This window comes from Papaver somniferum, chromosome 3 (genome assembly GCF_003573695.1).
Source record: "Papaver somniferum cultivar HN1 chromosome 3, ASM357369v1, whole genome shotgun sequence".
Classification (NCBI taxonomy): Eukaryota; Viridiplantae; Streptophyta; class Magnoliopsida; order Ranunculales; family Papaveraceae; genus Papaver; species Papaver somniferum.
Genome location: NC_039360.1, coordinates 31,110,846 through 31,174,181, shown reverse-complemented (window position 1 = coordinate 31,174,181; position 63,336 = coordinate 31,110,846). Strand labels below are relative to the sequence as shown.

At 36.7% G+C, this 63,336-nt stretch overlaps 2 protein-coding genes and 1 long non-coding RNA gene across 5 annotated transcripts; all 3 read left to right on the top strand.

The window, feature by feature from the left end:
* Nucleotides 1–6,518: 6,518 nt before the first annotated feature.
* On the top strand, nucleotides 6,519–9,423 carry LOC113355734 (reticulon-like protein B8). 3 transcript variants are annotated; one of them, XM_026598670.1, is made up of 6 exons: nucleotides 6,519–6,669; nucleotides 7,070–7,333; nucleotides 7,429–7,609; nucleotides 7,709–7,850; nucleotides 8,725–8,794; nucleotides 8,957–9,423. In XM_026598670.1, the coding sequence occupies exons 2-6, from the start codon at nucleotides 7,144–7,146 to the stop codon at nucleotides 9,124–9,126; spliced, it is 753 nt and encodes a 250-aa protein (XP_026454455.1). In that variant the 5' UTR covers nucleotides 6,519–6,669; nucleotides 7,070–7,143; the 3' UTR covers nucleotides 9,127–9,423. The 3 variants fall into 3 exon arrangements, with proteins under 3 accessions (XP_026454455.1, XP_026454457.1, XP_026454456.1); XM_026598672.1 differs by having other exon boundaries at nucleotides 6,523–6,669; nucleotides 7,125–7,333; XM_026598671.1 differs by lacking the exon at nucleotides 6,519–6,669 and having other exon boundaries at nucleotides 6,705–7,333.
* Nucleotides 9,424–10,206: 783 nt separating this feature from the next.
* Nucleotides 10,207–11,606, top strand: LOC113361090. Its single transcript, XR_003364937.1, has 3 exons — nucleotides 10,207–10,337; nucleotides 10,641–10,686; nucleotides 11,246–11,606. It is a non-coding gene; the product is annotated as an uncharacterized LOC113361090 (long non-coding RNA).
* Nucleotides 11,607–34,895: 23,289 nt separating this feature from the next.
* Nucleotides 34,896–35,840, top strand: LOC113359238. The gene is made up of 3 exons (XM_026602906.1): nucleotides 34,896–35,338; nucleotides 35,427–35,528; nucleotides 35,637–35,840. Exons 1-3 carry the CDS (start codon nucleotides 34,898–34,900, stop codon nucleotides 35,838–35,840), a joined length of 747 nt encoding a protein of 248 aa, XP_026458691.1. The 5' UTR covers nucleotides 34,896–34,897.
* Nucleotides 35,841–63,336: the final 27,496 nt, after the last annotated feature.

Sequence of the window (63,336 nt, the reverse complement as noted above, 5' to 3'; positions counted from 1 at the left end):
ATGTAATCCGATTTTCTCTTGAAAAACTCACAAGAAATGAAACACCAGGAATCGGTTTATATGATTGTTGATGGTGGATTTTTGACGAAAGTCATATTCGTCAAATCACATCGGAAATTGTGCATCTTTGATCAGTATCGGAATCATAAGAAATTTGCGTCTTCACCTTCCGCAAGAGAAGTGAATTGTAGTTCTGTAACTTCATGAAAGTAATAATATACGTCGGCGACATTAAGGTTTTTGAGGCAAAACTTTCAATGTTCCATATATTTTATGATTAAGCTGAAAGTGTTAGAGCATTGCTCGGTCGAACTCGCATATGTTGATATCTCAAGCATGTTCGTCAATATTAGTGATCAAAACTATATGTCTTGATTTCTAGTTTACTTATGACTAAGTCTCGATCTAGGATAGTCAAGTGTAGTTGAATCTCCAGACTCCATGGCGGTCATCTTACGAAGACGAAGAACTACTCGAGGAATCGGTGGAACTTCATCCGACAAAAAGGTATGTGGAGACTTGAACTTATATATCACTCAAAAGTATATTCTATCTCCTACTCTTGAGACAAAGTCGTTTAAGTATGATAGTTTTCATACATACACATTTGCTATTTCAAGCCGAGTTTACTCGCCTATCTTTTTCTCGAAATATGTGTTGGTAAGATTTTGCTTTAACCATTTTCATCTTTACCCGTGAAGAAAGTCATGATGACGTTTCAATCTTGAAAATAGCTTTGATGACGATAGTCGTGAATAACGATTGTTATAACATTATAGAAGAATGTTTCAATGATTGAAATGTAGAGTTGAGATTACCATCTATGGATATAAGCATATATAATGTGTTCGCACATTAGTGTATAAATCCATGTACCGGAAGCCAAGTGCGTGCATATGTGTGCATGCGGTATTGATGATGGATACAGGTTGGGTACACATACTGGCGGAAGTTTTCCACCGAAAATTTTTGCTGAGTTTGTAGTTTGCAAACTTGTAAACCAGTCACCTTAGGTACGCGTACCCGTACGCGTACCCATGGAAGTTTTCGAACCGAAAATTTCTGCTGAGTTTGTAAACTCAAATATGGTATCTAAGGTACGCATACCCGTAGGCGTACTCAAGCTGGTGATATCTCAAATAGGTAGTTCATGAACTTAAAACAATAAATTATAAGGAATGCAATCTTTGCAAACCATGGCTATATTGTTCATGAATTGATTCAAGTGGATGAAACCGATTTTGTTTCAGTTGTGTCTATGAATAAAGACCTAAGCAATTGAACAACTCTTCAACTAGTTCTTATGAGTCATTTGAACTAGTTATGAGAAAGATGAATACGGTTTATATGAAAGTGCTCATATGGCTAACCATTGGTTAACTATTTTTGAACCAACTAAGTGTACACGTTTAGGTACGGTTACTCAAACCTAAATGAATACATTTCATTTGTGTGTGTGACAAGCTAAGTTTCGATCTAACGGTTGAAAGATATTAGCTTGGTTGAATCAGGTTTTTCATCTAACGGTGAATATTGAATGCTTTGTTACCAAGGTAACTTAGATTGCAAACCCTGATTTGAAAACTATATAAAGGAGACATCTAGCATCTGGAAAAATTAATCCCCGCACCTCCTGTGTGATACTAGTTGGTTTGCTAGAGTCGATTCTCCTTTAACCTTAGGTTTCTTCTCGAGACCCTGTAGGTTAACGACTGAAAGACTTCATTGGGATTGTGAAGCCATACGAAACTACTTTTCTTGTAGTTGAGCGATCTGATCTTGCCATTTTCTATCGTACGAGTTCAACTGAAAGGAGCATCCAAAAGCATGGAAGAACAAGGATATTGAAGTTTGATCAAAGTACGAAAGGGAAGAGAGATAAAATAAGAATAAAATAATAAGATAAGGAATCCGTGAAGGGTAGGCCCACATGGCTATCCGTCCGTCCATGCCGCCGGTTTTAGCCCCCCGCCCCCCCCCCCCTCTTTTTTCTTTATTTTATTTTTATATTATTATATTTTTATTTAGTATTGGATAAAGAGTATTATTACAAAAAATTAGTAGGAAGCCTAACAAGCTAAGCTCCAACAACGTACTACTACATTAGTTAAACAGGTTGGGCCTCTTGAGGAACCATCCAAGAGAGTTGAAATAGATAAGGGGCTGATTATATCACAAGGGGAGTTGATTATCTTTTTTCCCTCATTATTATTATTATAACAGGTGCCAACATGGGATTTTATTAAGAAGAAAGATTATTACACTGAAACAACATGGAGTCTAGCTATAAGCTAAGCACCCACACCTCTTTGAATAATAGTAAGCCTATGAAATGTAGAATCGCCTACTTTGTTGTTGAGATAATGACTTGCTAGGCAATTATTCAGTCTCTTAAGAAAAATAATTACATCCTCCCCTAATTCCCCTAAATTTGAGGCAATTAAGACACCAAACTCGTACCCATGAGTTATACATTTAGTTAAATTCTTGTTACGTTTGCGAGTGATAGATGCAAAGATAGCTTGCCCGGGTATATAATTACCACTTTTTGTGAAATTTGAAACCACTGTGACATCGAAGCATGTGTCCTTTCCATTTTTTATCAGCTGGTCGTAAAGATGTTCCATATGAGAGAAATCCCAAATTGGATTCCTTCCTAGCCGCTACTCCTTCCTTATAACACATGTTGGCTAAAGCGTCTCGAACTAAATCGTGTCTGAATTTAAGGCCCACGTCACTCGCACAATGAAGAGCGTGATCTCCGTATTTGTCCATTCTCTGCCACAAAAGGAACAAATGTATGCCTAAACGATATTGCAAGATGGACCTAAACTGACGGGGACCGACACTTTGGTTCAAACCTTCGATAGGCATTGCCTTAAGGAAATCTTGTGCATGGTCATTCTTAACACTCTGTAACAGAAAGGAGTCACGCGCGTACATTAATAAGTTGGTGTGTAAATTCTTCTTCACATCGTCAAAGTACAATACTTCCAACGATTTCATTGGATAGGGGGAAGCATCAGTTACACTGAAGGTGGAAGAAAATAAGCCACAGACCTGTTGAAATTTGTCCAAAGATTGTTGAAATACTGAACACGCTGCTGAAATATCAATGGATATTAAAATGGTGCTCTGCAAAGTACGTGTTCGGATACACGGTTCTAAGTAGCAGTAATGAACGGTGTCGGAAATCGTCTAGACCCCCAGGCCCCCATCTTTAATAGGTAGTATGGTTATTCGTTGTTGCAGCGGACCAAATCCTGCCCCATCGCCAGTAACATGATGGCGTAGAAACTGGATAAGGTGATTGTCAAAGGCAGCAGCAGCTTATTGTAGCACCAAGGGATTGCTAGTGCGCATGGTGAAGTATAACTTTGATATACCCACACAATTGCACAAGAGAAGCAATTCAGAATGTGGATCATGAAGTGTTTTGACGTGGTTCATTAATTGTACAGTTTTGTCTACTCTCTGAAGAACCAAGTTGCTGCAGAAATCCATATCCAAACTAACAGGGCCTCCTAAAAGTCTCACTCCTTATGACGTCCTTCTGATGCTAAGAAGGAAGACCTTCTGTGTAGTTCTTCGTGGATCTGAAGATGGCCAGAAAACCTCCATTTTACTGATATTTAAGTATAACCCTATATGAACTCCCTTCACTTGTATTTTCTTTTTCAATACCTTAGAAACCTTCATAGTGTCGCCGATGATAGTGCCATCGTTTAAATACCAAGCATGGAGTTCAAGGTTGTATTCAGCTGAAATTTTCTTCACAAGCGAATGTAAGGTAAGCGCAAAGAGAAATGGACCCAGTGGGTCTCCTTGTTGCACTCCGTGATCCAAGGAAAGGGTAGATTCATTTTAGTACAGTCGGTAAGGTTTGACACAACAAAATTATACCAACCTATAAATGATTGGACATGTCTTCCCGACTTCATTAAGCATGGATGTTCTATCAACTAAGTTGAAAGTATTTTGGAAGTCAATAAGAAACATAGTGAGGTTGGTCCGTGCACCTTTATATATCAGCATTTTTTTCACTGAATGGAGTATTCCTTCACCATCGCAAGGGATGCCAATACCAAACTGATAATCCCCTAAATATGCAGACATTTATTTGGTCACGAAAGTAGCAGCGATATTAGAGCAAAGCCTTCTCCATATAGTGCTAACAAAAATTGGCGTAACACCACCATCTGGTTTAAGTAGAGGGGTCAGGGGCGTGCTAGCAATGAATTCTCCCAGAACTGGATGACATTGACCTAACAGCCACAAGTTTACAACACCTTCCATGGACGAAAGAAGTTCGTATGCTACAGTGGCTGCTGCACCACTCAAGGCATCCAGTAAGTCTTGTGATTGAAGTCCGTCTCTTCCACAAGAAGTACCTTTGGTAAAACTTCAAAGGCCGTTCAAAACAGCCTTGGCATCGACCACTACAGCCGTGGAATTGATGGAGACTGGAGGAGTAATTGGAGGTGGTGCTGGGGGTGTTTTTCCTGAAGTATACGGAGAGTGTCAGGTCTGGATAGTGCAACACCATTAGAGGAGAGTATGAGAATTGCTGCGGTGTAGTGGCCGTAACTTAACTTCTTTTTTGCAAGCTTGCACATTGGATTTCTGCTTCTTTTTGTTGTGGTACTTCTTCCTTTGAGTATGAGTACATAAAATTAATAATTGTTGAATGATGGTGATGCAACCATTTAGCTCATTCCACTTGGCCAAGGCCTGATTAATAGAAGAAGTCTGTAATCTCTTTCTTGTGCCTGATCTCTCTTCCATAAAACTCTTGGGAGTATATAGATTGAGAGTACATAAAGGAAGAAAAAGAAGTTGTATCCATGGAATTAAGTCATAGGGATTGGCCAGTACCTTATCCATGGATTCCTTTAGAGTTCTCGAGAAGTTCAATCGATATTATGGTGGGATGCTTGCTACTTGGGTGAATTGTTTCTGAAAAAGTAAGTTAAGACCCTTTCCCAAGCATAACAAAAAGTTGCATGTGAGTGAATCCTTTCCATGCAACATTCTTTGCATTCTTCGGTTGGGAAGTGACTGTCCACCATGTGCCTGTAGATTGAACTCTTAGCAAAACCCCTACCATTAACACCGTTGTGACAATTGTCAAAAGTTTTGAAGGGACAATGATAAGATGAATCATCTGTGAGTTCTGAGTTTATGTAGGGTATTTGATCATGGGAAGAAACAAACAAACTGTTAGAAGAAGAGGAAAAAGATCCTCTTCGGGATGGATCAGAAACTCCTACAGATGAAGAGGATCTTGTTCTCGGCATACTGCAGAGAACAATACCTGTATTAATCGTCCTGAGTCGGAAAAAAAATAATCCAAAAACTAGATAAGAATAGAATTGTATTTATATGAGTTAATATTTGGGTTAATTTGAGGCTAGACTGGTCACTTTGCCATATTTAGACACTCCATAGCCATTTGCACTAATTGAGAGAAGAAATTGATAGGCCTCGAATAAAACCCCTTGGCCTCAAACTAGGAGGGCAAGAGAATGGTTTATAATTCGTTTGGAAACAAAGTATAAAAGTATGAGCTAAAAATAACTTACGAAAGCAAAGAAGACTGAAGTAATTTGTTTTTGCTCATAACTTATGAGATCGACTTATATTTCCCGGCATCCAAACATCCAAGGGCGGCTTAAATTTAAAGTTCCTGTACTGGGTATTGGTTTTACAAGCCAAAGTCTATTATTAATTGCATTTTGAACTCCAAGATGCCAGACACAATTCCTAGTCTGAATTTTCACTTCTATCTCACAATATGGACAGAGAATTTGACTAGGTTGCATCTAGTTCTACTGATGGTGCATGTTGTAAAGATTACGAGGTGTTATAAATTGTAATACGATTCTTTTTTTCTAATCTTTTGGTTTTATGTGTATTTTTTTTTTCTTGCACCTCCTCTCCTCTCTTAAAATCCTAAACTCCGCCCCTACAAACGTCCACCTCTAAAAATCAAACAATATCTATTTGTTGAAGTTTTTGTTTTGTTTTAACTTAGAGCTTGGGCGGATGGCTTTTACTTCCGGAGAATCAGAAACAATGGCTTTTACCCTTTTACTTCCGAAAAAACAGAAACACTTTGTTTTTTACTTATGTTGCCAAACATGTTTGGTTGTTGGTCACGTTACCCAAACGACAACCTCCCAACCATCATTCCATAACGTCCACGAAAACAAATCACTAACTTTACACAATGGGGTCCCATTATCACAAGTTTTAGCCAATTGGTGCGGTGGTGACAGAGACAGTCTCTGTAATATTATTCCTCCCAATGCCCGAATAGCACAATACACGTGATAAAGAAATTCGATATAAACAATAAATCTTGACGCTTCACACTTTTCCTGATCATCATCACGCTAATCCCATATTTTAACACAAGTGGTTAGCAAATCTCTAGATAGATTAAACGCCCAGATTACGACTCTTACGGACTTGAGTCAACTATCTTTTCACTTAAAAAGTTTGACTAGATTAAATAAATTTATTTCCGCCTTTATATAATGCCTGATTCATTTCAGCACGCCATTATCGTTTTCTTCTACGTTAAAAACCAGAACCCGATATCAAAACTTCACGCAACTCTCATCAATCAATCAATCACTCTCTGAAGAATCTCTAAGACCTCACCTGGTTAGTATTCTTGATCTTCAGATTGTTCTTTTTCTTTGATTATTAACTGAGATAATTTTTCAGAAATTATGAAGAACTGATTATTGTTTGAGATTTTTGTAAATAATTTTTGTTCGGAATTGAATTAGTTTTAGTTGTATTCAGTTTACTGTTGAATGTGATTCCAATTTGACTTAAAAGTGAAGTAGGAATGAAATATAGATACTCTTTTATGTGATTTCCTTTCTTTTTGAACTTTCAATTGTAAACTTTTGACCTTTTTAATGATCTACTTTTGGGAAAAAATTGGATTGATGAATGAGTGAGTTGGGATTGGATTGGATTGGACTATGTGTGTAAAGAATTTTTGATTAGGCTGTTGCTAAAATAGATGTGATGAGATTGAGATGTGTGCATGTAGATTGAACTAAGGTTCTTGAGCTTATTATCTGAGGTTGGATTTATTTGGTTTTGAGGATAATTGGAAAAATCAAAATGCCGGAAGGAATAACAGCGGAGAATCTATTGAACAACATAATGGATACGTTTGCTGATAGAGATAGTGTACCAAAGCATAAAACAGTATCATTCTTTGAGGAAGAAAAAACAAATTCAGTATCATGTCAATTGAATAGACTCTTTGGACGTGAGAAGCCAGTACATCACCTTCTCGGTGGTGGAAAATGTAAGCAAAGTTATTATTTTGTGGTACTCAGTTTTCGTATCTTGGTTATGTTGCTTCGTTCATGCTTTACTGATCGATTTTGTTTGACTATGTAGCTGCCGATGTGTTGTTATGGAGGAACAAGAAGATCTCGGCAAGTGTCATATCTGGGGCTACGTTCATTTGGGTGCTCTTTGAATGGCTTGAGTATAACTTTTTGTCACTTATCTTCCTTGGTTTAGCTCTTGGCATGCTTGCTCAATTTCTATGGTCAAATGCTTCAGGGTTGCTCAACAGGTAAACTGGGTAAACATGCCCTCACCTGCCCACCCCACCCAACCCAGTTGGGTAATGTATGTCTCCTAACTGATACTGATTATTGGCCTCCTACAACAGGTCCCCGTCCAGACCGCCTCGTCTTGTTCTGCCTAAGGAGGTATTTGTCAACATAGCCATGACAGTCGGTGCTGAAGTTAACCGATTCTTAGGGTTTCTTCAGGATGTTGCAACCGGAGGAAACTTGAAGCAGTTTCTTGCGGTAAGTTTCAATAACACCCTTCCTAGCCTTTTCACTAATTCTAAAGCAAGTGGGGTAAAAACACTCTGCAGGATAGATATACTCTCCTTCAATATGTCAAAGGCCAAAAAATTTCCCTGATTTCAGTAAATTATTTTACCAACTTTGCAGTTAGCATGACAAATAGAAAATCTACTATAATCAGTAAGGAAAAGATCCCCTTTCAGATCTGAAGTTTATCCTTAGTGTCTTTGCCATATGCCTCAATTATATATCGGTTAGTTCAGGGGTGCATTAACTTCAGCTCACACTACGAAACGTCACCTAATCTACATGACATTTTATAGTTTAAAGAGAGCCCTGCTATCATTCCCCTGCACCTCTGCCAGTTTTTGGGTCGGATTGATGCTTATTTGTGATCCGCTTGCTGGTTTGGCTTCCCGTTATTTAGGTCTGTCTAGGTGAAAATTGCTCTCCAAGTTGTCTTAGATGTAGGATTTGATTCCTATGGGAACAACTAGAGTTGGCTTAGGATTTTATTCCTAGTACAAAAACAAGAGTCTTACTTTAATTAGAATGACGGCCTGAAATGTGACATTGGCACATACTGGATATTTAGCGCCCGAAGCTTAATTGTAAAGCTCACATCACATAATTGTGCTAACGGGACCATCATCTCTGCAAGAGTTATCTTAATCCCCCCATGGGCAAATGATGGCCTGAAATGTGCTAGTCGAAGTTCATAAAATTGTGGGTTGCTTGCTATATTTATATAATTATATTTCTGTTCTCCTTTCCCACCCTACTTTCTAGTGTACAAGTGCTAGATCATACTGCTATAATATGCTACTTAAACTTCACTAATGCATACTGTGTTGAACTTGGAATAAATCAGATTGTAATGAGCTTGTGGGTTGCTGCTATCATAGGAAGCTGGGTTAATTTTCTGACAGTCCTGTATATTGGTGAGCGACCTTGCTTCTACTCTGTACCTTAAAACTATCTGCACATGGTGCAGATGGATATAGCTGTTACTGATTATCCCATGCCAAATCCACATTCCATCGTCAAATACTTTATTTTTTGCACTGTATTGAAGTGTATTTTCTTGTGGTATATATATGTAGGATTCATTGCTGCCCATACTCTTCCGGTGCTTTATGAGAGGTATGATGACCAAGTGGACAATTTCGTTTATAATTTTCTCGGACAGCTTCAACACCACTACTTTAAAGTTGATGCTAGTGTACGTAGCAAAATGTCAAACAGAAAGCTAGGCAGAAGGAAAAGTGAATAAACTTGGGCAATGTATTCATCCATCAGCTAGTTTCCCTTGGCATCTCATTGTAGTTTGTTCTGTAAACCCTATTACTGATAATGGTGACTTATCTCTGTATATGTAGTGAACTTCATTGCAGATTCCCTCAATTAAAATAACTTCTGATTAAGTTATCAAGGCAAACATATTTTATGAAGGTTGTGAAATGAACTGGGAAGGTTTGTTTTCCCTATAAATGCAGTTGTACAGCAGCTAAACAATCTCAGATAGGGTGTCCGCATTTTTTTTATAATATAAATGAGTTATAAATCAGCAGCCATAGAGCTTGATTCAGTTCGGCTTAATTGACTTTGTGATGCCTAAATTTATTGACTACATATAAAGCAAGTTTTAAAATTCTAAAGGGAAAGATTTCCCGTGACTTGTTGCTAGGGCTGAACAAAACCGACTCGACCCGCCGACCCGACCCGCATCCGACCAAAAAAAAAAAAAAAACCCACACCCGACCCGACCCGACCCACTTAGGCATGGGTCGATTATGGGTGAGACGCTTGAAAACCCACCGTATGTTGGGTCGGTTGCGGGTAGAAACTTTTTTCACCCGAACCGACCCACCCACCCGCCCAATATTCCTTAGTATTTTTTAGCCCTTAGATTATCTATCCTAGAATGAATCTCAGCCATTGCTTGACGATATAAAAAACCTAACCCTAAGCAATCGCTGCACATCGTCGCCCATCGGCCTCTTCTAGTCTTCTTCTCTTCTTCTCAGAGACTCTTCTAACTTTTTGCTTCGTCGGTCCGTTCGTGCGCTGACAAAGGAAGTTCCTTGTTCTTGAATCTTGATTAATGAATTGAAGGTATGAATCAACTTAAAATTTTTCTTGTTCCTGGTTTGGGTACTTCAATTGTTAAGATTGTTCTAATTTGTGAATTTTCTATCTATGTGGTTTTACTGAGAAACAATAGTGGCAAGTGTAAAAACCCTTATGCCTACATGAACGAAGTATGTATGTTCTTGTTAGTTTTGTAGTGGAAAAACCCTAATCTCCTCTGTCTCTTGTCTTTTGCAATTAAATGTTTATCCAGAAATGTATTTAACTTTTTGTCTTGTGTAAGTTGATTTTGTTCTACGTTTGTTCATAGATAGCCTTGAAGAAGTTCGCAAACAGAAGGGATATCAGTTATGCAGTTATGGTGCTCGACCAACTAACCCATCCTTCGTTATAGTAAGTTCGTGTTTCAATTTTCCTTATAATTTTTTAATTTGATCAGCAAAAAAAAAAATCCATTATAGGAAAAGGGGAAAATTTTTCCTTATAATTAGATTTGAGCATATGCAAGTTCCTCCAGCAAAATTGACGGAGAATCGTTTATAAACTCGCCACTTACGAAATAATAGTGAGGACTGTGAGAGTAGGAAAAGAACAGTTTGTGAACCCCTTTTTTGAGACTGTAAATATGATTTTTTATATTATGACATTTATATAAAGCTACAGGTATTCACACTTTGTTTTGGTATGATATTGTAGGTTTACGACCCTTAACGTAAGCCCGACGGTTTAAGACGATTTCAAGGTAATTTTTCTGCTAGCAGAAAATCAAGTAGTATGGTTCATTCGATTTGTAAAGCAAGATTAATTACATACCTCAATAAAGAAAACATTTTGGTATTTACTTTTTGGTTCATAAAGAATAGACAACAAAATGAACATCATTAAGAAGTAATACACTCCTACGCTCAACCTTAACATCCTCGACTAACAATTTTCAACGTGTACAATTTGGAAAAAAAAGAAGAAATACATTTTCTTATACATTTGGTTCAATCAAATAGTGCATAGATGGATAGGAGTGTGCGGAATAATAAGGAGGTTTATAAAATATAAGAACATATCCATATCTGTTGTGCTGGTGGTAGTATCATTTTGAGCTGAAGCCTTACTTCTATTGAGCTGAAGCCTTACTTCCAGTAGTTTATTTTGCACTAGAGGTGGCATTTTTTTTTTGAATTTATTAATTTCTTTACAGACATTTCAGTGCATTTTATACCCTGTAACTTAGACCCTTGTGCTGTTTACAAGGGTGTTAGAGGTTGAAAATGAAGTGACTTAATCAATCTTCATTGTGTGTGCAGGTTTTACTATTTGACTAGGTGTCTCTGAATTCAGTTGGCGGATTGCGAGATCTGAGGTGGAAAGGTACTTGGCTGAACCGATATACACCCCCACCAATGACAATGCTGCTTTTGATATATTACAGTGGTGGAAGGTTAATGCTGCGAGGTTTGACATTTTTCCACTCATGGCTAAAGATGTATTTGCTGTTCCCGTTTCTTCCGTTGCTTCAGAATCAGCATTTAGTACCGGAAAAAGAATTTTGGATCATTTTCGAAGTTCCTTAAAGCCTAAGACACTTGAGGCCTTAATTTTGTTGCAAAATTGATTACGTTCACCAATAGACATGGATTCTTCTACCCTTGGAATCGAGGAGGAGGAGATTGATATTGCTGAGTCTGGTATGTCTAAATTTTCCTAGTCTCTTCTGATGCTTATTATTTGTATGTTGGTTTAAATGCATCTTAGACACAAGTGTCGATCTGTTTTCAGTATATCAGAGATGTTTTCTATTTCATTCATTCTAATTATTCATTTCGCTTGCAGAGTTATTTGGTGACCTTGCTGCTTCTTCCATCATCATAAATTCATAGATGATTGATTCTTATTGGCTTAGACAAGGTAATGACGCCAAGGGAAGGGTCAAGGGACTCATTGTCAGTAGCTTGATGTTTAATCTTTTGTTTCTCTGTTTCACTTTCATCTTTGTTTTGTAAACATTTTTAAGTAACTTGAAGAGACTAACTTCAGTATGATGTTTAATTTTCTACACTTGAAATTTTGAATTATATATGATACAAATATTATGCAATTTATGGCGGATAACCCGCCACCCGACCCAACCCGCATATGGTGGATCGGGTGAAAACCGACACACTGTTATGGTGGGTTGGGTGTGGGTAACAAGATCAATTACCCACCAGCAGTGGGTTGGGTAGTGGGTAAGGCCAAACCCGACCCAACCCGACCCATGTGCAGCCCTACTTGTTGCCTAAAAAAACTTTCGCAATTTATAAGGTTGACATGTTGTTCAAATTAACGGATCATGGTGCATCCCTACGTACTGGTCATTTTTATTAACAAGTTAAGACCAATTTTTTCTTATATGTAGTTCCTATATGAAATATTCATATATGGAAGTTCTTGTAGCCACGGTAATGCTATGAACTGACACAGATCACAAACCCTTTACATAGGCTGTACGAACCGGCATACAATTCAACGGTTACTTTTGCAGTGGATTTAGTACAATTTTATGTCTTGCTTATGGGTCTTTGGAACAGCCTGGAGATAACAATGGACAATTGGGGGCCAACTGGCTACCAAAACTTATTTATCTATATATTTAAGAGAAGATTCAAAAAATTCTTTCTTAGAGTGGAGTGTTTTGGGGATTTGCCTCATCTTATCTTCAATCCCGATTCCACTTTGAAATTGGAAATCCTCTTATATCGAAGATGATATTATTTGAAAAAGTGGGGGTCTAACAACCACACCCAGTATTTCGCTTAGTAAACTGTATGGATTAAACCATAATAATATTCCAAGAGTGAAAACTCGATCAAAGAATAATACTAAAGAGTTTATCTCTTACTCAACACAATCAATGGTTAACCAGAAGCAAGTCCGTAAACCTGATTTTAGTGTGAAGTTCTTGAGCCAAAATCTTTTGTGTTAATCACAACCTATTCAATATCCACCGTGTATAAACCTCTTTAAGCAACAATCACTAAAGGAATATTTCAACACGGTGTCCACTTGAAACAGGGTTAGTCCGAACTGGTCTAACAATGTGAAAATAACAAAATCAATTGTTCAAGATCAATCAAGTCTTATCCAACAAACAAGGTCAGATTTAATGACTATGATTGATTAACGTACAACCTGTATTATTTCAATTATATAAATAAAACATAATGCGGAAAAGAAATAACACAAACACCAGAAATTTTGTTAACGAGGAAACCGCAAATGCAGAAAAACCCCGGGACCTAGTCCAGAATAAACACACACTGATAATAAGTTGTTATACCAATTTCCTACTACCTATTCGGACTAGATGTAATACCTGCTCCAGCTGTATTCAAGCACTCAATAAAACTCCTAGCACAACGCCGATTGTGTTTAGGAATTCTCCTTGTAAATCTTCTAGCAGAACCCAAGGTTCTCTTTAGAAGATACATCAACACGATTGATACGATTCGATTTTTTGTTTGCACAAAACACCGACTTGATTTCCCTTTAGATGTGAATCAAGGTTTTGGAAATCTTGTGTTTATTTTGATATAAAAAATTACTAGGTAAAAGTAATATCAAAACAAACCTGTAGATTAGGGTTTTAACTTACAATCAGTATACGTACACACAAGGAATCCTTGAACTGATTTCCGTAAGTGAATTTGGGCGATTCCAAAGATCAATTTCCAATTTAAGAAAACCCTAATAATTCTACAACAAGAACAACTAGATAAATTTAGAGATATCTTGTTAAAACTTCTTAAGGATTTTTACGAGATACATTAATCGAAGTTTTCTTTCTAGCTTCTGATTTCGACTAACAAGTGTTGGTATACGATCGAGAACTGAAATCTATCAAACCTAGGGTTTATGATCAACAACTCTTGAATGGTTTTATATTAGAAGGGAAAACCTTAGAATAGACAAGAGGTGAAAAACCTAGATTACGAGTTGTGTGATCAATCACGAAGATTAAATCCAACTCGGCTTTGTGATCCCCAATACAAAGACTTTTATCTCACTCTTGTTCACGAAGAACAGAAGACATGGAAACAACCTGCAAAGCTTACGCCAATTTTCCAAAGGGGATGAAAAACATGTAGCACTCATGAACCCTTATTTATAGTGAAACATAGCTTGAAAACTAAAAACTATTTTCCTTTTTTCAAGACTCTCCTAATTTTGGGAGTCTTTCCTAAGTTACAACTCTTGCCAAAATAATTAATTAGTAAATATTGTATTTATGTGAATAAATCACATTTTAACTTAGGAAGGAATTTAAAGTTATCACAAACACTTTAATATGATAATCAAATATGTTTGGATTAATAGCCAACTTGCCTAGATAAGGAAACATCACCAATATGACTAAAAAAGACTTCTAGTCACGTAATTGGGACCAAGTCCGTGAGCTGTTACAAACAGCACATGGATTGTTTCCTACTAACGAACTGTAACAATTACAACAACACTTATAATTGTTACTTTAATAATGACTCATAACTTCATCGTTATAACTCGGAATTGAGTGATTCTTGGCTCGTTGGATTCATAAGCTCATTCACTATAACATGAGATTCTTTATAAGGATAAAGGTTATTGTCTCCAAGTTCATGAATCAAATAACCTCAAGTATACAGTAGAACTTCGTTAAATTAATAACTTCGCTAAGATAATATTTTTTGCCAGTCCCGACTTGGGCCAGTGTACTAAATTAATAACCTCGGTAAATTATAAGATAATAAAAATTTTAAGTTTCTAATAGGGCCAAATTAATATATAAATTAATAATTAGTGTGATAACATTATAACATGGTGTCTATTAAATTATGCATCTACGGTTATTTGTTTTTGTTCACACTTATAATACATTTAGACTTCATCTCTTTATTTTTTTTGTACTCCCTTGAAGAGTTTCGAAATGATTTTATTATGTTTTTTTTTTTAAATTATAACATTAAAGTATATACATTTAAACACAAATATTCCATAAAATAATTAGAAAATAATTTGAATTGAAAATTAAGTCTCCAGATATTTGGTAGCACACATTTTGTTTTAGAAATTTAAAATTAAATTTAGTATGCTTCGATATAATAATAACTTATTAATTTATCGATAAATTAATACTTCACTAAATTGATAGAATTTAGCAGTCCCAAGACTATTAATTTGTCGAAGTTTTACTGTATATACATAAATGTACATTTACCGTCATTGGAATTGTTCCATAGAGTGAACATTTATCTTGATAGATTAGAAAGGTAGAATTGAACAAGAATCCAAATGAAATCAATCACATACCTTTGTTGATGAAGTACTTGTCGATGTCTTCTTATAGTCTTCAATCTTCAATCTTCATCCTTTAAGGATAGCTTCGATTCAACTTCTTAGACCTAATCTAGTCCGAAACTATCTTTAGTATGCTAAATCAAGAATGAATTTTGGCAACTAAAATTGACAACTAACTTGACATATCAACGCTAGTGGGTTCAACCGAGAAGTGCTCTAACAATCTCCCCAATTTTAGTGACAAAACCATTTTACAAATGGATTGTACTTGTTAAAAGCATTACAGCTCCAAATCCTACATGCTTGATTTCCTTGGTTCTTCAACTATGCAAATGTGTTCATCATGTACTTGTTGAAGATCCATCATAGTATTATTACACAACATCAAAGTTCAATTGTATCACAACTTTGACAATAATACTACGGTGATATGTATCACTCCCCCTTAGTCCATACTTCATCTCATAGTGAAAACCACTCCCCCTTACATAGTGATCTGTAAACCATATGTAGGTAGTGTGAACTACAAAATAATTCTCCCCCTTTTTGTCAATATAAATTGGCAAAGGTACGACAACTGGTGGGATCCTAATGAAATTTTCATAGAGGAACTTCTTGACGAAAGGAAAACGTATCAACTTTACTTTAGATGATATCACAGAGTCGAAACTTAGTGACTTCATCAAGGAGTTTATTAAGATACAAGTTAACCCCTAGATGTTCTACAAACGCTTCTCCCTTCAAAGATATATAAATTAAGCACAAGTTCATTTAAGAACTCTCCCCCATAAAATGTCATTCCCGAAAGAACAACAAGAGTGACCTTACTCCAGAGATAAGGATTTATATGATGGATTTTAGAAACCCCACAAGGAGATATGAACTAAGAACTAATCATTGAAAGTCTCTCATGAGATCATGTTACTAACAATAGAACTATCTCATGGTAATAATACACAATATGTAATCATGAAGATCAAGTATTGTGATCATCTTTTCTAAGATACAAACTTGTATAAACAAGAATTGATATGCTTAGAAGGAAGAATAACTCTTTTCCATAAGGATTTACACCAAGAATGGTTACCATAAGAGTATGAAAAAGATTCTTTGACAATAAAACCAACATCCAATGGTTTTGATTATTGCTTCTAACCTGTTATGCTTAAGAATTTTTAATCACAAATCAAGTTAGGTAATTAAGAATCATACTCGTGGTATTTAATCATATTCATCTTAACCATAACTAGTTCAAATGACTCAAATGAACTAGTTAGAGAGTTGTTCAATTGCAAGGAAATCTTATGTAACTACACAAGACACAATTGAAGCAAAAACGATTTGATTCACTCGAATCGGTTCATGAATTTATAGCCACGGTTTGCAAATAACATTCCTTAGTTTATATAAACATGAGTTCACAAACAATCGTTTTTAGATATAACTATCTCAAGTTCGCGGACTGGGTTCGCGGACTTAATTTCCCGGAAAGAGTTTTCAAACTCCAGCAAATATTTTCGGGTCGAGAACTATCATCAGTTCGCGGACTGAGTTTGCTGAGTGAGTTCTCAAACTCAAGCAGATATTCTCGGGTCGAGAACTTCCGCTAGTTCGCGGACTAATTTTGCAAACAGTGCAAACTTCCGGTTCTCTTGATCAACAAAGTTCGCAAACTTTGGTTCAAGGAATAAGACTTATACATATATGTGTTTCCACAAAACAATGCTTATATCCATCAATGGTTATATAATATAAACTCTCATTTCAATCATTGAAACATTTTCAGAGAACGTTATATAGTTGTTATTCACAAACTATTTTTCGTCAGAGCAATTTTCAAAGTGATTGAAACATAACATGACTTTCGTCACTAGGTAAAGATGAACTTGGTTAAAGTGAAAGCTTACCAACACATATTTAGAGAAATAGATAGGCGAGATAGACTCATCTTGAAATAATAAATTGTTCTACATATTCAAAAATTACCCAACACAATATGTTCACTCCAATTCTTTTGCAATCCTCACCGCATGTATTAGGGCTTCTTGGTGAGGATGCACTTCCAACACAATCAGGTTGTGTTGAGGTGAACAAAATCTTGCTCACCACAGATATTCGAAACAAAATCATACACGGATTCTAGGAATTTAAAAACTTCCTCGAAACTTTCAATAACTGTTTCATACCTTTTTAAGATGTTATCCCTTGTCTAACTCTTGTCCAGGACATCCTTCTTATAGTACTCGTTGCTTTATTGATCTTCTTTGGTACCCATTTTCTGAGTAGCTTTTGGAGCAACATATTTCTTTTTCTCCCCAATATAATTATGAAATTTCTTGGAGGGAATACTAGAAGAACTGGTATTATGAGACTCAGTTTTTCTCCAGTTTGGAACATCAGATCTTGTCATCTTAACAGAATTGGATCTGATTTTATCTCGTTTAAGATATCTGCAAGTGACCTGGTTTTCCACAATAAAAACAATGTTTAGTATAATGGAAAAAGTTATGTTTAGCATTACCTGAATGTTTATGTGCTTGCTTTGGAACTTGAAAAGATTTTCTCTTTTCGTTAGCAGCAGTTGATAGAGATAGTTTATTTTTGTCAACCGTAGAAGGTTTTGGTTGAGAAGAATCTTTAGATTTGACAAATTTTACCTCTTTGCAAATACTAGGAGCGTCTATTCCTTCATAGCCAAATCCTCGTGTATCACGATGAATTCTACATGCTCCCAATATTGAGGTTAATTTATCTGAGCTGCTATTTCTAGACAAACTCTCTTTTAAGCTCGAGTTTTCTTCTTCCAAACTTTTGACCTTGTCAAACGCAATAACTAGATCATTCTTGGATGATTCACATTGAACTTTGATATCTTCTTTTTCTGAATCAAATAACAAGTTCATCTCAATGTTCTCCAAGTTATCTAGCTTTGCTTGAAGAATAATTTCCCGATCACGACCTTCGGCAATTTCTTCTTTAAGCTTTCGTATTTTTTTGAGATAATCTCTTGCACCACTAGAATCAAGTTGGTCTTGCAAGTATTTATTCCAACTACGAAGTCTGTCATATTTAACTTTCTCACTGGAAATGGTGCATTTAATTAGCTTCCGAAAGTTTCCGATGACATTCTTTAAGAAGATTATTAGCAACTGGATCAGCATGGAACACTTCTTCGTCAGAATCAGAATCAGTATCCGAAAGAATTTTCCATAAGCTAACGCAACCTCGCCTGCCAACTCTTAGGGATTATAAAATTCCGGTCCATCATCAAGTGTAGGCAAATCTGTTGTATATGATGATTGTCTATGTCTCCAGCTAGGACATACTGAAGACAAGTGCCAGAAACCATGACAGTTATAACAATATACATCATCCTTAAGAGATGTTGCACTTTTATAAAAACTCTTTTTCATGTCTCTCAAGAATTTTCTAAATTGTCGTGGAGTAACATCCTTAGTAACTGGAGAACCGGATTTATCCTTAGAGGATTCAGAATTGTTTGCATCTTTAAGAGAAATCACCTCTTTTCTAGATGTGTGTTCATTATCAAAGATCTTTAACTTTCCAGCAAGAGTATTTCTGGAGAGTATAGAAAGATCGTTTCCTTCTTCAATGGCATGTTTCTTAGACTCGTATCTTGATGGTAGCGACCTGATAATTTTGCACACAATATCTTTTTCTGAAATAGTTCTTCCTAATGAGTATGGGGCATTAGCTATTTGAGAAAGTCTTAGGTTAAACTCATCAAAGGTTTCATCATCAGACATGCGAAGGTTTTCCCAGTTAGAAGCTAGATTTTGAAGTCTTGCTTCTTTTTCTGCGGCATTCCCTTCGAATACGGTTTCTAAGATATCCCAAACACCTTTAGACTTATTACACGTAGTAACGTGGTACTGAAGATCTGGGATAATGGCATGGATGATAGCATTTAATCCTTCAAAAATTTTCTTTGCAACAAGAATCTCAAGATCATTATAATCACCAATATCCTTTTTAACAGTTACACCGTCTACTGTAACTGATCGAGGATCATAGCCATTAACAATACGAACCCATGATTTAAAATCTCGCGCTTGTATAAACGAACACACAACAATTTTCCACCATAAATAGTTCGTGCCATCGAAGACTAGCGGTACGTTTATAGAGATAGCACTTCTATCCATAATAATCAGATTGCTTCAAACACAGACTGATAAGGTCTTAGCATGTTTGCCTGCTCTGATACCAATTGGAAAAGTGGGGGTCTAACAACCACACCCAATATTTTACTTAGCAATATGTATGGAATAAACTTTAATAATATTCCGAGAGTGAAAATTGAATCAAAGAATAATACTAAAGAGTTTATCTCTTACTCAACACAATCAATGGTTAAACAGAAGCAAGTCCGTAAACCTGATTTTAGTGTAAAGTTCTTGAACCAAAAACTTTTGTGTTAATCACAACCTATTCAATATCCCCCGTGTATAAACCTCTTTAAGAAACAATCACTAAAGGAATATTTCAACACGGTGTCCACTTGAAACAGGGTTAGTCCGAACTAGTCTAACAATGTGAAAATAACAAAATCAATTGTTCAAGATCAATCAAGTCTTATCCAACAAACAAGGTCGGATTTAATAACTATGATTTATTAACGTACAACCTGTATTGTTTCAATTATATAAATAAAACATAATGCGGAAAAGAAATAACACAGACACCAGAAATTTTGTTAACGAGGAAACCGCAAATGCAGAAAAACCCCGGGACCTAGTCCAGAATGAATACACACTGATTATAAGTTGTTACACCAATTTCCTACTACCTATTCGGACTAGATGTAATACCTGCTTCAGCTGTATTCAAGCACTCAATAAAACTCCTAGCACAACGCCGATTGTATTTTGGAATTCTCCTTGTAAATATTCTAGCAGAACCCAAGGTTCTCTTTAGAAGATACATCAACACGATTGATACGATTCGATTTTTTGTTTGCACAAAACACCGACTTGATTTCCCTTTAGATGTAAATCAATGTTTTGAAAATCTTGTGTTTATTTTGATATAAACAATTACTAGGTAAAAGTAATATCAAAACAAACCTTTATATTAGGGTTTTAACTTACAATCAGTATACGTACACACAAGGAATCCTTGAACTGATTTCCGTAAGTGAATTTGAGCGATTCCAAAGATCAATTTCCAATTTAAGAAAACCCTAATAATTCGACAACAAGAACAACTAGATAAATCTAGAGATATCTTGTTTAAAATTTCTTAAGGATTTTTACGAGATACCTTAATCGAAGTTTTCTTTCTAGCTTCTGATTTCGACTAACAAGTGTTGGTATACGATCGAGAACTGAAATCTATCAAGTCTAGGGTTTATGATCAACAACTCTTGAATGGTTTTGTATCAACAACTTTGTGATCCCTAATGCAAAGACGTTTATCTCACTCTTGTTCACGAAGAGAAGAAGACATGGAAACAACCTGCAAAGCTTACACCAATTTTCCAATGGGGATGAAAAATGTGTAGCACTCATGAACCCTTATTTATAGTGAAACATAGCTTGAAAAATAAGCAAAGCTATTTTCCCTTTTCAAGACACTCCTAATTTTGGGAGTCTTTCCTAAGTTACAACTCTTGCCAAAATAATTAAATAAATAATTAATTAGCAAATATTGTATTTGTGTGAATAAATCACATTTTAACTTAGGAAAGAATTTAAAGTTATCACAAACACTTTAATATGGTAATCAAATATGTTTGGATTAATATCCAACTTGCCTAGATAAGGAAACATCACCAATTTGACTAAAAAAGACTTCTAGTCACGTAATTGGGCCCAAGTCCGTGAACTGTTAGAAGCCCATGGATTGTTTCCTACTAACGAACTGTAACAATTACAACAACATTTATAATTGTTACTTTAATAAATCACTCTTCTTCATCGTTATAACTCGGAATTGAGTGATTCTTGACTTGTTGGATTCATAATCTCATTCACTATAACATAAGATTCTTTATAAGGATAAAGGTTATTGTCTCCAAGGTCATGAATCAAATAACCTCAAGTATATATACATAAATTTACATTTACCCTCATTGGAATTGTTCCATAGAGTGAGCATTTATCTTAATAGATTAGAAAGGTAGAATTGAATAAGAATCCAAATGAAATCAATCACATACCTTTGTTGATGAAGTACTTGTTGATGTCTTCTTGTAGTCTTCAATCTTCATCCTTTAAGGATAGCGTCGATTCAACTTCTTAGACCTAATCTAGTCCGAAACTATCTTTAGTATGCTAAACCAAGAATGTATTTTCGCAACTAAAATTGACAACTAACTTGACATACCAACGCTAGGGGGTTCAACTGGGCAGTTCTCTAACATTATCACTTCTGCATATCAAAATACACCATCTATGTGTACATCCAGGATTACGGGCTTGCAGCTGCCATCTCAAAAACTATCTATAGACTAGTTGGTATTGCTTTGAGTTTTAGAAAAGTGTTTTTCTGTTGTCTAGTGAGTTGCTGTGATGTGCTGTGGAAATAAATTGGCATGACGTTTGATAAACTATAATTTAAAAAACAATGTGCAATTAACAAACCTGGCTAAATTGGGGCATACGCCAATTAATTTGGGCCTACACTACTGGACAAAAAAAGATTATTAAGAGATGAAACTACCAACTTACCCTTTATCAAATACTAATACTACAAATGTATCCCCATTAAATCCTAATAATAAAACTAAAAACTTAAATCAAAATCAAAACTAAAATCAAAATCAAAATCATAAAACTGAAAACTTAAATCAAAATCAAACTCATTTCCATCTCCATCTCCAACCGATTCTTCTCCTCTTCTTCTCCCCTATACGAACCATCTTCAATTGTCATAGAAGCAGATGAAATGGCACGAATCAAGTACTTTTTTAGCAACCCAATCCCCTAAATTAGGTTTTAGCAACATGAAATCACTCAAAATTCGATTTTTTTGAAATCAAAGTGTTCTGGGTTTATTAGAATCGGTTTACGTCAATGTACTTATGAACCGATTTTATTTAGAAACGGATTTTGTACATGCCCACAAAGACCGATTATACTGAATGTGTATTCTGGTTGGAAATACTGAACCAGAATCGTTCTATGTTAATGTCCACATAGCCCGATTCTGGTATGGAAGAGAGCCTTTTTTTTTGTTAGAATCGGATTACATGTATGTCCACATAACTCGATTGTACAACCTTTGATTTCTTAACTGTTATGCCCACAATCGGATTATTTAAGGGTCTACATAAAACGATTGTTATTGATGTTCCCCAAAATCGGTAGATATGGTATACCTACATAAATCGATTCTGGGTTGATGTGATGGACGTCAACCACAATTGGTTTATGATGATGTACACATCAACCGATTCATTAACCATGTTTGAATTTTTGCAAAAATCTTAAAATTTTTATCTTTATATTATAGAGCATGAAATTTGGAATTGGACGCAAAAAGAATGAGGTCATTCCGACATCGGATGAAGAAGTTATGAGCAAAATAGTCGAAGAAATGCATAGATTAACAATCGGTTTATGTGGGCATTAACATAAACCGATTCTGGCGAAAAAGAATCACAGAAAAACTCATAAATTTTACAATCGGTCTATGTTTTAAGTATTATAAACCGATTCTTACAATCGGTTTATGTGAGCCTGAACATCCACCGATTCTGGACGAGTTTTAAAAAAAAAAAAAAAAAAAAAAAAAATCACGTTTTGATGAAGAATCAAGATTGGTTAATTTCTAGTTTAATTTGATTAAACAACAATTAATTACCCGATCAATGCTAATTAATCAAGGGGTAAATTAGCCATTTTTTAAAATAATTGGATAAGGGTTTGTTTTTTTACCTTTCAATGACCTTTTTTGTCCTGCATTGTAGGCCCCAATTTAGTCAGGTTAAAAAACTGTAAATTCTGTTTGGTAAACTGGTATTTAAAGTGCCGGTGATGTAGTTAATGACGAAAATAGACATATTTTAATTATTGGTTTTAAATACAATTTTATTATAATGAATTATATTTCTAAATTTAATATATTTAATAAAATTCTCCCTCCGTCCCTAATTAATTGAGCTATTTGGTTTCAAATTTTGTCCCACAAATAGATGAGCCATTTTCAAGGAGAAATTTCTAAAACTACCTTTTTAATTGATTATTGTTACTATAAGATATATGTATAATTTGATAGACAAATTTGTATTCGTTACGTAGGTGTCTTAAAATGCTTTTCAACGGTATAAAGTTTACGAAAAACCGTGATATAGTTAAAGAGATAAATCATTTCGAAGTTTTACAAGTTATTATCCATAAGAGCATACTTGTAAAAAAATACTTAAACATACTCCCCTTCTTTCCTTGCCTTAATAATTGTGCAAACTACAAATGACTCAACTAATTAGGGACGGAGGGAGTATAAGTAATATTTATTTTATTATTTTATTTTATTTTTGATAAAAAAACAACTTTATTTATAAAGAACGAGCAAAATAAAGTTTTTACAAGAAGTTGGTTGGGAGTCTCGCAACAAGCTGTGCTCCACACCCTTTTTTTTTTGATCGGTAAAGACTCCCACACCTTTTTGAATAAGAATACCTAACCTATGAAAAAGAGACCTTCATACCTTGTCATTTATATCATGATTCGACAAACAATTCCTAAATCTCTTCATAAAACCACAGCCTCATCACTAAGTTCACCTAAAGTGATAAAAGCAAAAACACAGAAGCCATAACCAAGAAAAGTGCATGTATCCAAGTACGTCATACATTTACGAGTAATTGCTCTAAAGATTGACCTGGTGTAAAATTATGAGCTCCACCACCTGCAAACGGCGAGACCCATGTAATGTTAAAAAATACTATTAAAGCATTTTATGATTATGGTTGGTTTAAAAAATATTATTTTTTTTATTTTTTATTTTTTCAAATGAAAAATTAAAAATAGAAAAATAAAATAAGAGTTAAAAATATAATGTTAACTGTCAAAAATATTTAAGAGTAAAACTTGTCTTTATAATAACAAGATTAAAATAGACAATCAATTAAATAAAATTACGTGGGTCCACAATTTCTGTTTTCCCAGTTTTTAAAAACTAATGCTGAATAGCTTTTATAAACATATCTAAAACCCTTCTCTCCAAAAGCGCGTTAGAAAAAAAACAATCCCAACCGGGGCTGATGTTGTCCTTGAGCCTCACAGTGAGTTTGATAGTCGAAGTTGGCCTACGTTGACCAAGTTGACTGACATTGACCATCGTACTTGACAGAGACACAACATATAAGTGCATGCAACGCAAGAATGTAGTTTTCCTTTTGTAAGAGTGGCAATACGTACAAACTGAGAGTGTGCATGGACTGTTCCTTGTGCGTGTAGTAATGTGTTATGCAAACAGCCTCCATAGGCCAAGCCTAAGCTGGCAAAACATATGGACTGTAGCTATTCACTCACTAACTTCTATTTCCTAATGACCCACCACATCACAGGCTACTGCATTACCCTTCATAAAACAAGATAAAAAGCAAAAGGAATATCATTAACCCTTGACTAGTTCTTTTCATTTGCACGAAGAATTTGTGTATATATAGAAGGGAAGTAACTAAGGTTGTATTACAAGTCATTGAGACGAGTGTTTGTGATTTCATTATCTTCAAATCTTCAACTGCTACCATATTATGGTTGTAGTATTGAAGGGCAGCAAGATTTTTGACGATGAAGTCATCATCGACCGAGTTTGTGGTGGTGATAACATCGTATGGGGGGGAAATCATCGAGAGAACGACGACGACGGTGACGATGACGATGACGACGACGATGGAGCAGATGTGGCACCTGCTGCTTAATAGCCTAATAACGATATGTAGTAGCTTTCCTGTATATTGATGTTCAATGACAGGTTTTGCTTTAGCTAACAACTTGCTGCCTGTCTGCCTTGTTATTCCATAGTAAACTTAGTTACTAAAGCACTAAAGCTTTTGAAATTATGAAGTGTCATGCATGAAGTACGTAAGATCCTATACTCAATAGTAATCTTGTTTGTAGTACAGCTAAGAGACCTGTAATATACTGTTTTCAATGTAAACTTATATTTACGAACTCCAAGATCTATAGATACATTTCCACTGGTATTCCAGGTGGGAGATATTCATTAATAATATCTAGAGTTTTATTGATCTTTTAATTGTGTTGTAATAATTACACTCCATCCGATTATCTGCAAAAGCGATACAAAAGGGATACTAAAATCGAAAAGTGGTAGTATCTTTTTTCCAAGAATGGAACTAATATCATTCATGATTACTAACAAGCCTACTATACGAAGTTATAAATTTTATATGGAGCTTATTCCAATTATATCGTATACTTGGATGGTATAAGGAGTGAAACAGGCAAATTAGTTTTAACGGTGCACCAGTCGCCGGTGGAGTCAGGTATGAACCATTGAACTGCTCCCATTTGATATTGATTTCCAAATATTATTTATGGAATATCTAATAAACTCTTGCTTCTAATTATTATTTGCTACTACGGATCCTTTCATTTTCATCTGCCTCTAATGGCGGCAACACCGTTTCGTCCTTCGATTTATTGCCTGCTAGAATGGATTTTTTTTCTTTCTTTCTCATGCCTCCGATCCTGGTTCAGCCTCTCACAACAACAATATGCTTATTTCCCCAAGTCATGAGAATCAACAGACCACCTTTGAAGCAGTATTTCCACTTCCAAGTACTTAAATCATTTTGAGGTGGTCTTTGAAGTACTAACTCCCGAGCACCCGCTGAGTCACACTCTTCTGGTTTGCTGCCTGACGGAATGCTAGGTATGTAACGGAAAAAGAAACGTAGCTGCAGCCATTCAGATCCATTGCGAGTCTTACTAACTCGAACAATTGCACTCTACTTATAATTTGCTTTGATAGTTGAGACCCCTGACACAAGTTCAAATTGTAATCATAAAACATGCATTCTTTAGTTCAGCATCTTGCTCCTTGCTATCATCTGGGGACACAATTAAATCGTCTGCTAACTGGGAGACTGAACATTTAAATATCGCACAAATACTTGGTATGCGATATACTCCCTCCGGCCCTAATTAGTTGAGCCGTTTGTAGTTTGCACAATTGTTAAGGTAAGAAAATAAAGGGAGTATGTTTAAGTATTTTTTACAAGTATGTCTTTGTGGATAATAACTTGTAAAATTTCGAAATGATTTATCTCTTAAACTATACCACGGTTTTTTGTAAACTTTATACCGTTAAATAACATTTTAAAACACCTACATAACAAATATAAACATAACTATCAAATTATACATATTTTTTATAGTAACAATAATCAATTAAAAGGGTAGTTTTAGAAATACCTCATTGATTAGTGAAATAGCTCATCTATTTGTGGGACAAAATTTAAAACCAAATAGCTGAACTAGTTAGGGACGGAGGGAGTATGATATTTACATTTTCAGTGAATTAAATTGACAGGCGACAAATCCAGTCGGATCCAATGAAAAACAGGTAAATATTCCCATCGATATCCAATCGGGTCATTATAGTGAAAGGACTGACTATTTGCTGGAATATCAACTGGGGGTATTCCAAGGATCACATTTCAGGGGAATGTACAAAAAAATAATCGTCAAATCTCCTTGTGACTTAAGAGTGGGAAGAGATGCTGATATAATCGATCAGATGGTACGGCATTGAAGAGGACTTCATGAAGGAAAAAACTAGAGACAATTTTATCAAGTTGGGCGACCGAAATATAAGATTTTTTCAGAGGGCTGCAGCTAATTGATTTAGAGTGAACAGGATTATGCGCTTACGGGCCCCTCCGGGTAACATGTTTAGACTAATTCTGGGGATATTGTCTCCTTGCTGAAAACTCATTTTCAATCTTCTTATCGGCCTAACAATGTCTTCTGCCAGGAAGAAACAACTTTTTATTTATTTTTTGAATGCAAATATGCAAAAGCAGTATGGCAGTTGCATCCAATGCCATGTCAGGGAGTACTTTTTAATCTCTCCTCTTTGAATGTATAACAAGTGTCTGAAAGGTGATCTGAATTCCATTTCAATGGCATTAGCTGCTACCAAATGTTGGTTCATTTGTAATGTAAAGTAATACTTATAATTGAAATTGGATGTTAAATTATAACAAAACTCCATGAAATAAAAGTAACCAACCTTCAAATGATGCTTCTTCTACCTTTGGAACAAAGAAGATACAAAGATTTGAGGTTCTTCTCTAATAATCTTCAAATTTCTACCCAGTTCTTACAAATTGAAATTTCTACCCAATTACAAATTGGAAATAATAAAGTGTTGGAGGCTCTTCTCTTAGGAAGGATTTAGGTTTCTTACACCACTTTCTAAACAAAACCAAACTTCCCAACTAGAAGATCTAGGGTTTAAACAATAAATAGTAAACAAAAAGGACAAAGGTAGGAAATAAGGGAAAGAAGGGGGTAAAAGAGTAAATACGAAATAAAAGGGCATAAATGGTTTATATGAAATACCATTATGCATCTTCCCACCTTAAGTGAAATTCGCCCTCGAATTGTCCATCTCTTCATCCATAGCATTGTCACCCCAATATGGAACCAAGTGCTTAACATTAAAGACGTCGGGTGTACGAATTGAGCTTGGTAAGTTGAGTCAATAAGCATTATCATTTATCTTTTCTCCAATTGAAAATGGTCCAATCTTCCTTGCCGGGCGTTAATGTCTTAAGATTGTTGGGTGCCATAATCAAAAACAAGGAAAAATCAATAAGCAAAAGTTATTGATAATTAGCTCCTTTATAATGGAAGTGATCGATTTGATGAAACGGACGAGCTCCCCAAATCTCCGCAACAGCAACATGGCAAAACTTTGGAAAAAAAAACAGAGTGAGTCACGTGTTCAACACGCTTCCCTTAAGACATTAGCGCCCGGATACACTCAAGAGTGATGCTATAGCCCTCACAGGACGGATATCTCCAAGATAAAACACCCTACTACACCTACTACTAACATATGTAGTAGATGCTCAATTTGAGCTTGACAACTCCGAAAAAACACTTAAGGAAAATCGTGAACGTTAAAGAAATCACTATAAAATATTTTCCCTTGGGGGTGTCTCTCTAAAAATAGGACAATCCCCTTTCCCATTGATTTTACAAAAGTAGTGAATTTCTTTATATAATGGAATAATACAACTTAAAAAGCCCCCGATGTGGGACTAAAAAGCTTATATAGTCTCTTAAAACAACTAAAAAGTGGAAAATCCACGGTGTGGGACTAATAAGTTTTTCATTCACAAAAGAAAACAATAAATTATAACTTTAATTAAAACTTCAAAAAATCATATTTTATTAATCGTTTTCCAACAATCTCCCACATGAATAAAAACTCAATAAAACACGAAAAAAATAGATCTTGGTAAATCAACAACCCAATCTCACGACCCAAACTGACTGAACAGACAGACATATCGTGTATGTTGAAGTCATACTAGCCATTCCAACATCATCTCCCTCACACAACAGTGTGTTGACCCCAGGGTCATAATATGGATTGCAAAAATCATATAGTATAGAGAGCTTTCATCTTTAGTTCCTCACAAGTGAGACTAAAGGTTCCTTTCACCAAAGTGAAAAATCATGAACTAGTGAACCCTTAGTGACCCTTAGGTCATAAGTTCCAGTAATACCAAAACCATCAAAACGAAAATCACATAAAAAACACAGGAAATACCATTTTAGGCAGAGGTGTCCATGAGGTCTTGAACCTTTGCTTAGTGAGATATTACCGGAATTACTTGCTAGAGACAGTGAACTATGTATTGAACTGCTAGCGTTTGATGTAATTCACGATAACAACCACGGATGATATGTCCAAGGTTGTTGCTAAGCTCATGCCATTTTGTCCAATTTGTCCCTGGACATATCCTGTTTCTCAGAATGCTCTAGAGAATCAAAGATCATTTTCTCATAGGAAGCGTCCTCACTTCCTCACAGATAGGTGAGTTTCCATAAAGAGTGTTACTGCTACACCCCACTTTAATCTTAAGTTGAAACTATAGAACTCATTAAGACTTCTTAAAAGTCATCCTTCACATGCAGTCACACTATCATGTCTACACCATAAGGAAGGGACAGAGAATGAAATCGTCTGATAGTGTTTACTTTTACCCACCACAAATTAGTTGTCTCATTTGAAACCTTGATCTTGGGATCTCCAGTCAGCAAGGTTGAGTATCCTTCATGGCAAGTTTAATTTATGATCTTAAGCCCCATCCCCCTCAATGCATTTCTAACTATCTCTTTGGATAAACCTTTCGTCAAAGATTGTGCGATATTCTCCTTGGACTTTATCCAATCAATGGAAATAACGCCGATTGAGATTAATTATTTTTAGCTTTAGCTATTATAGCTTGGCTAACATAATGTATAGATATAGCTGGCACATGCCTATGCCAGAGAGGAATGTCTTCTAAAAATCATCTTAGGCACTCGGCCCCCTCTCGTGCTTTATCTAACACAATACTCTCATACTCCATAATGAATTGAGAAATATATGTTTTTCTGATAATCTTCCAAAAACAAACCCTCTTGCTAGAGTGAAAACATATCCACTCGTAGACTTAGATTACTCTGAGTCATCTATCCAGTTTGCATCACAAAATCCCTCAAGGACAACAAGATACCTTTCATAAATCAAACAAAAGGTAATAGAGTATTTTAGGTACCATAATACTCTACTAAGTGCATTCCAATGCTCTTGTTCTGGACTACAAGTATATATACTTAACTTACTCACAATATAGGCAATGTATAGACTCTTACAGTTCATTAAATTCATCAGACATCCTATAACTCTTGAGTATGCAAGTTAAGATACTCCATTACCCTTATTTTTCTCGAGTCTACAAGAAGAATCGTATGGAGTACATGCGGGCTTACAATCAGACTGATTGTATCTCATAAGTACAAATTCAACATAATGAGAACGACTAAGACTATAATTTGTTTGATTATCTTCTAAATCCTCATCCCTAAGATTACATCAAAAGAGCCTAAGTCTTTCTAGTCAACGTTCTCATTCAGTGCATGTTTTTAGTGGAATTAATCACATCTATGTTTGTATCAAGTATAATAATATCATCAACATACAAGCATACAATCACACAGGCATCCTTAACAAGTTACTTGTAAATACACTTGTAAGATTCATTAACTTAAATCCACTACACATTATCACATGATCAAATTTTCCATGTCATTGTTTACGTGCTTATTTTAAAACCATACAAAGATTCGTTCAATTTACAAACTTTGTCTTGATAACCTTTAACTACAAAGTCCTCAGGTTGGTCTATGTAAATTTCTTTATATAATTCACGGTTTTAGAAAAGCTGTCTTAACATCCATCTGATGTATCTCAAAGTTGTTTATGGGAGCAATATCAATTAGCATCTCAACAGAAGTAATTCTCGTCATAAGTGAATAAGAATCAAGGAAATCTACACCTTCTATTAGTTTATAGCCTTTAGCTACCAACTTAGCTTAATATTTTTCCACGGTTCCATCTACCTATCGTTTCCTATTAAAGACTCATTTACATCCCATGGTCTTACTCCCTGGAGGTAAACTAGTAATCTCCCAAGTCTGGTTTCGACGGACTGAGTCCATTTCACTAAATGAAGCTTCTTACCAGAATGGGGTTTCAGTAGATGTCAAGGATTCTTTACAACTCTGGGCTCAGACTAAGCTAGGTATTTTATGAAGTCGGTTTCATAAGAAGTCTCAAGTCTAATTGTTTTACTTCTCTTAGGCTCAACATCAACTTCATCTTGCTTTAAAATAAGTTCTGACTATTTGAAAATAAATCTAGGGAATCAACAACACATCTCTAATGAGGTACATGTTTAGAATAAACATGTTCAAAGAACTCAGCATCCCTAGATTCTGTAATAATATTCACACCAAAGTCAGAAAAAATCAGAACACACAACCAAAAATCTATATGTAGAAGTATACTCAGCGTGTCCTATATGAAGACACAATCAACATCTTTTGTTTCAATCTAGTTATTTTATGAAGAGGAATTACAATCTTAGTCAAACACCCCCACACTTTGACGCATTCATAAGAAGGTCATCTACCTTTCCATAAATCATATGGAGTTTCAACTGATCCTTAAAAAGATACTCTATTCAGGATATACTAGTTAAGAGGACTGCCTCCTCCCACAAGGCCGCAGGTAATCCTGAAATAATCAACATGGCAATTATCATCTTCTTAAGGATACGGTTGTTATGTTCAAGGCTTCTAATTGGTTTCCAACTTCAAGTTTATACATATTAAGTCTTCTAAGGTATCACCCTTATCCCTAAGCAAGTATACAAGATAGTACCTCGTACAATCATTTATCGAAGTTATAAACCATCTTTTACCATAGTGGTTTTGGATTGAACTCATGTCAACTAGGACTAACTGAATTAATTCTAAAGGCTTAGAATTACTCTGAACATTTGTGCTAAAAGGTTTTATAGCATATTTTGATTCTTCACAGATTTCACTTTTGTGTTCAAAATCCAAACTAAATTTGGGTACGCAGCCTATGCTAGCCAGTTAAGCATTGACTTATAAGTTTACAGTTCCAAGTCTACCCCGTAAGACAATCAATCACACAAAGAAAACACAAGAATCAACTATGTTCACATCATCAGTTTTTCCATTAAGCTTATATAGACCCAAAGTCCTATAACTCTTGCTTAAAAAATCACTACCTAGTTACAACAAGTTTTCCAGATTCAATTAAGATCTTAAATCTTTTTCCATCTACAACAGAACAAGATACAAGATTTTCGCATATGCTCGGAACATGAAAACTTCATTCAATGTGAGAATATTACAGATATGAGCTTCTGTTCGACCTTTTCCTTTTATGCAACCTCTATTGCAGATGAGTTACTCAAAAATAGTTTCTCGACATCCCTTATCCTCTGATAATAGGTGAACAAGTATCTGTTTCAACAAACATGTTTAGTGGCCCCAGAGTCCACCCCAGTCTCTCACACTGGTTATTAAAATAACTTCCGACATCATGCCACTGAACTCGTTCTAGTTTGTTTCAACTAAATTAGCACTAACTTTCTACTTATTAAGGTTTTTATGTTGTCTACACTTTGCTGCCTTATGGCCAGGAATTTTACGAACATAACAATCACCCTTAAATAAGGTAATGTCGGATTTAGTTTTATGAAACATACCTTTCTTATGAAGACTACGCTTAGAGTTGTGTTTGATGTTTTCGCCTTTGTCAGCTTTGGAAGACTTGTGTTCATCCACATGCGCCTGATAGCCATGTCCCTTTTTAATTTCATGTCACAGTCTCCGTTTATACTCTGACCACGAACACGGTAATTTTCCAATCACCTAATACACCACATCTCACAAACCTTAGTTCCGAATCGAAAAATAAAATAAGAGTTTTGAAGATAACATCTATATCAACAAGCTTCGTTTGAATCACCATTTCAAAAAACATATGATTACCCTATAATAAAAAAAAAAATTAGTCAACAACAAATTTCAGCTCGTCAGAATTTTTCAGGAACATTTATCTGTTTTTTCAAATATCCAAAAAAATACTTTTACAACTCCAAAAATTCTGAAATTTGGTGTGGGAAACTATCACGATGTCTATTAGATTAGGTCAAAAGGGTTCATCAAAATTCCTTTTAGGTTAAGAGATGAATTCGAAACTCTACAGCTGACCAAAAATTCATTTTTTGCTTTTCACTTCAAAATTAAATCCATGATTATTACTAATGCTAATGCCTTAAGATTGTTGTACTGACCCACGGGAAAGCATTCTTTAGTAAGAAACGTGTAGTTGCATCTTTTCTGATGACTACACCCATGTAAATCTAAAGGCTATAAACTACTCAAACATTCAGTATTCAAGATAAACAATATGTAAAGAAAATGAGAAGTAAACACTGACACAAGCATATAATGTGGTTCGGCCATGAAGACCTACGTCCACGGGAAAGAAGATGTTTTATTTATTGATTATAAGGTCTTACCCTTGAAATAACTATAATTTTCACTTAGACTTCTTATTCTCTCTATCTCTAGATCTCTCTCAGGAATTCTCTGTAGAAAGACCATCTAAAATGTTACATAAGTTGTCCATCTCCTTCTACATGGACTGGTATTTATAGGAAAATTAGACTCGTGAAGGCCTGGTCTTTCCAAGATGGTGGAGTTGTCATACATCGACTTTACCGCTTCGGACTGGTTCTATACTATCCCTCGTGATGGCTTGTTTGGTTCTCTCCCCGAGTCGTCTCTCCTTGATCGTCATCGTGTATCCATTCTCTGGAGAACCTCGTGCTCTATCACCTCTGGGTTGTAGTATAGATCCCCCGATCTTTCTACTGCGATGCAGATTCATCCACGTCTGTTGTTATCATTCATTAAATGCATACCTTCTTTTTAGACTTGACTGTCTGAGCGGATTAGACCACTCCTCACATGCATCATTCATGTGGCGTTGTAGCAGGCGTCTCGATTCAGATGAACTCACCTTTTTAGAGTAAGATTCGGTGTTCCTATCCCATCATTTTATCATGTATTCATCCCTTAGGATGTTGACATGTGGCCATTGAGTAATTTACCCTCACGTTTTGCTCCTTTTCTTTGAAACTTTCCAAGGGCATGTTGGGAAGAAAACTTCGTAACCGTCCCATCTTTATCGCCACGTCCGAGATTTCCGCCACGTCTGCACTTTTAGTGCACTTTTACCTGTTAGACTTGAGGCGCCGGTTGGTTATCCATTGGTTTCTTATAAAATCTTTTGGGAGAAGAGAATGACGCCTTTATTATCTATTTTCAGAGTTCAGAACTTTTTCATTCTTTCTCTCCTTTGTCTCTTTTTATTTCTATTTAACTTCTTGTCTCCTATAAAGAATTTCATTATGTCTGGGAGAAACTCTCCATCTCGACATTCAAGACGGTATGGTTCCCTTCTTTTTTTTTTCCTTTTGTTTTTCCGGTGGTTTACGCCGTTAAGTTTGTTTGGATCAATGGTTCTTGCCATTGTTTGACTTTTTTGGGTTCTGTGATCATCATGATTACTTTAATCGATGATTTTCTCCATTATTCCTCACTGTGAAGTTTCTGATAATCACCGTTATTATCTCCGTTTTTTTTTATTGTTTACACCGGTTTCTCACCAGTGTAAGTTCTGATTTGTCTTTGATTTCTTCATCTCAGCGCTGACAAGATACCTATGGAGTCTTATAGCACCGGTCGTGCCTCCGATCCTTCAGATGAAGCTTATTTGGAGATGGTAAAAGCTACTTATCGTCTGAGAAGATTTGAAGTTTCATTTACTAGTCCGGCGGGTCAAACCGGCATATTGACCAAGAAGATCCTGATGGATAACCCTTGTGAACCCAACGAGATCATTGTGGTTGTAGGCCAGCTAGAGGCGGGGCTTCGTCTTCCTCTATATTTCCCCCTAGATCCATTCCAGTACGAGCTGCTTTTTGGGCTTACTCCTCAACAAGGTATTTTCAACCTAATGGTAATTTCTATAGAATTATGCGAGAATGTAACTGGAGATGCAAGGGTAAAGTTACTGTTCATGAGAAGAACGAGTTCGATCCTTCTCAGAAGGAGTTGTACTCACCCGGTACTTTCTTGGAGAATTATTGGTGTCACCAGGCGTCCGATGCATTTGAGGGTTTTGGAGTTGGGATTTCTAGGTCTCGTAAACCTCCCAAAGGTCCTCGGCTCATAACCGATTTGGATCCTTCTACTCCTAGTAACATCATGCTCCGCAAGGCTCATGATCCCAAATGGTTTTTGGTTCCTCTTCGCATCGTGGGGCCTTATATTTTTGGTTTGGATGAACTTGGTAATGTCCTTCCTGGGATTCCTGATATGCATAGTCATCTGCGGGCTTATAAGCCGTGGGAGCTTAAATGGGTTCCACCTCGTAGTCGTCCTTCACCGTCTCCCCGAGTTACTGAGGATGCTAAGGTAGGAAATATTGTCTTACTGTTTTGACATATATATACCTTGCCCCTGTTTGATGCCTTAGAATTCGATATTATTTTGTGTTTGGCAGAGGAGAAGGGTTGCTGATGGTTCTGGGCCATCTAATACTCTTGCGGTTGTGGCAGAGCATGCCATGGAGGTAGATATTGGTGCATTGTTCGGTGATAATGAGGTGATGGACCTTGGTGATGCATTCTTTAATGATCTTGATCAAGCCTAGTTGAATGATCCCGTCAATTTCGATGGCACCAATATTGCATCGGATGTGAGTCTTCCCCAGGTGAGTAATCTCGCGGATAAGGGTGTTTCTTCCGATACGAGTGCTCGGTTTGGTGGTGGTGTTAATGTTAGTGGTGCTCTTCCTTTGGTTTCGAGTGTTGGTGCTCCCGGTGTACCAAGCACCTTTGCTGGTGGCTTTCCTCCTGTTCCGACGGTTCCGTCTAGTTCATATTCCACTGCGTATTTGTTCAGTGGTGGGTCCTAGGCGATGAAGATACTATGCTCGGATCAGTATGCTCGGCTGGGTGAGGACGAGAAAGTTCGTATCCTAACTTCTTTGCCTAAGTCCGCTCAGCAACAGCTTGTGCATGCGGTATGTATTGAACGCCTAACCTTGGTTTATTAGGTTTGAGTTTCTAAGTGCCTCAGTTTTGACTGGTTTTGTTGTCTGATTCACTAGAGCAACAATTTGAGAACTAGCATGCTATCTGAGACTCGTGTTTCTAGGAAGCGAGTCAGGGATGCTGAGCAAGAGGTCTAGCAACTTCGTGCTGCTGTTGAGATGGCTAAGCAGGAAGCTTTGTCCTTTCGTCGGGATAAGAAAGAGTTGGAAGGTATTTATTTCCTTTTTTGTCTAGATTTTGCGTCTCCGTGATAGGTTTTAGATTTCTGAATTAGTCTCTCTATTGGTAGCCACCGTCAAACAATTGGAGGAGAGGCTAGATAATATTGGTCGTAAGAATGGCAGAGAACTTGCTAATTTGAAGCTCGATGTGGGTTCTCGTCAATGCAAGATCTATGCTTTGGACCAAGAAGAAGATAAGCTGCAGACCGATGTGGATGTTCACAGGGATCGCATTGCAGAGCTTCGTGCGATGTTGGATAAAGCTAAGAGAGTAGCTGTAAGTCGCTCGGATGAGATCAAGCTGCTCCGAGCTCAAAAGGATGGGCTCATTGAGTGGCAGTCCGATCACATGCCCTTGCTAGCATAGGATTAGGATGATAGGGAAGCACTAGACAACTTAAGCGAGATTTTATCGTGTTTGAAAGGGAACGTGATAGACATATGCTATCGTGTACGACCGGTGATGTTGCCTTAACTCCTGCGGAAGTGTAAATTAGTGCCTTAGACACCGAGAAGATCCATTTAGAACAGAACTTAGCTGTTTTGTTAATTGAGCATGAAGGTTTCTAGTTAGCAATGTTAGTTTTATGCACTCCTTTATTGGTATGCTTCTTATAAACTGACTATCTCCATTTGTCTTGCAGAGGCTCGTAAGCGCAATGCAAAGTTGGAGAGGAAGTTGGAGGAGGAGAGAAGGGCATGGTCAAGCCTTGATGAGGAGCTCAATTAATTGGTGAACCAACATGAGGATGAGGTAGCGGCTGAACGTGCTGACAAGAATGAAAAGTTGAGAAATCTTCACGTGGAGTACAAGGATATGATTACAAAGGCCTGTAGAGCTGCCGTCCTTGGTGAGCGTCAACAAGTCGCTGCGGCTGCTGCTACTAGCGTTGTGATCCCACCACCGCCTATTGAGTCTGAGCCTGAGCAAGTTGCTCCTGATACATACTGCTGAGGGCGAGGATCATATGGACACTGATCAAGGTGTTCGTGGCAATTGACAGACTTGAATTTGTCTGCTCTTCTTGTTCATGTAAGTGTTGCTGCCTTTTAAGGACTTCTGACTTTCTGCTTTTAGCATTTGGGCCTCGTGTTTTATCCGAGGTTTTATGTAGTAAACACCATTTAGTATGTTCTCGTGTCCCTTGTGAGACAAAAAATACTTATTTATTCCTTTTGGAAAGTCCTCAAATGTGGGAGGCGTTATTTTGCTACTTATACTTTGATAAGTCCTCGTCTGTGGGAGGCACTTTGATAGTTTATGTTAACTTATCTCGCGGTATGCATGGTGACTTCTTGCTTCTTTATATCTGTCATGCAATGGTCCCAAAAATTGTTGGTTTTAAGGGACTTTGGTGTATATTTTTGGTCCAACCATGGGTGACAAAGCCAAGGAGTGATCAGTTGCTTAATTGGATAGGTCATCTCTTACGGTGTTGGATTTTGAATGTAGCAAATTTCCCTTTTCATTTTGTGCCTTCTTAGGCTTTTTAATAGTGTCCAGTTTAGGTTACATTTGCCCCTTGGTTGAGTGACCAGATATTTGAGTCACGTTCTTTTAAACCATGTTTTAAAGGGCGATATCTCGGTCAGGTGATTCTTTCCTTATCCAAAGGTAAGTACCTTGATTCTGGATATCTCATGTTATGGCAGGACATCATCTGATTTCATGATCGTGACAGCATTACCTTAGGTCGTGTGTCCGTCTTAGGTAGCTTAGGTATTTTACCCGCATCATTTGTTGTAGCATGGAAAGTGTAGCTAGCACTGTGCCATAATATTGATGGGATTTTGTTATAATGCCAGTATGATATGATTATTCTATATGCAAATATAAAGCAAAAAATCAAAAAATAAAGGAAAATGATAAAAACAAAAATAAGCAAATATAAACGAAAATCAAGGCAAATTGAGGAATGTGCGCAAAAGGGGTAGTTTTATTAATCTTAAAAGAGGGTTTATAAACCATTAGTACATCTGAGGAAGGTTTCATGACCTTTTACAAGTAGGGATTAAGCCTCATTCTCGTAATTTGACTTTCGAAGCGCCAGTCTGCATGAGCATTATACTTCTTTGGATACTTAATTCGTTATGGGTGCATTATTGCTTCTCCCTTGGATTTGGGAAGCCTGTGTGCTCCATCATCTACCTTGGCGATGATCGCGTGGGCTTCTTTTCGAGTCGGGATAGGTTTCTCCGGCTCATGGTGGCATAGCAACTTCTTGTGCCAAGCTTCGTCGCCTGAGTCAAATCGTCTCCGCTGAGCATACTTGTCGTATCCTCGGGTAGATTTCTCATGATAGTTGTTATTTCTCTGAGAGACCAAATCTTGGTTCTCCTCAAGATCGTCTGGCTTCGAGGTTTCCGAATCTGAGGTGAGGTTTTTTCCTCGTGTTTCGTCCTTGGCCGTTGAGATTAGCGTTTCGGCTATTGTGATCGCTTTTGTATCAAAAGTGAGAGCGAGTGGGATCATTTTTGCCACCGTTCTATGGTGGTACGACCAGTCCATAGTATGCTGCGTAGCTGATTGCGTCGGATAGCTTCATGTTTGTTTAAGTTTATGCTGATCGTATCAGCAATCGTCTTGTTAGCGTCCTTTTGAATGTTACCTTCACCACCTTTGTGGAGGTGGTTGGGATATCATAATGATATGTATCGTGGTTTAAGAGAGATTTAGAGACATCGTGGTCTTGGGTGTGTTTGAGGGTTGTATTTTCAGCCCATTTTGCAAAGTAATCTTGTACAACAATTTGTTGCCCTGTGATATCCTCTCTTGGTTAATGGACAAGGGTTTAATACGAGTTTTGGAACTTCTGAGGGGTGCGCCTTTGTCCGCCCATTATGCATCCCTCTAGGCATGGATTCATTATATCCTCCAAGTCTTTATCTTCGTAGGTCCAAAGATACTTTTGTAATATGGCTTTGCTAATCAAGGTATTGTAACCCGGATATCTATCCATTAGGGATAGCAGTTCACATGCAGGTGCTGCATATGTGAGCCGGTTAATATTAAGGAGTGGAAGACTGTTTTTCGCAGGTGTCAATACTGACTCGTAAGCCTCCATTTTTCTTTGGCATCTTGGCCATGTCAGACACCCATATCGGATGCGGTATTTTTCGAACGACTTGTAGTGCTTGTGTTCGGTCTGATCCTTCGTGGATCGCCTGATGGTGCGCTGGTGTCGTCTGGTGTGTCTTCTGCATCCTAGGATTGCACTCTGGATCAATTCGCTATCGATCCTTTCACATCTCCAAATTGCTTTTGATCGTGCCCTTCATACGCCATGCTTGTGTGGGTTTATTTTCTTCCTTTAAATTAATGGGGGTACAACCTCTGGGTGGAAGTTGGATTCATGCTCTCCCGCATCGGAGAGGGTATGTGATTGCTATAATATCCATGTAGGAGACCCCGAGGTTATGGTGTTGCACGAGGATGGAGCATCTTCCGAGCGCTTTGGTTCATTAGCTATTGCTATGTAGTCATGAATTTCATACAAGTTGTTGGCATTTCTGGCCCTCCTTTCCTGCGCATTTGGGGAGTTTACTTTGTTTTCGATATTCTGAACGTCCATCTTGTAGCAATATTTTGCCTCACCAGAGTCTCCGATAATTTTTACAACTCCATCAGGTGTAAGGAACCTTAGCCTCTGATGGTAAGTCGATGCAACTCCTTTGATCCCATGGACCCAGGATCGCCCGGCGATAGTCGTGTAGGGTGAAAGAACGTCCACTACACAGAAAGTAGTTAAGGTGAGGATATTTCCTACCCGAATTTCCAATGTCACCTCGCCTCTTGAGCGGGTCGACGAGCCGTTGAAGCCAAATATGTTGTAGGTGGAGGGTATTAGGCAGTCGTATCTAAGACCCATCTGTTTTATTGTTTCGTAAAATAGAATTTTGACAGAGCTTCCTACATCTACTAGGATCTTGGGGAATTTCCCATGGTAATGCCTTAGGTCTTTCTAACTCGCCTTCGTGTTCGGGAAGTGCGATGGCCATCGTGGCCACTAGTGGGTCGTTGTGGTTCCGACCTCCGTCAGGTGCCTTTGAGGCTGAAAAGATGATAGGCAATTTCATCCACTCCTCAATGGGGGGCTCTCTTGTTATACTGAATACTTCGTATCCTTCGAAGTTTCGTTTATGAATTCGCTCTGTAATATTTCCTTCAGGTGTGGGAGCAATGATAGTTGAATGCGATATCGTATTGCATCCAAGATATTGTGCCTCGCGAGGGATTTCCACACGATGTATGGGTTCCCCCGTGGCTGGTTGGATCGCTAGTTGCGCGATGTACTCCTAGAGCTTACGTTCATCGATCAGATCCTGCACCATCTTTTCAAGTCTCTGCACGAGTCTGTCGTGTGATTATGGAATTGATGGAACTCGCAGAAGTCAGTTCTATTTTTGGCTCGCTTTGGCTGCTGACCTCTGTTCCATGGGTAAGTGATTTTGTATTGCCCGTCGATCTTCTTGAGGATCTTAGATATGGGGATGTTTAGTTTTGTGTAGACTGGGTCTACGAATTTACCCTTCTTTTGTTGGTCTTGGTCTCACCCTTTCCATCCTCCACTCCGATGTTTATCGAACTGGGTTGACCCATTGTTGGGTCACCCTGCTCCTTGGGATGGCACCTAGGGTTCTGTGGTTCTAACACATTTTCTCCTCTACTGGTTCCTTTTACCAGTTTATCGAAGTACCATATTGAAGTTCTTCAAGAGCCACATAGTCCTCCTGGATTTCTCCCAGCTTTCCTAGATTCTTTGGCATGTTTCATACACGCGGACAAATATAGGGTCTGTCTTTCTCAGACTATTTTTGAATCCCAAGATCGCGTAGGCCTCTGGGACTCTTCCGATCTCGGTGCATTGTTTTATCCAACGTGTTACCAGAGAGCGGAGTCACTCATTTGGTCCTCGTACCAACTGGAATAGTGCGTCAACTTAAATCTTGACTCTGCTATTGTGAATGTATGTTTCTAAGAACAGCTCGGATAGGTGAGCGAATGATCTAACCGATCATTTTGGAAAATTATTGAACCACATTAGGGCCTCGTCTCTTAGACTAGCTGGGTTAAACTTACACAACACCACATCGTATTGATCCCACTGGGTTAGCGTCATCAGGTAAGTTCTAAGATGTCCAATTGCGTCTCCGATCCCAGTGAATGGTGCTGTGAATGTCGGGAGGGAACATTTTGGAAATGGTTGTGTTAATAGGTTCTCGGCCAAGGGGGATTTTCCCTCCTCCTTCATTACCTCTGCCAACTTCTTGATTTCTTATTTCCCTGTGGCTTCTCTACACATAGCATATAAGTGGCAGAGTCGGGCCTGTAACTGATCGTCTATGTGTCTTGTTTCGACCTTATTTTTCCTTCTATGTGCTCTCTCGGGTGAGAAAAAGACTTCCCGATGGCGATATCGTGGCCGCCCTGAGTCCTCATCCGATTATCCGGTATACGATACAATCTTGGAACGAGTTAACTTCGAGATCTCTCCTCGTTTGGGATTAGCGGTGGCGAGATTCTCGACAACGCATTTAGTTTCGTCATTTTTCTTCTTCTCTCGCCTGTGCTTGGGATAAACATCGGATGATCCCTCGGATTGACCATCCTCCTCATCTAGGACGCCTCTGCTTCCCTTCGGAAAGAGATCTGTTGTTTCCTCGTTTGAGGTGTTAGGGATATTGAATCGCTCGTCGTCTTGCAAGTTTTCTAAAGGATTCTCCTCCTCAGGAATCTCCTATATGGTAGCGAGTGGCACCTTTTCTTCGCCTTGCGTTTTAGCCTTAAGTTTCTCCGTTCTAACCTCCTGTTACGCCTTTCTAGTTTTTTCATTCTCTCATCATGCGCCTCCTGCGCTTTGAGGATGGTTGCGATGGTCGCAGTGGTATTACCATGGTTAGAAGGTTCTGTTAGAGCATTGCTCGGTCAAACTCGCATGCGTTGCTATCTCAAGCATGTTTGTCAATGTTAGTGATCAAAACTATAAGTCTTGATTTCTAGTCTATTATAGCTAAGTCTCGGACTAGGATAAAATGTATAGTTGAGCTCAAGGACTTCATGGAGATTCATCATATAAGAAGAAGAACTACTCAAGGAACCGATGGAACTTCTCGACAAAAAGGTATGTGAAGACTTGAACTTATCTGTCACTCAAAAGTCTATCTACTCTATCTCCTACTCTTTGAGACAAGAAGTCGTATGCTATATATATAGACTAGGATTATACACATTTGGTATTTCGAGCCGAGTATACCTCGCCTATCTATATCTCGAAATATGTGTTGGTAATCTTTTCTCTTCGATCAAGTTTATCTTTACCTAGTGACGAAATTCATGATATGTTTCAATCACTTTGAAAATTGTTTTGACGAGAAATGGTGTAACAACTATATAACGTCCTCTAAGAATGTTTCAATGTTGAAATGAGAGTTTAGATTACATAACCAATGGTGGACATAAACATTGTTGTGGAAACACATTTCTGTATAAGTCCTATTCCTTGAACCAAAGTTTGCGAACTTTGTTGATCAAGAGAATCCGGAAGAATGGATTTGCCAAGTCCGCGAACTTCCGAACTTCTCATACCGAGAAATTCTGCTGGGGTTGACAAACTAGACTAGTCCGCGAACCCAGTCCGCAAACCGGCGGAAGGTCTTTGCCGAGATTTTCTGCTGGAGTTTATAAACTCTACCGGTTTCTTAAGTCCACGAACCTAGTCTGTGAACTTGAGAAAGGTTATATATCTGAAGATGATTTCTGAACTTAAACTTAAAAACACTAAGGAATGCAGTATGCAAACCGTGGCTATAAAAGTTCATGAATCGATTCAAGTGAATCAAATCATCTTTGCTTCAATTGTGTCTTGTGTAGTACATAAGATTTCCTTGCAATTGAACAACTATATAACTAGTTCATTTGAAGTCATTTGAACTAGTTATGGTGAAGAACAACGTGGTTGATATGAAATGCTCATATGGCTAACCTTTTGGTTGACTATTATTGAACCAACAAGTGCGCACGTTTGGGTACGGTTAACAAACCTAGAAGTGTGCATTGTCAAGTGTGTGTAACAATCTAAGTTTTCAATCTAACGGTTGAGAAATATTAGCTTGAGTCTAAATCAGGTTTTCATCTAACGGTGGATATTGTTTGCTTTGTGACCAAGGCAAAACCCTGATTTGAAAGACTATATAAAAGAGACATCTAGTATTGTGCAAAACGAATCCCCGCACCTTACGTGTGATACTAGTTTGCATACTAGAGTCGATTCTCATTTAACCTCTGGTTTTCTTTTCTCAAACCGAGTTAACGACTTAAAGACTTCATTGGGATTGTGAAGACAGACCGTTACTACTTTTATCGTAGTTGTGTGATCTGATCTTGCATCTTCTATGATACGAGTACAATCATATTGATTAGCTTGAGATTGATATTTTCGATAGGCAAGATATAAAAAGTAATCACAAACGTCTTCGTCTCATCGTTTGTGATTCCAAAATATCTTGTTTCTCTACCATACGATTAAGATTGTTGTGAGGCGATTGATTAATATAGGTTATTCTTCGAGAATATAAGACCGGATTATCAATTGGTTCCTTTTCACCTTGATTATTATCAAAAGACGGAACAAAACCTTTAGGGTTTATCTGTTGGAGACAGATTGATCCTTTGATAGACTTTTCTTTGTGAGACAGATTTGTTTATTGTCAAAGCCTGCGATTTTGGATCGTAGCAACTCTTTGTTGTGGGTGAGATTAGCTAAGGGAATCAAGTGCGCAGTATCCTGCTGCGATCAGAGGCGTAGGAGCATAACTATACCTTGGATCAGTGGGAGATTGATTGGGGATCAACTACAATCCAGTCCGAAGTTATCTTGGAGTAGGCTAGTATCTGTAGCGGCTTAATACAGTGTATGTTCAATCTGGACTAGGTCCCGGGGTTTTTCTGCATTTGCGGTTTCCTCGTTAACCAAATTTCTGGTGTTTGTGTTATTTCAATTTCCGCATTACATTGTTTTATCTTTATAATTGAATTAATACAGATTGTGCGTTAGATCATCAATTAGAGTAATCCAACCTTTGGTTGTTGATTGTCATTGATTGATCCTTGGATATTGGTCTTTGGTACCATCCAAGTTATTCCTTGTGTTTGATTAAAGACTCGCTGATTTCTATTAGCTTGAGTAAATCAAAACAAGAGAGAGATAGTAACTCCTCGATATACTTTAGTCTGGATTGAGTCTGACTGTCTATTTGATTCTCTAGCAAAGTATATTGGAGTTAGCCCATACAGATGGCTAAGCGAAATATTGGGTGGTGTTGTTAGACCCCCGCTTTTTCAATTAGTATCAGAGTAGGCAAACACGTTCAAGACCTTACAAGTATGTGTTTGTAGCGATCTGACTCTATGGACAGTAGTGTTATCTCAATAAATGTACCACCAGATCCAGGGATTTCAGAATTCTCTTCCATGACTGATTTAATAAAATCTGTAGAAGAAATTCTATCTAAACCTCCACTAGGTTTAAAATCCCTTGAAGTGTTTTCAGGGCTTGAAAAGAAGCTTGAGAGCTTATCTCTTGATGTTGAGTTATACCTCCAAAAAGAGCAAGAATCTCTTGACAGGCATGTTGAGGTTGATATTGATTTACTAATCAGTGAGAGCAATGCTCCTCCTCTGCGTAATCCAATTAGTTGTGATAAACTAAACGAATTACAAGAGGAGTTTAAATATCAGTCATCTGACTGTATCACCTCAAAGCATGAATTGATTCGTTGCTCAATTCCTGATACTTCCTATCAAGATAGTAGTATTGTCTTCTTTTATGAAGAATCTAGGACGTCTCTTTTTACCAAAAGAGTTTCCCTTCGCAGTACTAAAAATTATCTGCATAAAATGTTTTTTATAAGTTGGAAAACAAGAAATCAGAAACACAAATCCTTTTGGGTTCTCTTGAAGTTCTTTGATAGACTTATAAAAACAGTTCCTTGGGTGTTTCTCAACACTACAAGATTTAAGAGTTGTTGGAAAGAAACTCTTTCTTGGTGCCATGGTGAGCAAGACATTGTTCACCTCAACACAACTTGTTTGAGTTGAAAGTGCATCCTCACCAAGAAATTCCCTGCTGTGTATACGGTAAGGGATGCACAACAACTGGGGTGCACAGATTATATTCGGTAAGGCTGTAGAATTCAATTGGACTTTTCTAAAAATATATGTCTATAAACTTGAGCAAGTTTTATGTTTTTATTACTTGTTGTAGTACTTATAATGATCCATGTACCTTGATTATCGTTCATTTCTACCTAACTTGATTTGTGTTTATGGTTCTTAAATGTTTAGGTTTGAAAACATTAATTCGGGATGTTTGGACTTTATGGTACAGATACCAAGTATGCATAACATCATTTAAAACCAAAATACAGGGGTTTAAGTTCGCAAACCCCGTCTGCAGACTGCTCCAGGATACGAAAATTCGTTTGCAAACACATATGCATACTTGACGTCGATATTCGGTAAACTTGTTTTGGTCGTAACTCCTTCGCCCGAACTCGGATTGACCTCATTTTTTTGCACTCTCTTCCTCCTTGAATTTGGATGAGTTAAGATTGGTATTTGTCCTGTCTCTTGTTTTTTTGAGTATTTTGTTCCGTTTCGTTGCACTTGTTCCACTTCTCTTGAACTTGGGCACTTGGATTCTTGGAGTACTACTCTTCTAAGCTAATTTATAGATTTTAAAATAATGTTGTTGGTGAATCACAAAGAAGGAAGTTCAAGAATGGAAAGTAGTACGCAGTGTTATGAAATTCTTGAATGTTCACAATCATCCTTTGTGAACTATGGTGCATAGTCGTTATTGACTTTGTATGTTCTTTTTTGTTAAGAAAATCTTTTTATACTCCTTTGGTAGCTATTATTGTTGTAAATCCATGCGAAAAAGATTGACTCTACCCTATAAGGACAAATCATCTTGTATGTGCATTACGAGTTTGTCTTGTTTCCTAGGAAACTTCTTATGAGAATTATTCTTATTTTTGAGAAGGATTACTAGAGTTTGGAATAACCATTATTGTGACTACACATAGCCATTATTTTCATCTTCATGTTTTTTTTTAGGTTTATTTGGTATTTAAATTCTAAAAGTATTTGGAGGATGATGTTTTTGCAGTATTAATCCTTGTGATTTGTTATATTGCAATTTGTTATGGGATATGTATGTTTGCGTCCGTGAACTTGAAGGTCCCATATTCTGTCAAAATTAAAGTCGTTTGTGATCGGTATTCACGTACTGGTAAAAGATTGAATAGGCTTTTGACAAATACAAAAGTTAAGCCTATATTGTCAACTCTTTGATGGAAGATAGGTTAAAACCTTTTTTTTTCAAGGATTATGTATATCAATATCGTTATGCAAATAGTGATTGAAGATAGAATGAATCCTTGAGTATTCTGCAGTATTGATCATCCCCGATCCATATTTTATGTATTATTTTGAGGCTCCGTAATGTGTCTTATGTTGAGCACGATACAACCAAGTTGATTAATTTTTGATTAGCTTTTTTTGTTGTTCTGTAAGGTACTTTATGTTGAGCATTTTTGAACTAAATTAATCATCTTGTTTGGTTATTTAGTTATTACCCCATAAGTCTTTTTATGTTGATCATAACAAATGGCAATTAAATTGATTACTTCTGTAATTAGTTTGGTTGTGTATTCCAATTAGATTAATTATGGGTTCACTTGTAATTAATCTAGTTGAGTATCTTCATACTCCGTAATATTCCTCTTATATTAAGTATAAGAACGACTAACCTATTCATTTTCTAATGGTTATGTTAGTCGTATGCTCCATAAGTTCTCTTATGTCAAGCATAATCAATTAAGTTGATCACTTTTTGTGTTTAATTTGATTGAGTATTCCGATTAAATTAATCATGGGTTTACTTGTGATTAATTTGATTGAGTTTTTGAATATAGAAAATCATTCTCATGGTTTTTGATGTCCAACAAAATTCTTCTTTTCTTTTGAAATTAAGGTCGCTCTTTTTTTTCTTTCGGGAATGACATCAAATGGGGGAGAGTTCTTTTGAACTTGTGCTTAATGGTAATATCTTGACGGGAGTGCGGCTGTGGAATATTAGAGAGGTTATCTTGTATCTTTAAACTCCTTGATGAATGCTATTAGCTTCGGCTATATGATTGCATCTAAATTATATGGTATGTATTTTTCTTTTATTCATGAAATGTCTCTTACAGAAATTTCATTATGATCTCGTTCTTGTACCTTTGCCAATTTTATTGACAAAAAGGAGGAGAATTAATATGTAGTTCACACTAAAAATACATATGGTTTTCGGATCATTGTGTAAGGGGGAGTGGTTTCCATGTGAGATGGAGTATTGACTAAGGGGGAGTGATACATATCACCATAATATTATTGTTGAAGTTGTGATACAATTGAACTTTGACACTGTGTAATAATACTATGACACTGTATAACAATGATTGAGACCGATGCTTTCTCATTGTTATAGCTACGGATATTCAACAACGGTGATACTAAACTTACAATCTTTGGGATCATTGGAGTACTTGGAAGTGACGAAGATTTCGAGGAATGTTGGAGATTAGACATATGGAATAGGAGATACTAAAGTTTCTTTATCTTTTTTGTATTCCATATGTATTGAAAGTTTTGTCACTAAAACTGACAAAGGGGGAGATTGTTAGAGCGTTGCTCGGTCAAACTCGCATGCGTTGCTATCTCAAGCATGTTTGTCAATGTTAGTGATCAAAACTATAAGTCTTGATTTCTAGTCTATTATAGATAAGTCTCGGACTAGGATAAAATGTGTAGTTGAGCTCAAGGACTTCATGGAGATTCATCATACAAGAAGAAGAACTACTCAAGGAACCGATGGAAATTCTCGACAAAAAGGTATGTGAAGACTTGAACTTATCTGTCACTCAAAAGTCTATCTACTCTATATCCTACTCTTTGAGACAAGAAGTCGTATGCTATATATATAGATTAGGATTATACACATTTGGTATTTCAAGCCGAGTATACCTCGCCTATCTATATCTCGAAATATGTGTTGGTAAGCTTTTCGCTTCGATCAAGTTTATCTTTACCTTGAAGTCATTTGAACTAGTTATTGTGAAGAAGAACATGGTTGATATGAAATGCTCATATGGCTAACCTTTTGGTTGACTATTATTGAACCAACAAGTGCGTACATTTGGGTACGGTTAACAAACCTAGAAGTGTGCATTGTCAAGTGTGTGTAACAAGCTAAGTTTTCGATATAACGGTTGAGAAATATTAGCTTGAGTCTAAATCAGGTTTTCATCTAACGGTGGATATTGTTTGCTTTGTGACCAAGGCAAAACCCTGATTTGAAAGACTATATAAAGGATACATCTAGTATTGTGCAAAACTAATACCCACACCTTACGTGTGATACTATTTTGCATACTAGAGTCGATTCTCCTTTAACCTCTGGTTTTCTTTTCTCAAACCGGGTTAACGACTTAAAGACTTCATTGGGATTGTGAAGCTAGACCGATACTACTTTTATCGTAGTTCTGTGATCTGATCTTGCATCTTCTATTGTACGAGTACAATCAGATTGATTGTCTTGAGATTGATATCTCTGATAGGCAAGATATAAAAAGTAATCACAAACGTCTTCGTCTCATCGTTTGTAATTCCACAACATCTTGTTTTGTTACCATACGATTAAGATTGTTGTGAGGTGAATTATTAATCTAGGCTGTTCTTCGGGAATATAAGACCGGATTATCAATTGGTTCCTATTCACCTTGATTATTATAAAAAAACGGAACAAATCCTTTAGGGTTTATCGGTGGGAGACAGATTGATCCTTTGATAGACTTGCCTATGTGAAACAGATTTGTTTATTGTCAAAGCCTGCGATTTTGGATCATAGCAACTCTTAGTTGTACGTGAGATCATCTAAAGGAATCAAGTGCACGGTATCCTGCTGTGATCAGAGGCGTAAGAGCATAACTGTACCTTGGATCAGTGGGAGATTGATTGGGGTTCAACTACAGTCCAGTCCGAAGTTAGCTTGGAGTAGGCTAGTGTCTATAGCGGCTTAATACAGTATGTGTTCAATCTGGACTAGGTCCCGGGGTTTTCTGCATTTGCGGTTTCCTCATTAACCAAATTTCTGGTGTCTGTGTTATTTCAATTTTCGCATTATATTGTTTATCTTTATAATTGAAATAATACAGGTTGTGCGTTAGATCATCAATTAAAGTAATACAACCTTTGGTTGTTGATTGTCATTGATTGATCCTTGGATATTGGTATTTGGTAACATCCAAGTTATTCCTTGTGTTTGATTAAAGACTCGTTGATTTCTATTAGCTCGAGTAAATCAAAACAAGAGAGAGATATTAACTCCTCGATATACTTTAGTCTGGATTGAGTCTGACTGTTTAGTTGATTCTCTAGCAAAGTATATTGGAGTTAGTCCATATATATTGCTAAGCGAAATATTGGGTGGTGTTGTTAGACCCCCGCTTTTCCAGGTTCGTCCTTCTTTGTTTCATAGTTCACCGTTTTCCTTGGTAAACCGTTCAACCCTCCTGGTTGAGTTAGATGGATATCGTCTTGTCCTTCGAAGGGGTTTCCCTTTTCGTCAGAACTGGAGTTGTCTGTTAACCCCTCCCGATATTGGTTATCGGGCTGACCCTCTCCAGGGAGTGCAGCGTTGTCCATCGTCTCGCCTAACTCCATGTTGTCTAGACCTTCTTGGTGGGTTCCACCAGTTTCACCTTGGCTCGCACGAGTAGATTGTCTCGTCGCCATCGCCTTACCTGAGATATATGCAATAATGCTTAATTTGTATATTATTCTAGAAAAGTGGGACCCTAAGTTTGCAGGTCACGTGCAATTACTAAGTCAGAGTTCAGGCTATGCAGCTTTTGCACAGGAAGACTTTTTAGTACATTTTGGAGACATGTGAAAATGACAAAACATTCCCTACTTGCATGAGGTGTTAATGATGGAGAATAGGTGTTTTATTTGTCTCTCTTTTTGAGAAAAATACCTCCTCCCACATGTTATACCTCTATTGGGAAAAAACCAAATCATGACGATTGAGCATATCTTCCCATTCTAGGAAATATTTCTCATCATCTTTTAAACTTTTGATTTTGGACAAACTTTGAGTTTGATGATTGATTATGTACTCATTAATCCTTCCCCTTGACTTAGAGTTAGGTTTCTAAGAAGAATATCTTGGATTATTGTGAATTTGATGATGAACATCATGAAAAATACGTCTTTTCAACTTTCATAGGTTGATATTTCTCTTATGAAGTTTACTGACCAGTATTTCTTCCCATCTCTTTCATGGAGGAGATCGTTTGAGCACCGAAGTGTTTAAAACTCCATTTTTACTCTGATCTACAACTCTCGTGAGCATCTTGAGGAAGAAATAGAAATCTTGCAAGAACAAAAATCTTAAAGAAAATCGATGAACAAGATGTAGATCTGTTGATTTTGAGGGTCTTCAAGACTCCACATCGCATGGATCGTGATTGAGTCCGAGCTCTACTCATAAATTCTAACAGAACTCTACACAGTGGTATGAAATCCACTTCTCTAATGGAAATTATGAAAACGATATAGAGTTGTTATTAGGGAGGTAGAATAGATCTTCATACCTCCTTGTTTCTAGCACCAAAATATAGTTGCATCTTTTCTGATGACTACACCCATGTAAAGGCTATAAACTACTCAAACATTCAAGATAGACAAGATGTAAAGAACATGATAAGTAAAGATTGACACAAAATATAACGTGGTTCGTCCATGAAGACCTACTTCTACGGGAAATAAGATGTTTTCTTTATTTATTATAAGGTATTACCCTTGAAAGAACTAAAAATGTCACTTAGACTTCTTATTCTCTCTATCTCTAGATCTCTTTCAGGAATTCTCTGTAGAAAGACCATCTAAAATTTTACATACATTGTCCATCTCCTTTTACATGGACTGGTGTTTATAGGCAAATTAGACTCGTGAAGTCCTGGTCTTGCCGAGCTGGTGGAGTTGTCGTACATCGCCTTTACCGCTTCGGACTGGTTCTATACTATCCCTCGTGATGGCTTGTTTGGTTTTCCCTCCGAGTCTTCTCTCCTTGCTCGTCATCGTGTATCCCTTCTCTGGAGAACCTCGTGCTCTATCACCTTTGGGTTGTAGTATAGATCGCCCGAGCCTTCTACTGCGATGCAGATTCATCCACGTCTGTTCTTATCCTTCATTAAATGCAGTCATTCTTTTTAGACTTGACCGTATGAGCGTATTAGACCACTCCTCACACGCGTCATATACGTGGAGTTGTAGCAGGCGTCTCGATTCTGACGAACTCACCTTTTTAGAGTAGGATTCGGTGTTCCTATCCCATCATCTGATCATATATTCATGTTGTAGTATTTTTCGTGCGGTGAATAAGAGTTCGTTACTCGGACTTGAAAAGATTTTTAAAACAAAAATATATACAAAATTGTCACAGGATCAAGAGATACTAGGACTCAGGATTTCACCAATTCTTATACTCATGCGATTCATGTATTTATTCTAAACAGTTATAGCTTCTAAACATCGACTCTTTATTTGCCAAAATAGATTTTAAAAATATTAAGTGTAAATCTTAAACATGGCCTATCAAAAGGATTAGTCCCAAGCATAAACCATCAAATGAAATCACAAATAATTAAGAAAAATCATAATTCAATTCATAATAATGCAAATAGTCATAAAAGAATTAAATAAAAATTATTCATGCATAAAGAATGGTTTCCTCCTTCCATTCCCAGTATTGGGGTTTAGCTATTCATATCAATCACACACTCAACATATTAATTCAAAGCTCAAAGTGTGATTAAAAGAGTCAAAAGTTATAAAATAGCAGTTCTGAGACTTACAAAACACGTCCAGAAAAGAACGACAACAGAAAACTGCAGCGAACTGCGACACCTCTCTTCTGCTGTTGAGCTGCTGAAAATAAGACTGTTCTGGAGCTGCTGAAAATAAGACTGTCCTGGAGAGTCTGTTCTTCGTGTTCTTGAAGCTTTTTAATGGCAGCAGCAGCAGCAGGTGAACATTGTTGTTTTTCCTTCTTCTTCGCTCCTCCTGGCTCTGGCTCGACCCCAAACTCTTCATCCCCTTTCTATGACGTAAACCCACTCTTATATAGCCCTCAACTCCCCCAAAAATCTCTACTAACAGCGACCATTCTTTTTATTCTTCTCCGCATGCAGTTGAGAGAAAATCTCTCCTGTGACTCTCTACGCATGCTGTTAGCTATGAAATAGCAACCAAACTATTCTTAGTACTGGAACAGGACCAAATACATGTATATCCAGCGTGAAAGTCTCCCAAAAATTTCTCACAAAATATTTGAACGTGAACAGCAACATACGTGTCCTGTTTGGACTTTGATTTCTTCTCCTGGTCATTCCAGCCACTTATGGCCCTTAAAATCACCCCTGTTAGCTTCCTATAAGTCCATAGAGTAAGCCCAAACATTTCCAGCCCTTTAATCGCACTATAGATCCTTCAAAAATTCCGATAAAAAACTGCCAGTTAACAAACTCACTTTCCCGCCAAAACTTCATTTGAAATGTGAAGAAGAGATGCCTCCTATCCAGCTCCGGTGTCCCTTTAGCAGCTGCCTGGAAATGGGTCACCCCTTAGTAATTAGGTTACCCCTTATCCAAAATCGAGGGTCCGTATAGTGAGTTTTCTGGGACATTTTCCGCACTTTTTCGGTGTTCCTCCGGGGTATTTCTGAGGTGCTTCCGGTACCTATCAACGGAGGTCCAAACGCCGCATTTTCAGCCAATTTCGCCGCAACACCTTATTCTTCTAAAAACACCTACAAATAAATAAAATAACCAAATAAGTATAGAATCGAGCACTAACACTATATACAATTGAGATATATTAGACACATAAATGCGTCTATCAAATAACCCCAAACTTATTATTTGCTAGTCCCGAGCAAATCAAAACTACAAAATAAAATCCTAACTCACTGTCGCAGGCATCGTCGATTGCATTTAGCGTATGCAATAAGCCTTTAAACCCCTAGGTGTCCCTAGTGGCCGAGTTATAGTCTCGGGAGGGCTTACTAGAGATATACCCACAAAACCTTTACTCCAGACCTTAGCTATCTACGCAGAACCTTGGAAGGCACTAAAAAATCTCCTTGGTTGGCATACTTATTGACTACAGGAAGAAGTACCCTGATGCGAAATTCCAATTGTTGTACACGAGTTTGCACTCAAGCATACTAAAATTCATATAAAGTGACAGAGCTCTACTCAGATAGTTGCACTATGGACATCAATATCCGGAGTCAAAACTAATCACATGGATAGATCAAGAAGATGGATATAGAAAAACATAGATGGTTTTGATGTTTACTAAGTGAACGGCGTTTCCCATATCTGTCTGAAGGCCTCCGCCAAAATGAACCTATCCTAATGGATTGAGATACTAGTCTGACTAATATCAACACACTGGCATATACAAGGGTACCAGTGGTCGATAACCTAACTCTAGGTCAACACAACTGGCACATACAAGGGTACCAGTGGTCGACTTTATTGAATTTATTCCTTTTGGTCAAATGGTCTGGTCTCATTTTTTTTTTCATAATAAATTATTTTTTTTTTTCAACTTTTTGGTAACTACCATTATTATTATTTTTTTCATCTCTTTTTTTTTTCTCTTTTTCTTTTTCAACTTTTTTTTTTTTTCAAGGTATCTCAATCACTCTAATTCACCCTAGCATTGGTAACAACTTGAATCGTGAGCCCCACCAAATCACTTAGAAACATATTTAAAAAGAAAAATAAAAACAGAAGTGAAAAGGACTCAACGAGATATGGTGAAACTATCATGTTATTTCTAACACCTGGGCTCTGTGCTTTTATGAATAGACTCTTCTAGATGTTTCCACCTAATCAGATTGGTTCCTCAACTCCTATAACCAAAATGCTTCCATCCACTTAGATTGGTTAGTGCAATCCTAAATAGGCATAAATTTCTAAGCTCTGGAGTTTATTTATTGCAACTAAAAAGTTTCTCCCATACCCCCAAACTTAAATCTAACATTGTCCTCAATGTTCTAAAGATGAAATTAAAAGCATGAACAAGGAGAAACTGTTACCATTTGAAGCAAAAGAGATAAGGAAGGATATTACCGTGTTGCATGAGATTGGGTTACCTCCCAAGAAGTGCTAAGTTTAAAGTCTTCAGCCAGACATAGAAAAGGTTTAGTCAACTCGAACCGTATAACAGTAGCCGGAATAACTGTGGGTCTTTAAAACCAAAAAGAGCTGACAAAAGGAAACTGCAGTGAACCAAGAAAATGTACAAGACTAGCATGCCCTTACCTAGTTTCTGGATAACTATCGCTAATTGCGGTTCAGGTTCAGGTTCTATGAAGGGGTCTAAATAGACTATTTTCCTCGGATGCATTTCCTCATAGGTAGGATCCAAATTATTAGGTCCTAGAGTCTGGAAAAACTCAGATAAGAACCTGGAATCACAAAATAACCTAAATAATTTAGGATCCTCTAAGTCAATTAGGTATGACTTACATAGTTGACCACAGTCAGAGTAGTGGTCATTCTGAAGCAAATGTGTCGATTCTAATTTCCTAAAGTACTTAGGCTTAGTCTCAGAACTTAATAAGTGACACATTTGAAATCTATACGTTCCCACAATTGGAAGAAAACTATTTGGTGGGAAAACAAAGTCAATCTGGGTATCATAGCCTGGGCAAACCACATCAACCAGAGGATGGGTTTCTAACGACTGAACTTTTTTCAGGACATCATTAGGTTCGGGAAACCTAGTATGAAGATAATCTTGGAAGATGGTTGAGGCATGGATATCAAGTCCTATGTGAGGGGACTTTCTGAGAGTTAAAGGCAAAGCACTAGGAAAGTGATAATCACCCCCAAACTTAGAGTTTTCAGTGTCTCTAAATAGACCACTAATTATTTCTTGAATTTCCGTATCTTCAAAGTCCTTAAAATATTCAAGAGATTCTTCTAAGTTATTATCAGGTAGTGCATCTTTACTCATCTCTACGGGTCTATCTTCTTCTTCCAAGACTATTGTTTCTAAGTCGCTAGACTCTAAAACAACATTTTCAGAATAAACCCGTTCCTCTAAACCACTATCGGCTTCGTAATCAAAAGGAAATACTACATCGTCTAAAACGGTGGTATTCCTAATCAAATCCTCGTCCTCTTGAATAGGTGAATAATCATAAAAATTATTTGGATTTGAAGTAGAAATAATATAATCACTATAAAGCTCAATTGGATTACTAGATTCCTGATCACTATGCCTACATATTTCAGATTCTTCATCACTACTATCCTCATCATCATAATAGTACGAAAATGATTGAACCTTATCTAAATAAGTAGTTTTACCAATTATAACCTCGTTATCTTGATTATGTGAAAAACTATCTTCATTCTCAAGGGTATTATTGGATACACTATATTGGCAATTCAAGTTATTTCGAGCAATACTTTCGTTCGTCTCTAACTCAAGTCTACGTGTCGACTCAGCTATCCTCTCAAGGGTCTCTTCCAAAGAAAGTTCCCTTAGTGTAGGATCTAAGTTTTGAGTTAATCTATTGAGGATATCTTCTACAGATTCAGTTGTTGTTGCAGTTCTTTCGTCCATAACTACATTATTCACCTCATCTAATTTATACGTCGATTCAGCTAACTGACGTGATGACTCAGCTAAATTCCTGAGAGTCTCTTCTAGAGAAGGAATAGGAACTGAAGGATCATAATAAGGACTACTTTTTAATAGTTTGATTGTATCCTGTAGAGACGAAGAACTAGTACTATAATCTTCTTGCTCGTATGACTGATGCACGTGTGGATAGTAATTGGGCTCACCATGGTATGAACCATAACCTTGAAAAGGTTGGCGTCCCCAGCCACTATTCTCACTATGGTCATAATACTGATGATGTCCATATTCAAATTCAGGTCGATATTCATTGTATTGGCTTCTATCGTACCAGTTCGACATTCTTAATTGCAAGGGAATTCTACACAATCACAAACAAGGCTGACTCGACCAAATCAAACCTATAAAATCTAGCAAACAAAAAGCATGATGGCTCCACTTAGATTGTTTCTAGACTAGATTCTATCTCTCGAAAGGGAATTCGTTACAATTTAAGCAAACCCCTCTGGAATCAATCCGAGTCAAAGTAAGTTGAATTGAGGCGAGGGAAGCTCAGTGGAGCTTTGATACCCAAGGCCTCACCGCTATCACAAGGCGGCGCAGTCACGCATTCAACTCACAGAAACCATCATGAACTTTGAAGTGTGCTTAAAGAGCAACCAATATTTTTTGAACGAGTTTCCTATTAAGCTCGTTACCCTATTGGTCTCGTTCTATTCAAAATTTTAGGCTTAGGTTCACGTTCGGTTTTGTTTTCCTAAGACGGGCAAGAAGGAAACGGTGATGAAATCCGAGTCCTTATCTTGATTTGGCCAGGCCTTGCCCTTTACTAGGAAATTAAAAATAGTCCAAATTCGTCCTCAACCAATGAATCACCTTAAGGAATACAGTAACTCGCTTACAGGAGATTCGCGAGTGTTTCGATGGACTTACCTCCCGTACCAGACGGGGGATGAACCGTTGAAGTTGACTCGGGCCACGACTCCTATGTCATGTACTAACCCAAGGGGCCGAGACGATATCGTAATCGTCGTCCTTCCCTGCAAACAGTTTATATTTAAGGATACCCTTCCGTAGGGTTTAAAATTAAAATAAAGTGTCCAAAGTCCAGAGTAAAGTCCAAATAAAAAGTCCAAAATTACAAAAATTATGAAAAATAAAGCCTATTTACAAATTCTAAAAATAAATAAATAAAAGCTATATACAAAAAAAATAATAATAATAATAATAAAAATTAAATCCTAAAAAAAATTATGTCTTTTTCTTCTTCTCTTTTAGCTTTTAGCTTTAAGCTTTTTGTTCCCAAGTCCTTAGTATTCCACTTCGAACCTGTAAATCAAAGACACAAAAAGAAACGTAAAAAGGAAGAAATAATAGTAAAAAAAATAAACCTAAAAATAAACCTAAAAACAAATCTATAAACAAGTCCGCGTCGGCGGCGCCATTTTGTTGTAGTATTTTTCGTGCGGTGAATAAGAGTTCGTTACTCGGACTTGAAAAGATTTTTAAAACAAAAATATATACAAAATTGTCACAGGATTAAGAGATACTAGGACTCAGGATTTCACCAATTCTTATACTCATGCGATTCATGTATTTATTCTAAACAGTTATAGCTTCTAAACATCGACTCTTTATTTGCCAAAATAGATTTTAAAAATATTAAGTGTAAATCTTAAACATGGCCTATCAAAAGGATTAGTCCCAAGCATAAACCATCAAATGAAATCACAAATAATTAAGAAAAATCATAATTCAATTCATTATAATGCAAATAGTCATAAAAGAATTAAATAAAAATTATTCATGCATAAAGAATGGTTTCCTCCATCATCCCAGTATTGGGGTTTATCTATTCATATCAATCACACACTCAACATATTAATTCAAAGCTCAAAGTGTGATTAAAAGAGTCAAAAGTTATAAAATAGTAGTTCTGAGACTTACAAAACACGTCAGAAAAGAACGACAACAGAAAACTGCAGCGAACTGCGACACCTCTCTTCTGCTGTTGAGCTGCTGAAAATAAGACTGTTCTGGAGCTACTGAAAATAAGACTGTCCTGGAGAGTCTGTTCTTCGTGTTCTTGAAGCTTTTTAATGGCAGCAGCAGCAGCAGGTGAACATTGTTGTTTTTCCTTCTTCTTCGCTCCTCCTGGCTCTGGATCGACCCCAAACTCTTCATCCCCTTTCTATGACGTAAACCCACTCTTATATAGCCCTCAACTCCCCCAAAAATCTCTACTAACAGCGACCATTCTTTTTATTCTTCTCCGCATGCAGTTGAGAGAAAATCTCTCCTGTGACTCTCTACGCATGCTGTTAGCTATGAAATAGCAACCAAACTATTCTTAGGACTTGAACAGGACCAAATACATGTATATCCAGCGTGAAAGTCTCCCAAAAATTTCTCACAAAATATTTGAACGTGAACAGCAACATACGTGTCCTGTTTGGACTTTGATTTCTTCTCCTGGTCATTCCAGCCACTTATGGCCCTTAAAATCACCCCTGTTAGCTTCCTATAAGTCCATAGAGTAAGCCCAAACATTTCCATCCCTTTAATCGCACTATAGATCCTTCAAAAATTCCGATAAAAAACTGCCAGTTAACAAACTCACTTTCCCGCCAAAACTTCATTTGAAATGTGAAGAAGAGATGCCCCCTATCCAGCTCCGGTGTCCCTTTAGCAGCTGCCTGGAAATGGGTCACCCCTTAGTAATTAGGTTACCCCTTATCCAAAATCGAGGGTCCGTATAGTGAGTTTTCTGGGACATTTTCTGCACTTTTTCGGGGTTCCTCCGGGGTATTTCTGAGGTGCTTCCGGTACCTATCAACGGAGGTCCAAACGCCGCATTTTCAGCCAATTTCGCCGCAACACCTTATTCTTCTAAAAACACCTACAAATAAATAAAATAACCAAATAAGTATAGAATCGAGCACTAACACTATATACAATTGAGATATATTAGACACATAAATGCGTCTATCAATTCATCCCTTAGGATGTTGACACGTGGCCATCGGGTAATTTACCCTCACAAACCTCATAAACAAGATCTCCTACTTCGAACTCAACCACGCGTCGTCTTTGATCAACCTTGTTCTTGTATTTCTGTGATGAAGCTTCTAAATGCTTTCGGGTGCTTTCATGTATACGGTGGAGTTGAGAAACAAAGTCTTTTGCCTTAGCATTTGGTATTTTCAAACCCGGTACTAAAGACAAGTCAAGTGGTACTCTTGGATTGAACTCATACACCACCATGAATGGTGAATAACCACTACTCCGGTTCACCGCATGGTTGAAAGCAAATTCCGCCTTGCATAAAACTTGGTCACATGTCTTCAAATTCTCCAAAAATAAAACGAACTCACTAGTGCTTGAACTTCTTCCCTTATTGGAAACTACTCGACCTCGATTTCTTCCTTTATAGTTACTCACCAAATCTAGCCTCTTGTGGTAATAGTCAAGTGCATGCCCAAGAAGCAAAGAACCACCAAGTAGTTTTTCCAACTTTGAATGGTGACTAACGTTATTATACTTGTCTTCAAAGGAATCCCAAGTTGGATCAACATAAGTTAATTTCTCATTTTATTTGCTAATACTTGATAAAGATCTTGTTGTTGGGTGAAATTTTGTTTCAAATTGCATCTCTTTAATGACATTATCGGATACAACATAAACATAACTATCGGAATCATTGACAAGCTTGCTTACCTTTCTTCCCATGCTACAAGTGGTTTGGAATGCGTCATGCCTTGTCCCTCGATCACCATTTTTAAGTTCAAGCATGGAGTATTTGTTTACGACATCCAATCTTTGTATTTGATAACCGGTGATAAATTCTTCTTCTCTTTCTTCACTAGGTTCTTCATCAAATATGGGTGGCGACGTAGGATCAAAGTAAACATTATTACCAATCTCACCTTCCTCACAACTTGAAAAAATATCAAATTTTGGTAGAGATATTTTATCAAACACCTTATAGGCAACTTCTTGATTCTCATACCCACCAATAGAGACTGAATTCTCTAACTCCATTTCATCTTCATAATCATTAGAGAGTTCAAATGAGTCCATATAAATACTTTCCAACTTCTTAATTTTCTCTTTTACTAGTTGACACATTTCATCAAACATCTTTTGTCTTATTCTATCTAACCATTCTTTTACTTGAACTTTACTTAGTATTATTCCCCATCCATTTTCATTATTCTAGTTGATACCATAATGAAATCACCATATAATTGAAATATCCAATTAGAACAAATTATCAAGCAAATTAAACACAGCCCAATGTAATTGATTATCAAATAAGTAGTCTCTACTAACAATTAATATCTTCACTAAACCTCCCCCTAAAAATCAAACCAAAGCTCTTGATACCAACTAATGTAAAGTAATACTTATAATTAAAATTGGATGTTAAATTATAACAAAACACCATGAAATAAAAGTAACCAACCTTCAAATGATGCTTCTTCTACCCTTGGAACAAGGAAGATACAAAGATTTGAGGTTCTTATCTAATAATCTTCAAATTTCTACCCAATTCTAAGATTGGAAACTAGAAGATAATAGATGCATCTCTTACAAATTGAAATTTCTACCCAATTACAAAGGGAGGCTCTTCTCTTATGAAGGATTCAGGGTTCTTACACCACTTTCTAAACAAAACCAAACTTCCCAACTAGAAGAGCTAGGGTTTAAACAATAAATAGTAAACAAAAAGGACAAAGGTAGGAAATAAGGGAAAGAAGGGGGTAAAAGAGTAAATACGAAATAAAAGGGCATAAATGGTATATATGAAATACCATTATGCATCAATTTGGAAAGATTAGTGTCTCAGGGTTTTTGAAAACAAAAATAGAACACCAAATCAGTTAGCTCAAGATATTTTGAGACATTATAACTACTGGCACCCAATAACAAAATTTTCAGTCATGGTTCAAAAAAACAACACATTACAAGCTCAGTTATTTTGAACCCTCCCAAGCACTAACTTTTACAAATTAAACTGCGCTGCTTCATGGTTATCTGCTAAGACTAATGCATGGTTTGGTTTTGTTTTGCGAAATTGGACAGGTACATTCAAGGGAGAAGGAATGGGAAGTTGCAGGACAGAGTCAGCAGAAGAAGTTGAAGTTGTAGCTTTGCTACAAACCACAACTTGGGCCATCACAAACAATTGTAAAATGTGGTTGTTGAAGGAGACAACCAAAACACTATAAAGTACTTACAAGGAAAACCTAACTCAATCAAATGGCAATATGAAACAATCTTAGATGAAGTTAAGAAGTTGGCAGAGAATTTAGCTTGTTTCGGGGGATTTAATTTTGTGGATTGAAAAGCAAACAAAGCTGCTGATATGATAGCTAGGAAAGGAAGAAACTCAACTCAACAGTTTACTTATTTTGCTGAACCACCAGTGCTTTTAATTCTAACAATAGATTTTGACATTGTCAAAGCTTATGCTAGATGCAATATGAACTCTAATTATGTATAGTTCTCTGAAGAAGCTAATCACACAGATTCAATCATCGGACGGATAACTTAAACAGAGTTGTTTCCACATGAGTTTGAATCTGCAGATTAGTTCTCTTTGCTAGTTATATCTTGGTTATTTTCAAAAAAAAATCGTCATAGTAATGTTTTTGATTCCACTGAAACTTCTATCCGTGAACTTATTCCTTCGTGGGTTTATAATGATTTGAATGCTACTCTGATATCTATCCCTTCCCTTGAGGAAATTAAGGACACAATTTTCAAATGCATTCTTTTAAATCCACGGGACCTGATGGCTTTTCGGGCGATTTTTTCCATAAAGGTTGGGACATGGGGTAGGGGGTAGGGTGGGGTATTTGTCTTATCCGGGAACGTAACTAAATGGTCGGCTAACTGTAAGTGGTGAACGATGCAGTCATCATAAAACCTCGTTATTTTATAGAAAACTCTTTCTCTTCTCTTCTCCTCTCTAAACCTAGAAAAAAACTCATCAACTTATTTTTTTCTTTGCTCAGATCTAGTCCTTTAGGGGCTAGATCTGAGCAAAGATTTGTTTGTTTTTAGTGATTTAAGGTTTATTTTGTTGTTTTCAATAATATCTTCGTTATTAGAGCGATTTTTATCTTCGTCATTAGGGGCGATTTTATCTACACTTTCAGAGTGTTTCTTTCTAACGATTTTGTTCATGCTTGGTTATCTTGTTACAAGTACATCGGCGATTCGGCAGGGTAAGACCAAGTTCTTCTTCATCATAAAAATAGATCTACGTCTTCCGGGTTATTCGTGCATATGAAGAATTTTTGGGAAAATCACTTCTCAATCATGGGAGCATCTCTTTTTTTAGAAGAAAATCTATCAAAATGGTCGAATTATAATTTCGGGTACCATTTCTTCTCCAGTCTCAAAATACAAGACTTGGGTGCTATAGTTTTAGATCGCTCTTTCTCTTCGCGATTTATTTGCGCTTTGCATCTTTATTTGTATTTATTTCATATTATGATGTACTTGTTCTTCTTAAAAACCATCATGTAAACGTTTCTATTTGGAATGAAATACTTATGGTTTGATGATAAAAAAAATAAAAAAAAATAATAAAACCCCGTTATTTGGGAGACTAATTTTTTTCAGAGGAAACGTCATTGAAATCCATAGGTTTGGGTTAAACCTTATACATGGACAAGGTTTCGGTCAACCTGTTTTGACGTACAGAGTTAGGCTTAGTTTAGTATTGTTGCGGCTTTTGTAAAAGCACTTTTCTGTTGTGCGTTGTTGTGCTGTGCTGTGAGAAAAAAGCAGTTAGACGTTTGGTAAAAAATTAATTAAAACTAAAGCTGACCAAAAAAGTTATCAACGTGTGTTTGGTAAAATATAAAATTCAACCATTATTGTTGTAGCAAATGACAAAAACAGACATATCCCTGAAAATAGTTTTACTTAATTTTATTAGACTTAAAAATAATTAATTTTTTATTATTAAATACAAATATATATAATAATAAATTTACTAAATGGTCACTATTATTATGATTGTTAAAAAAATTTACTTTACTTAACCACTTTTTAATATATATATATATCTAATTTTCAAACAAAAAACCAAAGTAAAATTAATTAATTAATTTAATATTTATTTTTATTTTATTAGTGAAAATAATTTGAAAATAAATAATAATATTTAAATAATAAAATACAAGAAATAAAAATTGTTAGTATATAAATTTAAGGGAAATTTTTGTCATTTATAAAATAAAGTAGGGATAAAAATGATAAATCAAGCACTAAATTTTGGTGGGACCAAAGCTTATGCTTTTGTAGCTTTTAAAAGCTCCCCCTCCTCAGCTTTTAAATATCGAGGAATCT

What these genes read in the sequence shown, in the direction of transcription:
- LOC113355734 (XM_026598670.1), top strand. Translation starts at nt 7,144, where the DNA reads ATGCCGGAAGGAATAACAGCGGAGAATCTATTGAACAACATAATGGAT. An exon ending in CCTTCTCGGTGGTGGAAAAT is followed by an intron (nt 7,334 to 7,428) that starts GTAAGCAAAGTT and finishes TTGACTATGTAG; the next exon opens with CTGCCGATGTGTTGTTATGG. An exon ending in ACTTGAAGCAGTTTCTTGCG is followed by an intron (nt 7,851 to 8,724) that starts GTAAGTTTCAAT and finishes GGAATAAATCAG; the next exon opens with ATTGTAATGAGCTTGTGGGT.
- LOC113359238 (XM_026602906.1), top strand. Translation starts at nt 34,898, where the DNA reads ATGCGAGAATGTAACTGGAGATGCAAGGGTAAAGTTACTGTTCATGAG. An exon ending in GAGTTACTGAGGATGCTAAG is followed by an intron (nt 35,339 to 35,426) that starts GTAGGAAATATT and finishes TGTGTTTGGCAG; the next exon opens with AGGAGAAGGGTTGCTGATGG. An exon ending in CATTGTTCGGTGATAATGAG is followed by an intron (nt 35,529 to 35,636) that starts GTGATGGACCTT and finishes AGTCTTCCCCAG; the next exon opens with GTGAGTAATCTCGCGGATAA.